Source organism: Onychostruthus taczanowskii, unplaced genomic scaffold (genome assembly GCF_017590055.1).
Source record: "Onychostruthus taczanowskii isolate IOZ18803 unplaced genomic scaffold, ASM1759005v1 scaffold20, whole genome shotgun sequence".
Taxonomy (NCBI): domain Eukaryota; kingdom Metazoa; phylum Chordata; class Aves; order Passeriformes; family Passeridae; genus Onychostruthus; species Onychostruthus taczanowskii.
Window position 1 is genome coordinate 6,907,879 of NW_024499240.1, and position 72,089 is coordinate 6,979,967.

General features: G+C 37.0%; 2 protein-coding genes across 4 annotated transcripts in view; both read left to right on the plus strand.

Annotated features, from left to right (window-relative positions):
- Nucleotides 1-7,324: 7,324 nt before the first annotated feature.
- OSBPL6 (oxysterol binding protein like 6) lies at nucleotides 7,325-53,230 on the plus strand. Of its 3 annotated transcripts, XM_041403316.1 has the most exons (25): nucleotides 7,325-7,542; nucleotides 19,399-19,494; nucleotides 22,455-22,577; nucleotides 24,753-24,806; nucleotides 25,489-25,602; nucleotides 25,720-25,884; nucleotides 26,403-26,535; nucleotides 26,957-27,060; nucleotides 27,907-27,999; nucleotides 32,469-32,527; nucleotides 32,699-32,777; nucleotides 36,981-37,146; nucleotides 38,098-38,228; nucleotides 40,282-40,389; nucleotides 42,714-42,851; nucleotides 43,697-43,784; nucleotides 43,984-44,237; nucleotides 46,515-46,652; nucleotides 46,977-47,040; nucleotides 47,631-47,709; nucleotides 48,845-48,989; nucleotides 50,099-50,243; nucleotides 51,223-51,349; nucleotides 51,857-51,979; nucleotides 52,916-53,230. In XM_041403316.1, exons 1-25 carry the CDS (start codon nucleotides 7,441-7,443, stop codon nucleotides 53,022-53,024), a joined length of 2,937 nt encoding a protein of 978 aa, XP_041259250.1. In that variant the 5' UTR covers nucleotides 7,325-7,440; the 3' UTR covers nucleotides 53,025-53,230. The 3 variants fall into 3 exon arrangements, with proteins under 3 accessions (XP_041259250.1, XP_041259248.1, XP_041259249.1); XM_041403314.1 differs by lacking the exons at nucleotides 27,907-27,999; nucleotides 32,469-32,527 and having other exon boundaries at nucleotides 32,703-32,777; XM_041403315.1 differs by lacking the exons at nucleotides 27,907-27,999; nucleotides 32,469-32,527; nucleotides 32,699-32,777.
- Nucleotides 53,231-70,129: 16,899 nt separating this feature from the next.
- PJVK (pejvakin) overlaps nucleotides 70,130-72,089 on the plus strand; it is a 7,316-nt gene continuing 5,356 nt past the window's right edge. Inside the window, exon 1 of the mRNA XM_041403651.1 lies at nucleotides 70,130-70,340. Coding sequence (XP_041259585.1) covers nucleotides 70,130-70,340 — 211 coding nt within the window. The remainder of the gene's footprint in view (nucleotides 70,341-72,089) is intronic.

Here is a 72,089-nt window from a genome sequence, read left to right on the forward strand (position 1 = left end):
CAAGAAGTGGTATCCTGGTTAAGAATAGTGGTACTTTAGACTTTGCTCTTATTGACACAAACATTGTGTCTCAGCCAATTAACTATTTAGTCTTGAAAGAGTTTGCAGGGAACTGCATGTGTAAAATAGGGAAGTGCTGTTCTTGTCTGTCATCATATGAAATAAGGCATAAAAACCCCTGGGTTTTTTACCAGTTGAGTTTTGTGGTTGCATTGCTACTGTGTATGTCTAGTTGTATGCTTAGCTAAATTAGCAAACAGTGATCAATGAGGTGAAGGAGATGAGTGGCCACATCCAAACACATAGCAAGCCTTGTAAGCTGAGCTCTGCTGAAGCCCAGCAGCGAAGTGACTGCCGGAGAAAGGCTGAGCATGTGCCTTGATCCCCTGCAGCAGAGGCACTGCTGATCCACACCGTGAGCTCGGGCAGATCATCAGCCCTGCTGCTGACTGTTTGGTCACCATCATTTGCCATTTCCATCGTTACATTTGGAAAAGACCTTTAAGATCATGGAATGAAAAAACACCTTAATACTGCCAAGCTCACCACTAAACCATGTCACCAAGTACTGCAACTACCTGTCTTTTAAATACCTTCAGCGATGGTGACTGGCTGCTTCTCTGGGCAGCGTCAATGTCCTTCTTTTAGTGAGGGACCCAGAACTGGACACAGGATTCAAGGTATGGCCTCACCAGTGCTGAGTACGGAGGGACAATCCCTGCCCTGGTCCTGCTGGCCACTCTGCTCCTGATCCAGGCCAGGATGCCTTTGGCCGCCTTGGCCACCTGGGCACACGCTGCCTTATGTTCAGCTGGCTGTTGACCAGCACCCCCAGGTCCTTTTCCACTGGCCTTTCCAGATGCTAATTTCCAAGCCTGTAGCATTGCATGGGGTTAAAGGTCTTTAGGCATGATCTTAAAGATATAAATGATTCTGTGATCATGGAAATTGCAAACTTTGCTAAGTGCAGCAGATTGGTCTGTATCAGAGCTCCTTTCCAGGGTAATGCTGGATGTGACTCATTTCCTAGCTAACAGGCAGGACCTAGAGCCCCTTGAATAAGGAATAGAGAATGATTTATGGCAGTATTTAGGCACTGTATGCATTGCTGTATATAATATCAGATTGAGACTTTGCATATGCCAATGTTGTTATGAATGCCTGAGAATAGACATGTACATTTGTTATCCAAACCTTCATTAGGCAGTTCTTAAGAATACCTGAAAAGAGTAATGGTAATACCAGTCTTATGAATTCTAATATCTTCTACCTTAAAAATCATTTAGTACTATCTAGATTTCCCATTTTTCTTGTAGCACCTCATTTATTCCAACTTATAAACATTGGACCTCAAAATAAATCATGAATGTCTTCCTTAGATTGAATATTGTTTTGCTATCTTTTAATCAGTGATTTGAAAGTCCCTGCTCAGAGGTCTGCAAACAAAACTTAAAATGAATTGATGAAAACCTTTTCTTAAGAAGTTAATACTTTGCTAAAGGAATGTGGCTGATTCTCAAATAGTGTCTTTAAAGGGATTGTTTCTTTTGTTTGTTAAAAAAGAAAAACAGCAAACTGCTTATTTCCCACAAGTGGTCTGTTAAATCATCACATCATTGCTGCTGCATTGAGAAGTTTTATTTCCATTATGTTTGCAACATTCATGTACTGTAACAAAAGCTGGTTATGATTTTCCTGCATGGAAGGTCAGCAGTGAAGAGGGAAAGAGGCAGTTGCATATTGCTCATTATATGAGAACAAAGGCTGGCCTTCATTGGGTGCTCAAATATTGAATAACTGTGTTACACAGCACCACAGAAAACCTCTTCCTTCCCAAGTGAAAAGCAACCCCTGATCAGTTTGAATGTTTTTCTTGAATGAATGCCAATGACAGTTGCATACTTTTGTTTCATTTATGTCTAAAGATTCATCTCTGCACTCTAAATTGTCTTCTCAAATTACTCCAATACCACAAGAGATATTAAACACTGAAGTATTCTGGGCACTGTTGCAGAAAAGGCTCCATCAGGGTGAGAAGCAACATAACATTAATCACAGAAGTCTGTTATTTGAGTCCAGACTTCATTTTGAGTTACTGATTGAAAACTTTAATTTATCTTTTATATGACATGCATTTATTCAGCATTACGGATTTATACAATTTATGTATCTGTACTTTTTCGTCGTTTCTGCTAATAGCTTTTTCACAGACCACGCTGCAGTTGATGCAGTTGCCCAGGCTTGGTGGAACATTTTTAGATTATGGGACAGGACAGAGACTTCCTGTTTGGTGTCAATGGACTCGCCATAAGTGATGCCTTGTAAAGCATGATAGCCAAATATTCCTACCTTTAATTTGTTTATATTCAATTCCACATCCTGCTTTTCTGCTCTGTGTCACCCAGTTATTTTGTGCAGTTTATACAGCTTGTGTTTCCAAGTCTTTGCCCAGTTTACTCCTTGGTGTACTATCTCATGTCATTCAAAAAAATTTTTTTCTCCCCAGTAAAAATAACCTTTCTCCATTTCATTACTCCCCTTCTTCCTTTTGGTTTTTAAATTTTAGCAAGTAGCAAAAAAATACTCAATTTTAAAATGAAATTTCAAATAATGACAATCTGTGCAATCTCAGATACAATGTAGTTTGTTCATTGAAGAAAATGAAGAGTAATGAGTTTTTATATTCTGTGTCTCCTTCAGTATTTTGACACTACAGAGCAGTTCAATATACAAAATTCCAGGAAATACTTTTAAAATATGTAAATCAAGCATTGTAACCCAAGACAAACATCACTAAGTAGGTCTCAGTGCTTCCTTGTCTTTCAAGCTATTTAGTAATATTAATATAAAAATAATCACACTACACAGCTCAGTAGGGGATTGGTCATTTAATTTGATGCATTTGAAATAATTTTGTTTCATATGATACACAGCAGGACTTCTGGGTGAGCAAAATATCTCTAGTGTGAAAATTATTGGTTTCCAATATGAAAAATAAAGTGTCATTTTCCTTTGTTGATTTAAACAGAAAAAGACAGTAACCCTTTGAGGACAGAAAAGAAATGAAGAGTTAAGGTTTTTTAGATCTGTTTAGTGCTTGATTTAGGACACCAGAGGGTAGGGGGGAAGTCTCAAACCACACCACTAATGAACTGAGAATAAATGAGATTAAAAAAAACTGTATAGGAAAAAATATTAAAATCTTATTTGAAGTAGAGAAAGGATGAAGAATGAGTAATCTGTAGCTTTTTGTCCCCCAGGCCCAAACAAGTTGTAACAATTGAGATCTAGTACAAAAATGTTGAAAAAACTATACCTTGATTTCAATTCTAGCTTAAAAAATAAATATAGTAGGGATGAAGTGCAAGAAAGTGGTGGAATAGCTCTTATAGAAGAGATACTAAATTCCAGATATTTAAGAAAGTATAAATGATTTCTAAACTGTACAATAAAGAATCTTTAGCATATTAAATAATTTCTTTTTGTCATTCCTGTATGGTAATTTTGCATTCCTTCATGAATAGAATTAGGTATAGGTGTTTGTCTCATCTGGAGTATGTTAAAATCATGGCACAGGGTATTTTTCTTTATGCATCAGAGTTAAGAGGTCTCACTGCATGCTTTGCTCATGAGACTTGCTCTCTCCATGACTTTGGGCATATTACTTTTCCTCTATGCATCACCTTACATAAAAGATAAATAAAGACCTTTAAAAAACAATGTACTGCAGAACCAGTAGATAATTATCATGTTTTAAATTCAAAATAGTTGAGATGCCAACAAAAAGAAGTTGAGGACAAAACTCCCAGCTGAGCCACTGAAACTTCTGAATGGCCCAAATCTCTGTGCAGTGTCTGCTTTTTGCTTTCTAGGCTGTCTGTCTCTTCTTGTGTGCTGGAAGCAATGGATGATCCCTGCCTTGGGAACTCATGGCAAAGCGGCTTTCAAGCAGGCCAATGCCCTGTCACATTTTCTGAATGGCTCAATCCACTCATGGTCCTGAGCTGACAGGTGGTTCTGAGCAGCTCACGGGTGATTTAATTGGTGTGTGCAAAATGCAGCCTACAAGTTACTTGGATATGCAGCAATTAATAACCACAGCCAATGCTGTTACCCTTGCCTATGTCATTATTTTTTTTCCGATTTACTTCTGATGAAATTAATTAAAGTACCTCCATGTAGAGGATATATTTGTGAAGTTGAGGGATAATCAGATTTGCCTTATACTTGTCAGGAAACAGTACCAGAACAAATGCATGATTACCAGAGGTCATCCCCCTCACCCAAAACCCATCATCGTAGTTTTTGGATGTGTTTTTAGATTTTCTGTTAGTCCCTAGAAACATGCTACCATGGCACATGACTTATTTCTGTTCCCATTGAAATCAACAGCAGAATTGCCAGTGACTGATGGAAAAAGCCTGTTAAAAATGTTTCAAAGCATCGTTTTCATTTTGGTAGATTCAATTTGTTGGCCAAAAATTAGATTTCTAATTGTTTGCTTCAATCATAGTTAAAGAGAGATTGGCATCTCTTTATGTCAGTTCCACTAGGATTATTCCTTCTAACATGCTCTGAAAAAGATCTATTGCTCAAATTTTAAGCAAAAATTGGAAGATAGACCCTTAGCAATATAGAAAGAATCCAAATTCAGTGTTCAAGTACAATAAGAAAGAGCTCTGTTCTAATTCTTGCTAATTTACATACTATTTTTTTTGCTGCACTTACAAGTCATGTTTTCTCAAATATTCCAGTTGTCTTTTTTTGACTTTTAACCCTGAACTGCACTGTTTCTTAATCAGAAATTTCTATGTATAAGTAATAGTGGTTTAGTATTGAACCTATTTTTGCTGTGAAATAGGGCAAAAAGAAATGTTTGCTTCTTTTCTTTGTGAAGGGAGGTGGTTTAATATTTTTGGCATTTTCTGTTTTGTTGTGGTCACAAGTCAGTGTGGTTTGAACAGGTTGGTTAGGTTCAGCTCTTAGTGCTTGGAGAGCACAACAGAACCATTGTGGAGCTTGGCTCAGGTGTAAGCCACTACTTTGCTTTCATACCTTTCAAAACAAAAAGTCCATACTTGACAGAATCCTAAACTTGGCAGCTGTTTACAGAACAGTTTTTATTGTGTTCTGCTTGTTAGCATTGTGGTTGCTTCTTACAACAGCATTTACTGCTTCAAGAGCCTTCAGAACACACTAGAAGTGCCAGGCCACTGTCCTTCTGTGCTATTACTAAATATAAATTTTTCCACTTGAGTCAACTGAGTGAAGATCAGATGTTTTAAAAAGGGTTTGATTTTTATTTGCCCGAAGGCTACTTTGCTAAAAAAATTCAGTGACCTCATAGCTGAAAGTGACTGCAGATTTCCTATTAAATAACTCAAGGGTTCTGCACAGCTCTGTGAACTAGGATTATATTTTTGTTCTGATTTTTGTAATTTCATTTTAGATTTAAATGAAAATTTCATAGACCTTGAGATCTCCCTGTTGGTACACCTCTTTGACTAAAATTTCCCTGATGCATTTGTAGGATATGAAAATTCTGTTAAACTAGACCAGCAGTCCCCTGGTATGCTCGGATAAAAGGAAAAGCCTTTCTTTGGGCTCATCTTCATTAGGTTTTCTCTCTGAAGTTCTGAAACAAATGTGCTGTGCAGCTTGTTTCTTTCTTCCGGCAACCTTGAGTCTTGTTGTAGCTGGCTTTGGCAGCTCCAGCATAACCAATCTTCTTAGGCTTCTTCTAGCAGGAACTTGAAACCTGAAAATAATACAGAATTCACTAAGATGTTCAGGGAATGTGGTCAGATTTTTGCTGTTGTAACAGCCAACTCCCACTCATGTGTCCGCCCACTCATGTCACGGGGCTGCTGTGTGGCCTCTGTGGGTAATATGTGGGTTTGTAATTCTATGGAAGTGTCCTTGATGGATACAGAAGCTCATTCATAAGAGATGGATGATATTCATACTGCAAAAGTACTGTTAACTAATAAATTGAAGTCATTCCACTCTCCCTTGCTACAGCAAGCAGAAAAGGTTTTGAGTAATCACAGATCTTGTCTCCAGCAGGAGAATTTTTCTTAGGGTGCAGTATTCAGAAGCTGGTGGCACTAGGTAAATAATTATTTAGCTGCCTCTGGGTGAGTATCTGGGCTCAGGATGATATTCTTCCATGGTTATCTCTTGTGTCTGGAAAAGCTATAGCTTTGTCTTCAATATGACATAATTTCTTGAGTATGCAGTCATGTCTGAGTGTTAATGTATGTTTGTCCTGATCTGATTTAACATGGTGCAGGGCAGCACCTTTCTCCACACCCATCTGCTGCTAGCTGTGCTGTGCTGACCCTTGGTGTGCTGTCAGCACAGTGAATGTGGAAGAGCACTATTTCAAAATTAGGAGGGTAGTGGAGAAGATATGTCATCTGCCTGAAGCTAACATCTCATTCAGGGAACAATTTTATCCAAGGTTAATGGAAGATCAGACTCTGTATCAGCCAGCTGAAGCAAGATCACGGTGATCTGTTAAACGTGGAGAAGTGCAGCTCCATTCCTAAGCTGTCATGGTGCACTTGCAGCATTTTGATAGGGTTTGACAGGTAGTGTTTGAGTATTTATTGACACAAATATCCTCTGTGCTGCCCTAAATGTGTCTTTTTCTGTTCGGGGGTGGAAATGAAAGGTTTGGGTGGGGAGAAGCGAGAGAAATTTCCTGCTATTTGTAAAGCCATGTGGGTACCCAGCAGTGGCTGAGTAAACACAAAAGGGAACACCCCCTGCACTGGGGTGGGTGAGCCCTGGCCAGCAGCCAAATGACCCCAGCCACACACTCCCCTGCCTCAGTGAAGCCTTTGATACTGCAGGTGAGGGCACCACCTTTGAGAGAGGCACCTGCTTTTTAAAATACTTGCAGAGTTCTTGATCTAGCTGCAGGATTTTTATGAGTACTGTTGATAATGGGGTGTTCAGTGGTATCTGTGCTATAGGGAAGGCAATTCTTGAGGAATTACTTGATAATGTCATGATATTATGCAGAATAATACCCCCTTATCAAGGGTTTGTAAACTTTGCCTGAGAATTTCTGTAAATTACTTAAGCCTTTCCTTAGGGCTTTTTAAAATAATACCACTTTAATCTTCTGTGAGAATGCAAAACAATGCATTTGTATTTGTGCTGGGTAGTTGTTGGGAAGGGGAGTAAAAGACTGGGAGATGTGTTGGATAAATAGTCAACAGATTTCTTTGCTGCAGAGCTACTTTGGAGCGAGGGTATGTTCATCCACTCTTTCTCTCTCATTTTTCTTTATTAAGGTGGAGTTCAGCTGAGACTGACTTCATCAGTGGCTGTCCATAAACTGTGAAACAGGAGGATGCAGAAGACTATCCCCTGCATTTTTGTCCATGAGTGATAAGAGCACAAGATCATTAATACAAGTTTGCTGCAAAGATGAGTTCAGAGGAGAAGAGTATATCTCCAGCTCACAAAACATCCACTCCATCACACAGAAGTGCCTCCTCCTCATCATCGTCTCAGAGAGACAGGAGGCAGGTAAGGAAATGCTCTAGTTGTTGGTACCATCTGGTGGGATGACAGATTTATTCCTGTAATGTGGCTGTTCTTGTTAGCTCTAGATTTGCTTGCTCATAGCATTGGATGATAGCACTGTAGCCAAAAATTGTTGATTTTTTTGAATTTACTTTTTCCATTTCTTAAAGTGGCTTGATAAAGATTTAGAAGCAGCATGGGCACTATGTACAGCACTGGAACAGGAAATATATAATCTCATGGACAAGTAGGAAACATGCTCTGGAGTCTTTTGGGAAGTGGCTTCTTTGGCAGCATGAGCCTACAGCTGCTTAAAGTCATTCTGTGTTGTCTGTGAATATCTCTTTTTGTAAACCCAACAACAGAGATACATTATTGTTTTAGAAAGTGGTAATTCAGTTTAAATACCATATTGTTCATCCTTTCTGTAAGCACCTAACATTTTAACAGTTTCACTACAAATTAACACTGATTGTACTACCTCATAGAGTACTAATCCAGTTACGTCAGACTTCCATTTTTAAGGGATTCTTGTTTGTGTGGATGCAGTTCTCCAGGATCTCTTTGAGGTGAAGGCTGTATGAATTCCCCTCGTGACAATTTGAACTTTCTTGTGGGGTTTTTTGAGGGCTGGGTGTATAGTGTGGCCACATGATTATGGAAGCAGTTCAGAAAACATCAGAGCTATTTACTAGATTTCAGATAACTTCTACACATATATTTTACAAATGCACAGGTTGATACAGAAAAATTGGTTTAGAACAGAAACATATTTTAAAACTGAAAGAGGCAAATAATTTTTAAAAATTCAAATAAAAATCATTAGCTTAGGAATATTTTCCCAGCTACTTGTATGACAGCTCTGAAGCTATTTTCTCAGCTGCTGTTGAGGAAGTTTCTTCCCTTACCTCTTAAAAAAATTTTGAAATCCAAGAGTTTTTAATGAAAAATGTAACATTTACAGGTTTCAATGTAAATAGTCTCATCACAAGGTATTTTTTAAATGTTAAATCAGAAGAGTTCTGATGTATGCTCAATAACAGACAGGAAATGTGTGAGGAATTTTTTAATAATTTCCGTTGCTTAAGTAGGTCCAAAAAGTATTTTCTCAGAGGTGATAAATATTTTCCCTTTTGCAGTGTACAGGACTTTGGATAGCTATAGCTAGTTAATTAAGTCTTGGTTAGGATATAACCTTTTAATTTTTCATTAGTTCCATCTGGAGCAAGAATTTTGATATCATTTGTTTAAAGCCTCTGTGTATTTTATCTCCCACATTTTAAGCCCAAAGAAGGTAAATGCAAGACTCGCAGGAACTGCTGGTCTCAGCTAAGAGCATATTCTCTGAGTTTTCTTTGTAATTAGTTTGACACAACCACGCAACTAGGAATGAAAAAAAAACAAACCCAAAACCTTTTGGGAATACATTTTACCTCGAAATTTAATGGCTACCACATCTGTTACCATAGGAACGGTACCGAGCAAGGTATACCTTCATCACAATGAAATGGATGCTTAACTTTAAGTCCATATTTGATCACAGAAACGTGAAGCATGATTTTAAAATAATGCTGTAAAGGTTGATGGTGTGATGCATCCAGAGGATCCCATAAAGTGTGATGATGCTTAATGAGTACTTAGGCATGTAAATGTGGACTGGAAGGGCTACTCTGAGGCATTTGTTTTTTTTGCCTTAGTTTTTTCAGTGTTAAAGCAGGAGAATGAATGGCTGAGCAATTTCTTCTGCAGAAAGAAATGGAGCTGCAGCATGCAACGCAGCGTGGACTGCAGTGGTGCTGTACTGAGGGAAAGGAGCATGCACACTTCCTCTCTGCCTGTAGACACAGTGAAACATTGATTTCATCCCACCATCCACTGTAACAACTGTATTTTTCTTTCCTGGCTTGTGGTATTATTTTTATATGTTTTGGTTTTCACTGGCTTTTGCTCAAACACAGTGATAGCTAGGTGGTAAGGGATTTTGGTTCAGGGACTGTTGGATTTTACTTTGAAAAGGCTTTAAAACTCTGTCTTGCTGCCTCCTTGGACTCTTCAGAGCAGCTAGTGGAAAAGCACCCTTTCTAAATTGGTAATATAAATGAATATGGAAAGTGATGTGACTGGATGAAGTGCCAATGTAGCTTTTATTGTCATATGTGAGGATAACACTGGATATTTCTAGATGGTTAATGATTGAAACCTTCTCATCATATAATTATTGTCAAAGTCATACCAGCAATTACGGAACAGTTTCCCAATAAATTATGGTACAGGAAGCTGAATGAGTGTGAACATGACTATGATAAATCATTTTGGGGAGAGTGGAAAATGTGCTGTATATAATGCTGGCATTTTAATGTGTCTTTTTTTTTATTTGTACAATATACATCACCTATGAGAATTAGCAGTCAGCAAAAGCTTTGACATTGCCAATTTGCAGGTTCCATGACTAGTAGATAAATGAATAGACTAATGAAGCCAACAATAACTAAAAAAACTGATTTCAGATTTTTCTTACTAATTTTCATTAAAGTGTGTTTAATTTGGATGATTAGATGGTAGAAGACCCAGAAAGAACCCATTTTGTTTAACCCCTGAGTTGGACAGGGTGGCAAGGCAGTTGTGATACTCTTGATAAGGAATACTTCAGAAGGGAGAAGCAACAGTTTTTCCTACTGTGGAACTGTTGCAGAGCATGAAACCTGTCACTTCCACTGTCAATAAGAGTCATTGTACAAAAGGTGGCATAAAAAGTTAAATTCTGATAGCCTTTTTCGTGTGCCCATACTGACAAGGTAGATTCTTGTGTTTCATCCCTGAGGAAACACTGAAAACTCTGGCTTTATATTGCTACACAGCAAAATGGAGGAAAACTAACAAGTCTTAGAAGTACAGCTGAATAGGATGAAATCATATGTTGTATATTCAGTTTTATGGGCGTAAGTTCTTTATGAATATTCTGTATTTTATTTATTGACTAAGGATGCAGCTTATAAGGCAGACTGTAGTACATTATGCATTCTCTGCAATGTGTGGGTTGTAGTATTGTGAGGAGAAGAAAGAAGTAAATACATCATAGGGTTAATAATGTGCAGTTTGGTAAATTGGAGGCTGACCTTAGGCTACTAAACTGAGTAGATAACTGATACAGAAGGAGAGCAATAATATTGAAACTGTGAACAAAGGGGAGATTGTGACTCTTCTGACCATCACCTAAAGGCTAGCTAATACACGGTGTAAAAATGGATATAGCAATGGTTTCTATTTTAAGCGTGAGCTCTCTTCTAATGTCTCAATTTTCCTTTTGGTCTTTTGTGGGGGAGATCAGCATTCTCTCGCTCTTTTTGTGTTTTGCTTTACCAGTTTCCTTTTTCAAGAAATCTTTGGTTCTTTTCCTACACAGCAATCTCAAAAGAAGAAAAGCTTTTAGTCCTATTGCATTTAGCCTTGTGTTGTCACCTCTGTACCTGGAGAGCGTTCATGTTTCAAACGACTGTTGTCTTTTAGCCGTATGTAAAGAGTGAAAGGTGGGGGCTTTGAAGGAAGAGGAAAAAAGATTTTCCAGAGCAGAGATCTGCTTTTCAGGTTTTAATATGACTTGTTTGTTTTGGTTGAGGTTTTCTTTTCTCTTCTGCACAAGCAGTATTGACTAATAGAAGGGGTGTACACAGGGGATTCACAAAGGACTGAGTTTGGGCTGAAAATGTTTACCTGGCCATGAAATTTAAAAGCAGAGCGTGATTCCAAGGCTCTGGCCTTGCCTAAAGGTCTGCACTGGAAAATACCTACTTAGCTTTTTGCAACCACTGTATTTTAATTATCAAAGTGGTCTCTTGAAAGTGGTATTTCCTAAGGTGGGTATCACCATTTTGGAGATGCTTAGACAGTGCTGCTCATAGAAGATTGCAATGTGACATAACCTAATGTATTCCAGGTGGAAGAGACGTCTGAGCACACTTATGTACCTTTTTATTCTGAAAGTGGGTAGCAGCCTACATGCTTGCTCATGGCTGTCAGCCTGATGTGGCATCTGGGAAAAATAATCCTGTTGGTTACCTGTGAATTCCACTTGTTCCTGTTTCTCTGTGACTTCAAAAACAGAAAGGCAAGGATGGGCAGTGTGGTAGACATAGTACAGACCTGAGAACATGCAGCTGTACTCCTAGCTTTGCTCTGTAACAAAGCATAGGCTTTGAGAAGCCTTTTTATTTTGCAGTAGTTTGTGAGGATTATTTTAATAATAATTATTAATCTTTCTGAGAATTTCAAACTGAAGAGGCTACTAAATGCCAAGTACTGTTGTTACAGTGACGTAATTCTCTTTTGCTCGTTTCCTAATTAACTCTCTTTGCATAAAACTATTAAAGCAGGATTAGAGCAGGAAGTGTTGAGTACTTTAAAGGCAACAACTCACTGGAGCAAGCAAATGTTCTGAGGGAGCCAAAGAAAGAAATGGCAAAATTGTTAACAAAAACAATTATTCTTTAAATTGATTAGTTACTGCTACTCTACAACATTTTTTTCCCTGTTCCCTTGATAGAGTGTGAAAATTTCCCTTAGGTTTGGAAGGCAGTGGGTCTTACTTCAGTGTCTGACAAAATATCTGAAGCAGTGTAACTTTTCAAGCTGTAGAATACTCATGTGAATGTTACATTAGGTTCAGTGCCGTAGCACTTCTAAAAAATGAAATAATAAATTTCAGACTAGTAAGATTTTTATCATTTAAATGATAAGATTGGTGAGTGAACATCTACACTAGACACAGTCAGAAGCTGGCTAAACTTACAAAGTGAAGCTCTCTGGACTGCAGGTTTGTCTGGGGATGGGATAGGAGCCCCTGCAAGTGAGACTGGGAGGGAATAGGTACAGGTTGATCCCAGGGGTGAGGCAGACCCCAAAGTACTAATGCTGATGGTGGATTTAAAGTATGAGACATTCTGCAGAGTGGGAATCCTTGTGGGAAGGCTGCTGGCATACACAGGCAGCAGCACGTGCCCAGGATCCCAGTACACCTGAGTGCATCAGGCTGGCTCTGTGTGTGTGTGTGTGAAGCTAGCCTGCAGGCACACATAGCAGATGTCCTTCATGTTGTGCCTGTCTTTCTGCCTAGAATTTACCTGAGAGATAGACAGCAAACAGAAGTACATCTGTCCATGTGCATGGGATGGGCCTCTGCAGTCCTGTTTGGAGGTACTTGGATCGTGACTGCTCCTGCCCTTGGTGATACCGTAGTGGTGTAGAGACAAGATGCAGAGCACAGACCTGGACATTAATAGATGGAGATGCTGCCTCTTCATAAGAAAGACTTGGCCTTAAAGCTTTGAAGAAATAAAATGGTCTGGAGCAGTCAAGGAGAAGCAGTGATAGCGTTCATACCAGGATGTCCCAGGGGCCTGTGTGTGCACGTTTTCTGAGCTTCATAAACATTGCTACCTCAGTTATCCTACCTCTAGGAGTGCTTTACAGGTTGCATGGAGAATGCTGAAGTTCAGATGTGGGCTATGAAGAAAGATTTATTTTTTAAAAATATGTCATTTTGATTAGAAATGGTGCCTGTAGCTATCTTCTATTATAAAAGCAGGGAAATTGCTCTCATAAAAGCTTAATTACCCATGCAAATTATGACAGATAATTTAAGGTGGTGTTTGCAGAACATGGTCACTTTTGCATTCCTCTTGTCTCATTTTTTTCCCTCATGCATACATGTCCTACATAAGGATGTCTCACTTTCCTTCACAATACAAAAACTCAAAGCGCAGCACACACACACATATGAATCTGGAAGGACAAAGCGCTAAAAAAACTCTTCTGAAGTGTCATTTGGGAATCTAGGAAACAAATGGGGGAGAAGAAAGAGAAGCATGATTGTATTTTCACTTCTTCAGTGGAGAGGAAAAGCACAAGGGTGAAGAGGGAGGGTGATGGCAGGTATGATATGGAGGCTTCTGTTTTCCAGACAGTCATGTGTGATTGGGATTATCCACATGCAAAATATTCAAATGTATTAGACAGATAACTGTGTGCCTTTGTAATGCTATTTGCTGTTTTGGCATTCTCTGTTCCTGTTTTTATTAAATACTTTACCCTGAAATTGAAAATGGAGTGATTACATAAAAAGTTTTTCCCCAGTAGAATAATATTTCATGTAAAAAAAAAAAAAACAGATTAAAAAATTGTCAGCGTTTTTCCTATCTCCTATATTTTTACACTGTGTAAATTGAAGTTTAAGGGCTATTGAGAAAGGATAAGTAGGTAGCTTACAGAAAGAAGTGAGAGAGTTACAGGAAGGAAGGTCTTTCTTCCTCGGAACCTATGCACTTTTTCAAGTGAGGTCCACCTTCTTCATTTATCATTTGTGTTAGCATTGACTCCCTTTCATGTCTATAATGTTTTCATTAATAAAAAAAAAAACTTAGCTCATCAAGGAATTATTTCCTTTTGGTTATGTAATTTTATTTCCTCCTTTTTTTCTTTTAAACCCTATCAGCATCATTAAAATGAACTAATAGCCTAAGGCTATTTAACAAAATATCAAGCCTTTTAATTGTGATCATTCAATAATCATAATAAAAGCTTTGTATCATTAGCTAAAATTTGAATTCTCTCTGTCAGACACTGTAAATTTATCTGTTTGTGCTATCTTAAGGTAAGTGCAAAGGGAGAAGATTGTCATTAAAGGCTGTGACTTGGCAGTTGTTCCAAACAATCATTCTGGCAAAAGAAAGGTTGCTGGTACAATGGTAGATAGCTATTTCCTGCTTTATCCAGTTGTGCTAATGATTCCCTCCAAGAAGCTCTTCATGAGAGCAAGGCTTATTTGTCTTCAGGATTTGTCAAAAAGTACCTTGAAAAGCAAAGGCTTCCTTGCTGCTAGAGCCTAAAAGCATTGACATGAAGTACAATCCAAAGCTGGAAAGGGATGACAGAGAGCTCCTGACTAACAAATCCTTGACATTTCTGTTGCACAAGAAGGGTTTACTTTGCATATCCCAGGAAAGAAGTATGCATACATACCTGGATATTATTCATATGCTACAGAGCTGCATCTTATATATAATTGTCTTTCAGGAAAAGGTTATAAAGAGAAAATGTTGCTCTTGAGTACATTTCTGTACAAGATGAACATGTCTTACAAGAAGAAAAAAACAATGTTAACTGTGTGTGCTATTCACAAAGTATTGCTAAGTTCCTTTGTCAGTTAGTTGATGCTGAGATTGCTGAAAACAGCTATGGAGCGGTGCCAATAGAAGAGACTGAGGATAAGAATAGGACCATGACTGCTTTAAAGAAATTTAAAAACTGTGCTAGAAGATAGAAAGGAGATATATATTGATGAGATTGTTTTGCTTTGCACTCACTCTTTTCTCACAATTATATTGAAGAATCTGTCTTTCTTCCAACATTTACAGGAGGAAAGCCAGAGCTGGCTAAGAAGCAACCTAAGAGAAAAGCAAGTTTCAAAGCTATTCCCTTTGCAAATAATATTGCAAATTAACTCAGCATGTATCACAGCTTGTTTAGAAGGTAGTTAAAATTGGCATGTACGCAGTCAAATCTGTGTCTACCTTACTACTTCTGCTGTGTTTCAGATGACCAGAAAATAGTGTGGTTTTAATTGAAAGTGATTAAACATTGCACTTGATACTAAATGGAATTCAAGTAAGAGTACAGTTTGTTAGGTTGCAAAAACAATTCCAGTGATTAGCAAATAATAAAAGATGCACCAGTTAGTACTTTGGTTTGAAAAAAAACAGGACAAAAACCCAGACAGAAAAGCTCTATTTTGAATGGCTGTTGTGGGACAGTGTATACCTACTGGTTATGGGTGTTGGAGACTGCTAGAATGCTGTGAACAAGCAAAATGATCAACCAGATCTTTTTCATTAATTAACTGTTAACCACATGTTGTGCAGATTTCTGAACTACAGAGAGTCTGTGTCCAACGTGAGTGATGAAATCCTCACCAGTTTGTATTTTTCTTGGAAATTAATAAATTATAGAGACGTCTTTGCATTAAATATAATTAATTTCGTTAAGTAAATAAGCAGTGAAGCAGAAGGGAGAGGCATGAGTGTCAGACTTGTCATTCACTGGATTTTCTGTCTCTACTTACCCAAAATCGGTTTTGTTTCCTTGCCTTTCCTGTGAAAACGGTTCATTGTCTTTTGTTTTGGGAAGTCAGATTCAGTAAAGTTAGGGCCTTCACCCTGTGGTCTGATGGCGACCAACCCTACTGGTGGAATGGGGAGGAGAACCAGAAGAAAGAAAAGGGGAAACCTGAGAGCTGAAATAAGAGTTTAATAATTGAAATAAAATATAATAATGATTGTAATGGAAAGAAAGAACACGAAAGAGAGAAAGAAATAAAACCCAAGAAAGGCGTGTGATGCCCAGTACAATGGCTCACCACCTGCAGGCTCAAGCCCAGCCCTTTCCCCAGCAGTGATTGCCCTCTCACATCCAACTCCCCCAGTTTTACATTGTCCTTGACATTCTGTGCTATGGAATGTCCCTTGGACCACTCCAGGTCACCTGTCCTGGCCATGCCCCTGCCAGCTCCTTGTGCACCTCCTCATTGGCAGAGTGTGGGACACTGGGAAGTCCTTGATTTAGGGTAAGACCTACTCAGCAACAGGCAAACATCACTGTGCCTTCAATGGTGTTCTCATACCGAATCCAAAATGCAGCACTATACCAGCTACTTGGAAGAAAATGAACTCTGTCCCAGCCAAAACCAGGATGATGAGCTGTATGAGTCATTAAAGCCCAAAGTGAGAAAAGAAGTTGGCAAGATACGTGGAAGGGTATTGTAAAATACGTTTTCCATACTTGTCTTCCAGAGAAGATGAGAATATGATGCAACATTGTAGTGCTGTTTTATTTTCTCCATCAATTTCCTTCCCCCTCCTTTGGGGACATAAGAAAAAAAAATGCAGGGTGGAACAAGCATTTGTGTTCCCCATGTGTTGGCTTGCTAGGGGTATTTTGAGGCAACTGTGTGCCACCTATGTAATGTATGTGTGGATAGTCATAAAGATGAAGGATTGTAGTTAGGATGAAGATTTCGCAATGGAATTACATAGTAATTTGAGTTAAACTTGTAATTATGTTGAATTGGTTTTCAAGAGCACACAGAATATGCTAGTGCTGGTGTTTTCCTCCCAGAGAAACCAGCTACAGTGTGGTGATCCTGAAATCTGAGGGGAATCTGGAATGCAGAAATGCTGACATTGATTTTGCCTGTCTGTATTTTTAGGAGAGGAATAAGAGTACCATGTTGTTTGATGTGCCTAGTTTAATGGATTATTATTCATTTTTTGGTTTGATTATAAATAAACCCCAGAAACAGTGTTGACCTGCCTCTTTTTATTCCTTCTTATCAGCTTTTTTTGTACTGTTTTTTTTTCCCAACTCTGTTTTTCATGTTAAAATACGAAAAAACCCCTTGACAATAATGTCAAGATTTAAATAATTTTTGTTTCTTTGATTCTAAATAACTAAACTCTTGCATTGTAAAATTAGCTGGTTTTCAAAATGTCAAGCAATTGTGTGATTTCTAGCTATAATTTTGCAGAAAAATAGCATGTGTTAATGGAAAACACTTTGCACCAAGCAAGGTGTCTTAGTATTATGCTAGAGACATGTCACAAATCTAAAGAAATTATCTTGCATCAGTGTAATTGTGGTCATGAGTAAAGAGAATTGAAAAGCAAACATCTATAGACAACAAACCAACACTCCTGGAAGTAAGGAATGTAAAGAAGGCAGTTTTACTTAAAAGGTGTTCATTTTCTAATTTTCAAACAAATAGTTGAATAAGTCAGCATTCATTAAAGTGCTGCTGGCTAATAATGTATTTCTCAACTGAAGTGGAACTGTAATGACTGAAGGCTAATTAAAAAAAAAAAAAAAAGAAAGGCACATAACCTTCCTGGCTTAAAATCATGTAATTTAAAATGTCACTGGAAATCTGGCAAGCTAAGGGCTGCTGGGCTACTCCTCTCTAAATGTTGTACAAAACGAAATTGCAGTTATGTAACAACAAACTGCACCAGCTGAGAACATGAGACCTTCAGAACATCTGTGTTGGGCATTGCTCCATCCCAGGATGGAGGGATTCCTGCCTGCCAGACAAAACTGGCAAGAATGTTGGGAATCATCCTGATTATGCTAATCAAGAGACATTTTAATCTTCTTTGGAGGAACAGATTTAGGTTCTTTTGTATATTGTCGAAATGTCATACTGTGTACATAAGTAGCATTTCCTTTATTTGGTGAGAAAGTTTATCATTATCATTAGGAATTTTGTGATTCTCAGCCCAAATTAGTTTATTAAATTATTTGATATGTAACATAGACACTTGTGCTACATATATACACCTTTTTTTTGGTCATCCGACTGGTAAAATAGTCTGGACTAAATAAGTAGGTAGGACTTCCTTTGATAAAACAGAAGTTTTTAAAGCATAAAGGATAAAGCTTTTTGCTGGTTAGCCCTGGAGTAACATAATACTGCTGCTTTTCCACATTCTTCACTGTAAAATTTAATTTAAATAACAGAAAATAAATGCTGATTATTGTAGCATGGTGGTAGGGATGCTTATTAATCTCCAGTGAAAACAGAGACACTCCCCATGTTTTCCTATTTTCATTCACAGTTGCAACTTGAAAGAGAACAATGAAGGTCTGTGTGTTGCTCTGCAGCAAGATTGGGTCTGTGTTATATACATACATTTAAATGAATAGCTGTTTGGTTATGGTCCTTTATGTACTTAATAATTTATATAAACAATAATATTTACACTGCCATTTGTATGTACTTTTATATTTCCTGATTGTTTCTGCTGCTGCTGCTGGTACCTGGGTAATCTATTCAGTCAATGTAAAGAAGCTTAATTGTGAACAAAACTTAATTGGCATTTTCAGCTGAGAAAAACATATGCTTCTCAGAGGGTAATAGCGATTACGAGTTTGTCATTGTGCTGTATGTCCTGGAAATGAAGTAGTTTTATTTTATGCCAAAGAGATACTAATGACATGTTGCGGTAGAATTCTTACTGTGTGGTAGGGTGACATGTAGCAAAATTTCACCAGAGAATGAAATGAAGATCCATGCCTGTGGATTGTGGTAATTTTCTCTTTTACCACAAATTCTTTTTCTTTTATAAAGTAGGAGTTTTTGGAAAATGGAAAGCTAAGCTTCCATTTTCTGGAAAATGTAGAGATGTGTTTAGATGTGTTTTAAGAATAGCAATCTTTTCAGGACTAGTTGTGACATTGTGTATTTAAATTTTATTACAATGCTTTGAAGATATAAAATTTTATAGGATTGTCATGTGTAAAAACAGCTGCAATGGTTTAAGATCCGCGTGTTCCATGAATGTTCACCAGCAAGGCCATCAGCTGAGACACAGTAACTGATCTTGTTAATACCTGTAATCTATTTAAAAGCATTTGTGTAGTGTGCTACTTTCTCTCAGCTGGGAAGCCAATAACAAAATGCAAAGGTGTGATAATGAATATTTTAGAGGCAGTAATATCTTATGTGAAGTGAATGTAGGGCAGTGCTGACTGCAGAGTATGTGCACTCAGTGTCTTGTATATTAACAGAAAACATGATAGGTCTGGTTAGGAGCACTTTGAATCTCTATAGAGGTAAGAACTGCATTACTCATCTTTCCTGGCTTTTTTTAGTTCACCATCATTTCTAGGTTAAACAGAGTAATTAATTAAAAACCCAGTAATAAAGAAAGAAAAGTGTATTGCCTCTGCAGGCAAACTGTATGTGCATGTAAGTCATGGATGGGTGGTGTTTTGGATGTTTTGAGCCATGTTGTTGTCTTTAATTATTTTTTTTAGAGTGTTCATATTTTGGAGCGAAAGGCTTCTTCAGGAAGCACAGACCCTTCTTTAAGCAAGCAGTTCCTTGAAAGTGATCATCTCTCTCTATCCAAGGTAAGGAAACACCTGGGATGGAGTCTGGGCAGTGAGTTTCCCTGTGGAGTTACAAAGTAGTTTGACTAATACTTCTGGTGTTTTGTGTTCACTGTTTTGTATGATTCTACCATTGAGTATATTGTGAGTCTGCCCTGGAGTTTATTGTTCTATAACTGAGGTGTAAGAAGAGGCAGTAACCTTCAGTAGATGTTACATTAAAAAATTAAAGGATTGGTTTTGGTGGTTTTTTTGTTTTGTTTTTGTTTTTTTTTTTTTTTTTTTTTTTTTTTTTTGTTTTTTTTTTTTTTTGGTTTTTTTTTTTTTTTGTTTGTTTTTTTTCACATGGATGGCCTCAGGAACAAATTTTACTTTCTCAGAAAATGGGGCTAGAAGGGACTTTGGTGATCCTTGTGGGACCCCTCCAACTCAGGATATTATATGATTTTATGACTCTGAGAAGTTTTCCAGTTCAATCCTCTTATTAAGGTAGAGGAAATCATATCCAAATCTAAAATTACTGCAATAAATATTAGTTTTAAATTATGTCCTAATAACATCCCTTGTGTGTAGTTTGAAATTTAAAAGCTCTTGCTGAGATTTTCTTTCCTGAGGCAGAGTAAAGGATGCAACTGCAGGGGTGACATCACCCTCATAAAAAGTGACGCCTTGTTTGCGTTGTTTTGAAGTCAACTTTTTGGGTAAATTGCTCAGTTTTGGAATAAGTGATTCCAAACAAGTCTATTTCCACATAAAGAAAGCCTCATTTTACGGTACTTCAGATGCAAAAGCAAGATTGTTTCTGAAAAGGTGAGGGTGCTGTGATGGAATATTTGGTGAAAAATAAAAATCTGAAACTAAATATCTGTTAGTTTTGAAACAGACCTGGTAAAACAATTTCAAAAGGAAGTATTCTGTTCATCCAGGGAAAATGAATTGGTTTATTTGTTTTTATTTGGAAAATGAATATTTTGCCGTCAAAACTTGAGAAAGCAGCTGGTAGTGGCTCCCTTAATCCCCAAACAAGGGGCATGTGCAGAGCCAGGCACTGAAAGCTGTGATTGTGTTCTCCCAGTTGTGCTGCTTTGCACGGGGCTGTTTCTCATGGAATACTTATGGAATCACCAAAGTCCTAAAATACTGCTGCTCTGCTTGGGGACTGGCCTTGGACAAGGACTCTTCAAGGCTATCACTTTCACTCTGTTTTTTCCCCATTTTCATCTCTCCTTCATAATGGCCTTGGTATTGGGCATATCTCAACACACCAAAACTGTGGGATGAGGCACAGTTAGGATTGTTAGGAGGGTTTTAAGAACAGCCTGTAGCACTGATGCAGCAGGAGACAAGTATCTTCACTGCACTGAATAATTGCTCATTTTATCCCTCTGTATCTGGTCTTTTGTTTAAATGAATAGCTATATGAGATTGTGTGGTTTCTAGTTGAGAATTAATCAATAGTGATGTTATCTAGTAGATAAAAGACTTATGCCTACAGCTGATCATCTAAAGGAGAAATCAATATGGTGAAGAATCAGTTGGCAGAGATGCAGAGACTCTCTGCTAGTGTATAACTTAGAGTTTAATTTGTCCCCCTCGAGTGCCAAATACTTCCATGTAGGGAAAAAAGAATACATATGTGCTTTCCTCTATAAAATGGAAATAGTACGTTGAAGCAAAACATGAGGAAGTAAAACAAAGCTGCATTTTGAATTGGGAATTTACAGACAATGAGATAATTTGTTCATGCAGGGGAAACTAAGCTGAACAGAGATTTCTATTAAAATTTACAGCAGTATTTATTATTTGGGATAGAGCTTTTCACCCTTCTCAAAATACCAAGACCTTATTCAAAATTGTAGTTTTGAAATTTGCTGTTACTTTTGCAACTATATTTTCATAATAATGAAAACAGTAATGTTGATGTTATCAGGGTGGTGTAATTTATTTGGAGGTGTTGTGAAAGACTGACAGCACTTGGCTCTGAACAGTTTGTTGGAAATGTGGAGACAATTTTTTTCCCTTTAAATGTTTGATGCTATATGACCTCCTTCCTCTCTTGTTAACTTTTCATAACATTGCTAGGAGTTATGACAGATCAACTGAGAAAATGCAAGTTTACAGCTTTCTAAGGTATAATTAGTGAAACACAGTCTGAGGAAACTGGCAGTAAGAGATTTTTAAATTGGTGCAGAATTTTTTTAAGCACAGTAGTAGCGAGAGGGTAGAAATACACTCTAAGAGAAAAAATGACTCTATCTTTTTCTTTTCAAAATATTGTTCTTTTCCTGTTCACTGTGTTACATTGTAAATCTGGCTTGAGCTGCGCCAGTCACCATGCAAAACAAGTGGTATGTACCAGAAATATACTTTAATTGGCTCCATGAAAGGCATACAACTAGTTGTATCTCAAATGATGCTGTTCCTCTGTTTTTCTCTAGAGAGAAAATTAGTTAGCTTTCCTATAAATCTCTCATAATACGGTGAAAGAGAATGCAGGAAAAAAATCTTTTTGCAGATTTCTGAAGGCTCAATTACCAAGTGAAACTCTGTCATAAAATGCCTTTGAAGATTATCACTAGCTGCACTCAAAATCAACAATAAAGCAACATCATCTGCTAGTTTTTCTGATTTGGAGGAAAAACTGGGGCATCCAGAACCAATGTAGCTTGTACTTTAAAGATCAGAAAATTTAAATTTCTTTATAATTAAGAAATATCACAAAGGGCAGTCTTACTATGCATCTGGTAAGATGCAACCTGGTAAGGGTTAGACATCTGAAAATGGTTTGTATTTAGTAGTTTTAAATGAGATACAGATAGACATAATATAGTGACCATGCAGTTTGGTACCTAAACAGTTTGATTTAAAAGACTGCCTCCTTCTCTTTGTCTTGCATTGAAGAATTTTTGCCACTCTTAAGTGCAATTTTTTTGCCACTTGTGTGCAAAATGAATCAATGTGTCTTCATGCTTTTTCATCAGGAACCTGACAGCTGGGAAATCATAGAGGGTCTGAAAATAGGGCAGACCAATGTCCAGAAGCCAGACAAACATGAAGGTTTCATGCTGAAGAAGAGAAAATGGCCATTAAAAGGTTGGCACAAGGTAAATGTCTCATAAACCAGTCAGAACATTATTGCCTTATTTTATGAGCTGGGATTTTTTTTGTCTAGACAAAATTAGGATGTCAAATAAATACCCACAATTTTGGTGTATGACTTTTTCTTCCACCTGTGTATGGAATTAATTTGCAGACACATTTCATGGATCTCAAATCACAGTCCCTGCTGCCCAAGGTTGTATTCAAAATCGAGAGGGAATTTGTGAATAAAATTGATCTGACCCTCCAAAAAATCAATTAATGTGGTATATAAGAATTTATGGAATAAACCACTGCTCCCACACTTTTAGAATACATTATATTAATGTGTTGTTATTTGGCAAAGTGTCTGTTTTGGTAAGGAACTAATTTATAGGAGAGTAAGAGAAGTCCAGCTTCACAGTTCTTTAAAGGTAATCACTAGATGAATTTTGAGAGTTACCTGTGTAGATAATTTTTAATGTCATTAAGAAATTGGCATTTTAGCATCCCCCTCTACGCTGCCTTACATTTCACGTTTGGAACTGTGCTGAACTTAGGTTCTGAAACTTTGGGAGTGTTAATAAGTTTTTTCTTTTGCAATGCTGGCCTGGGTATCTTGGAGTTTCCATAACAATACTTTGTGCTGAGAGTCAGTGAGGAACTTAAGAGACAATAATTGCAGCATGTCCTGTGTTAGTGTTCTGCTAGCAAAGCCATATACAGCATCTATTGAACATTGCATGCCATATTCTGACAGTCCTGAATGTGCTTTGGTAGCATACCAGGTATAATGTGCACAGCTTGGTGAACTTAACATCCTCTGAAGTGCAGTGTGTGTTGGAATTAAATGATGATGAAAGGTAATTTTCTTTTGCGTATGCAGCTTAGAGAAACAGAGCAATATGACATGAACATCATGTTCTTGTGAAGGTTGTTAGTGACCGTACCTACGGAAAAGAACCCCAAGATGTTCCTGTTGTTTTGACATCTTATTCAAGAAGTTATATCTCCAAATGTACTGGTTTCAGCTGGGGTAGAGAAAAGCACTGTTTTCCTGCCCTGTGTGAGATATTGGTACATCTGTTGTGTGACTGGCAGAATTTCTAGAACCATCTTTGAGGGGGATTTTCTGCTGTCTAACTACTGACCCTGCTCGTAGTGTTAATTTAGCAGGTTTACCTAAGGAAACCATTGCCCTTCCTTGCCATGTCATGACAGCTTTGAGAATCAAGCTGTGTTCTGGGATTTTAACATAGATTAATGCTTCAGGTTACACTCTAAAAATATGAGCTATTTGCTATTACTTTGCATGTTTTTTAAGTTAGTGACGATCAACACGAGTTAGCAAATGTCATTTCAAGTCCAGTTTCCTGTTAGGCTCTATGCTGTGTGCCAAAGTCTGCATTAACTTGACTGCTAAGCAGCTTGAGTGATCTGGTACAGACAAGCTAGGGCAGCTTTATTTGAGGGAGAAGGACAGCTTGAATAGGGGATTCTGCTCAGAACAATAAAGGTGCAATAGCACAGGCATCATCAGGTTAGGCCGGTCCCGGTAACCATGTCGGCAAAGGTGCAGTGGCTCACCCTGTGTCACCAACGCCTGAAACATCAGCCCTCCCATGACCTGGCCATGTTGCTGGGAACACTGCAATATTTGTTCTGGTACTAATACCTGGATTAACACTAGGCAAGGTGTCTTCAGCACAAGTTACCATCTCATCTGTACTTCAGTGAGTACAGGTCTGCCACCAAGTTTTGCATGGTAGACCAGGGTCTCTCATATGGGTTTCCTTTCGAGATGTAGATCTTGCACTAAGAAAAACTCTCAGTTTCTGGATAGGGAATGTAGGTTGCTAATTTGAAATGTGACCAGCTTTTGTGGGAAGAAAACAGGAAGAAAATGAAGAAACAGGTATAATTCTCTTGTCCTACAGTCTCTTTCTTAGAAAGTTTATTACATTGCCTGGAAAACTGAAAAAAATTACCCTTCATTATCAAAGTTCCTTAAGATAAACCTAGAACATAATGTTGAAAAAAGAGAAAATTATTTAATATTGTATTTATCCTCTCCTTCCAAACCCCAAACATTCCTTAATTGTTACAGGGTGATCCTTCTCCAGATGAATTGTTGTATAAAGTTTAAATTGCATCTACTCATTAAGAAAGAATGTTGTTGGATTTTTTTCTTATTATTTCAGAGGTTTTTTGTCCTGGATAATGGAATGTTGAAATATTCAAAGTCACCAATTGATGTAAGTAGAGCTGAAGACTTTAAAATTTCTAATGAAGTTTTGCCTGCTCATGCTCACTCTAGGCATATTTATGAAAGTACACGCATGAAAGTTGTTGATGGATTTAAAGATAAATAATGTAAGATTTTGCTTATGTCTTCCAAAAATTTTACCTTTTTTACTTCTATGGAAATATAAGTTAAATTACTAAAGGTAGTTTCTTGAACAAAGCTGCTTGCGAGATGAACCTGACCATGTATTTTTTGTTTCTAATTTTTATGTCAGCCAGAGCTGATTATTCTGAGACATGTGGATACGACAAAGAATTAATACCAATTATTTATATTTGACACCAATAACTACCAAGTCGTAGCAGTAAGGTATCAAGTACTGTCTAATTTAGTACTGTGTAATTTTCTCTGCTTCTCACTTACCTGTACCTGTGCACTGGTGTGAACAACTTAACACACCCAAACTTTGGAGTTGGCTTTGTACCAGCATTTCTTGTGAGATACTGTTCTCTGACTACAAAAATAATAAGTGGTTAAATGGTTTAGTCTGAGTGCAGCTTTATTTTTTAATATGGCTTTATGCTAAAATATTATACAATGGGAAACCATTTCAGTACTAGATATTTTTCTGTTAAGTATATAGAAGAAGTGCACCATACTTCTAAATTTTTGCTCTGATGTTTTTATTTTAGATACAGAAAGGAAAGGTCCATGGGAGCATTGATGTTGGTTTATCAGTCATGTCTATAAAAAAAAAGGCTCGTAGGATAGATCTTGACACAGAAGAACATATCTATCACCTGAAGGTAAAAAGTAAAACTACACAGTGTTTCTTCATCCTCAGTAGAAACAAATAAAACTGTAAAAGATTGTGCAGAAAAGTAGTATCTTGGATGCTTTCTTGATAGTAAGTTTTTCTGCAGGTGAAATCACAGGATTCATTTGATGCGTGGGTTTCCAAGTTGCGGCACCACCGGTTGTACCGTCAGAATGAGATCGTGAGATCTCCCAGGGATGCCAGCTTCCACATATTCCCTGCAGCATCTACTACAGAGTCTTCACCAGCTGCCAATGTGTCAGATGGAAAGGTGTGCAGTGTTCTTTGGTTGAAAACTCATGGATTGCTTGTGGGCAGTTTCAGTGGGCTTTTCTTCTCATGCCAACAGGACAGGAGCTTCCACTGTGGGAACGGATGGCCAGAGAAAAGCTGTGAGGGTGTGCAGCTGAAATCAGCTGAAATACTGTCTAATGTAGCCTTGCTTCATTAGAATGGGCTGCTGTAGAGATCTTGCAAAGTATTCACCATCCATACAATTTGCACTAGCCTTTGTCAACAGGTATAAATCTGTCTCCCTGCTGATTATGTTCTTCCTCATAAACAACAGCTTTCCTAACTGGTACCTAGCAGAGTCCACTTGTGAGGTTCCTGGTTTGATTCTCCAACATGCTGTTCTGAAAAATCTGTGTCTTTGGGAGCTATGGAGACAAATCACAGATTTCACTGAAAATGCAATGCAAAGTTTGGTTTCTATTCTGAAGTAATATAGTAATTACACTGACAAGGCAACACAGCCACAGTAAATGTAAGCATTTTATTATGCTTTAGGTGCAACAAAATAACTTCCCCTGGCAGCCTCCTATACCTTGCAGTAACAGCCTTCCTGTCACCTGCACTACTGGTCAGAGTAAAGTAGCAGCCTGGTTGCAGGACTCTGAAGAGATGGACAGATGTGCAGAAGGTTAGACTTTATCTTTTCAAGCCGTGTTCTTCCAGCAAAACATCTTGTTGATATAAGAAAGAGTCCTGTGAGTAAAGTGGTTAAGTTACAGCTTTTCAGGTAATCGGAAACTTTCACCTCGTGGTGGGAACTTTGCTCTCTATATATTTTGGGATGTTGCTTTTAAAATGTACCATAACAATCTGTGCTATTTTGGTGGATGTCATTGTTCAAATATGATCACTTCTTGAGGTCCAGAGTTGTTGCTGACTCCTATAGAAATAACAAGTGTCCAACAAAATAAAACCTTTACTTGGATGCCTTACTACAAGGGGTTTGGGCACTTAACTTTTATAATGCAATTGAGTGCAAACAATGGACACCATGGCAATAAAAAGTCTAAACTGAAGCACCTAAAGTACTTTTATTTTATATCTCTTAGATCTTGCTCATTGTCAGTCTAACCTTGTGGAACTCAGTAAACTTCTTCAAAATTTAGAAATACTACAGAGGACTCAGTCAGCACCAAATTTCACAGACATGCAGGTAAATAAGATTGAACATAAATCATTACACTGAAATATTTGTTTCTTCTGTTAAGGGAAATATAGAGGTGTTGTCTGTTAACTCCAAATGTTTTTCTGAAGTAATAGTGAATCTTGGATTAAATGCTTATCTTATATGTCTGTTTTAATCTTGTGTAATAGTGTTTCTGTTTCTTGTGTAAACAAGTAATTAAGATGTATTCAGTATTTGAGTTAAATAGGACACATCAAATTATTAAGTAATTTGCCAAACAAAACTGAGGGCTTTTGCAATAGAACACCTGTATAAATTGAAGTTATATTTAAGGAGTTTTTGTTGTGTTAAGATAACATTTTAAGTTTTTTAAGGATTGGAGACCCAAAGACCCTCAAAGATGAAGTTGCATGCTCTAGAAAAGGGGGCATAATACAAAGGTCCCAAGTTTTGGACTGTTTCCCAGTTCAGGGTGAGTTTTCCTTTTTCCAGACAGCAACAGCATATCCTAAATCTTAAATACTTTCTTCCATTTTCACTGAATCTTCTTGTCTGTACAAATGTCTGAGTAGTACCACAACAGAAATCCATGAGGATTTCAAGATCGTAATCCTAAATATTATGTTCCCATGAAGAGAAAGGGCACCAGTAGTTTTGCTAAAGGAGCTAACTGTACCACATGTTTGTGGAAGTGTATGGATAGCTACAGCTGATCACTGCTCCAATTTTGGGCCCCAGCAGCAGCCTTCTTCTCCTTACTTTCTAATTTGTTCCTGTCTAATGCTATAGTTCTTTACTAACTTGCTGTATTGTCTGTGTTGCTTGTGTCAACTTAATAGCACTTTGTTGCTTTTAACTATTTGTGTAATGTAGGCTAACTGTGTAGATATTTCAAAGAAAGACAAGCGGGTCACGAGACGATGGAGAACAAAAAGTGTCAGCAAAGATGCAAAAATTCAACTTCAGGTACTGAATGCACTATATTTTACTTTTCACTGTACTTAAGATTTAATTCTAAGCATGAAATGATATATTAGCTGAAAGTAGGAAGACAGTGTGCTGTCTTTCATGTTTCTGATGAAGTAAATTAAATCTCAGTTTGTTGTTCAAAACCTAGAGAAGATAGTGAGAAAAGTACTGATTTTATTTTCGCTCATATGAAAACATTGCCATCTAGGGAAAGGAGGGGGACCTGAATATTAGTCAATTAAGGTATTCCAAACTCAATACACACCATATGGGGATACTGCTATTTCATATCAAAGTTGCAAAGAAGGGCAACCGCCTTCAATTGAACAAGTGACATCAAGTTAAAAGCAGAATGAAATACTAAACACACCAGTAGTCTTTGTCAAGACCTATACTTGGAATATTACTAGTGATAAGTATTTTCACAAGCCTTCTGTTATGGAAAAGGCTAATATGGGAATAAATAAAATATCCAAGAAATAAATTATGTGAAGGAAGAATTTACTCCATCCTTCCCTAGAACTGAAAGCACAAAAATAAGCATAATGTGCATGTATTGCTGCCTTGTGTTTTGTCGGAAGCACTTGTGTATTCTGAGGTTTGATCCAAAAGCTGATCATTTTTATAATTAAGCAACTGGTAATGAAGACTATTCAACTGGCTTTGAGAGCCCACAATCACCTGCTGATGTTGATGTCTGCTAAATAAATAATAAATGAGTAAATAAATGTCAGCAACTTCTAATCCATTCAAATATCTTGAAATTAGTACAAACTTCAAAAGCTTTTAATATGTCCCCAATAGGCACATGAAGGAGTTTTCATTTAAGATCAATAATCTTAAGGAAGAGGTGATAGTCGCATCAGCTTTCTCATTGCAGCTCTTGTAGTTTATTTTTCTTTTTACCTATTATACTTTGATAATCACAATAGGTAGAACAATGAAGCATCTGTTGGGATTAAAAAGGTTTATTAACAAAGGAATTTTTGTCATTGCTGTCGTGTCATGCAGTTGAAGGACCGCAGTTTTTCTCTGGTGCTGAATAACACAGGGAAATTAAAATATCTGTAAAATGCATGCAAGTACTTCGTGCCTGTGAAGAATCAGTCACTGTTGCATGTTCTTCTTTCATGCCACAGTAACCTCAGAGAAGTCCTATCCACAAAAGTAATGAAAGCAGTCAATGTGTTATGATTTATGGTTGGTCGTAGTGAATAATGAGCTGTTCCTGTGTTACCTACACTTTGCTGAAGTAGTGCTGGCCTGGGCTTACACCGAACTGCTGTTTGTAGTTTGGCTGGGGTGTGCCTCAGCTCCTGAAAGTTTCAAATAGGGTTGCAGATTCCCCTGAGAGAGTTTGTGTCCATGGCACTGCTCTACATGGGTCTGTTACTTCTGGATTGATAATGGATTCTGCCTAACTTGGGTCAGCATTAATTCCCACCAAGCTTCATGCTGCAAATACAAAGCTTATTTTGTTATAGCAAAGTATTAAGTTATTGTTGTCTGATGTGTAAATTAATTTGCAGTGACACAGAAACAATGAAATTGTTCTAAATTGTATGGAAGACAAATAATACTTGATGGCTACTCCATTATCTTGCATAGTTTGCTAGACTCAGTTTATTCTTCCAAGGGCTGTGCTATTTCCTGACTGCTGGAGCTGTGGTCTGTAGGAAGGTGGCCTCACTGACTCATTGTGTTATTCCTAATTTGCTTAGGTTGCCACTAAAATGTGAATTTCCTCTGATGCCTACAAGCCCTTTAAACTAATTCCCATTTTGTTCCTTCTGCATCATTGATCTTCCTTATTGCTCATTTTTTCAAGACTGCTTCAAGTCTTTCTGAACCGTTTATCAGTACAACCCATACTGAGAATCATTTTGTCTGATTAATGAACATTGTTTTCATAGTGCTTACACATAATTTGCTATTAAATGGCTGACATTTGGTACCAGTAAGATTTCTGTTATACTATCACTTTCCTCGTACCTCCATACATCTTGCTAGTTTTAGGGAATAATGCTAATTTTAACAAACTAACTTTAAGCTAGTTTCACTGTTAATTTCATTTGGAGTACTTGCAGCCATTTTTTTCAGAATGAGCAGTTTTTAACTACATCAAAGACGTTCTGATAGTACAATGTTGTAGGCATCCTTCTGGGGAGCATAAAATTAGGGAGCTTTATATAAAGGTGTGTGCTTCGTGAATGATGGGGAACAAGGGTGTGATTTCTGCTGCCTCAGTATCCTCTGCACATGAGGCAAGGAAGGAATTCTCCCATTTGGGTTTTGTATTGTCCTTGTAAACATTCTTTTGTTAATGAGATATCTTTTGTTGGATTCCTGCTAACACGTTATTGCAGTATGAATGCTAGGTGCATAATGTATGTAAAACATACTTTTTCTTGTAAGTAAAGCTGCTTGATTTGTTTCCTAGACATAAATATTTACCACTTAAATATGACAGTTTTGTGTGCAGTTGACTTTGCCCACACAGCTGATCCCTGTAACTTGGGTGAGGTTACTCCCTGAAGTAAAACTGAGCACAGCACGTGTCTGTGCAGGTTTGGGTGTTTACTATTGTTAAGTTGCTTAGAATTAACAGCTGAATTAACCAGCCTTTACTCAAGAGTAATACATAAATTGCTTCTCTTAAGAAAGATTATTTTTATGAAGGAGGTTAATTTTTTTTTAAACAAGCCTATATAAAATCTTGTGAAAATGGCAAAAACAGGTTAGTTGACCTGTATTAACTCATTTTACAAATTATACATTTGTACAAGAACTGAGTTGTGGGTTTTGTCTTGGGGGTTTTTCGTGCTTTTTTGTGGGGTTTTTAAAATTATATTTTATTTCCCTTTGGGTGAAAGGCTAAGTTATCATTCTCACGACAGCTTCAAAGGAAGAAAAAAGAAAATGTTACTGCAAAACAGTAAAGAACCAGTGATATTTTGGTTTCCCGCAAAAGCTCAAGACTTCACAGGGGGAATAGTTTAATAGAGAGCTGTGTATTATGGAGTAATCTGAAAAATCATCTTGCTTTACTGAGGCTTTCAGCTCAGAACTGAAACCAGACCCAGACTAGTTATTGCTTTTTCCCTTAAGTATTTCTTTTTATGGTAACTCAGATTTATGACCTCACTTTCTATTGTGTTGAGGAGAGTGTGTGATTCTGCAAAGCTCACTATTCCCATTTTAATAATGCATACCTGCATTCATAATCTTCTATACATATAAATTTGTGCAAATCTCTCTCTGTACATAGATTTGTCCCTACTATTTAAATAAGAATATTCTTCCATACTGCTATTCACAAGATGGACATATTTTTGTGGAGCACAAAGAGCTTTACATTATGCATATGACCTGTTCTCTGCTTTAACAGAGTTTGTTCTCAGAGGTTATGTACACGTCTTTTTAATGTGAGAATTGTATAAAATATTGCACCACAAGTCTTCTACTGTGATCATTAGACAACCCTTCCAAATGTCAGTGGCATTGCCACTAATATCAGCCAGAGGGTGAAGTGTTTGGCCATTCTCCACTGTAGCAACACTACTGGGAATTTTATAGAAGCAAGACAGTTCAGCTAATACTTGAAATAAAATATCCTGTTCTTCAGCATGGTGTTCATGTATCCAGTCTACACTTTGTTATTTGTATGATGATCAGGCTTCTTGCAAAAAAAAAGTAAAAATGTATATAGATCTAAAAATGCTGTAGTGGCTATAGGATGCAGCGAAAGAAAAATGTAAAGGAATTGAGAATCATTTTCTAAAGGCAGAGAGGTGTATTTCCTAGTCTTCCAAAATCTTAAAATGGCTTGAAAATAATGCAATTTTCATTAAAGATTAAATAGAATGACTTTATGACAGATATGGAGCTCCTCTGCATTAGACAGTTACTTGCTTGACTTTAATGTACTGTGAAAAATTTTCTTGCTAGTAAAATAAATGTAAAATTAAGCAGGATGATGCCACAAGTTAGACATGTAGAAAAGGAAGCAGTTGTTGAAATACCTAGTTTTTATTTTTGCTCCTTTATCTTAGTTTTTGCCTTGGTTTGGAAGTCAAGCCTTCAGTAATGTATGGGAAAAACAGGTGTAACTCAAAAAAGTGATGTATGGTGAAAATGATTCAATAGGCTGAAGGATGGATGTGGAAATGCCAGAGCTATGTACAGGAATGTTTACTTCAGAAAACTCACTAGATAACATACACATTGAAAAATTTTACCATTGAGCCACATGCATCTTCAGTGACCACAGTTTATGCACTTCCACTGTTGCAAAGTGATCTCTTTCAGAATTCATCTTCTAAATGGTCAAGTGGCTCCAGATTTTTATTTTATTTTCTGGCATGCTATAGCATCTTTTTTGTTCTCTTATTCCATTATTGCCTTATAACTGAATGGCAATGCTAGTTGATTTTTTTATTTTTGTAGCCTTAGTGAGTGCACTGCAGTCCAACTCATCTGGAGATAATTTTAGTGAAGTATCCAGCTTTTTATGTCTCTGGCATGCACAGCTGAAAACACATGATATGACCTCAACATGTGTAGGCCATAAGAGTTAACAAAATGGAAACCCACTTAAAGACTCTCCCTCTCCCTTTTCTGATCACCTTTCATCTTCCTGTGTCCCATCACCCCTTCCCTTCTCTTTTTCTACTTCCTTCTTTTCTTGCATTCACTGTCAGGAAGGGCCGGCACCGAAGGGCCAGTTCAGCACAACACGACGCCGGCAGAGACTGGCAGCTGCAGTGGCTACAACAGTGAGTGGATTTAAAAATCAAGGGATAGCTCTAAGGATGGGAAGCTGTGTAACTTGGTTGTGTAATAACCTTATGAAAATGTTTCTTGCACTTTTTGGAGGTGTCCGTGCTACCCACTTTCAACTGAGTTTCTTAGAAGTGGTCAGGCCCAACACAAATGTGTTCCATAAATGTGGGTCTGAGCTCGTTTACATGGTACATATCCCTCCTCCTTCTTTATGTAAGTGCAAATGACAGACTCAGGCCCTGCACGCAATAAGTCTTTGACAGACTATACAAAATAGAAAAAAAAGATCAAATTATGTTAAAAGATGTTGTGACAGTTATAGCAAGACAATAGAACTAAGGAGATTTGTTACAAATAGCCACGGAATTATAAAATCTCCTGATACTTTTATAAGTAGTATAAGGTTAGCCTTTTCATTTGAGGCACTTTGTTTACGTTCCATAATCCCAAAAAGTCATATTACTACCTCAGTGTCCGTATGCAGTTTTGCTAATTCTCTAAGTCTTTGTCAGAAAGTAGGGAGCTGTGAAATCAGCACCAGGGCTGGGAATTAGTTGTGGCAAGTCCTGTTTGTGAAATTGAGTGGCCATCAAGAGGATATCTTCAGCTGCTGCTTTATCAAGAAAGTACTCATTAAGCCCAATATAGACATTGTACTAGTCCATCAGCAGATAAGTGCAACAGCTAGATAGGGAGGACTGTTCAGCCAAAGACTGAAGTGAGCTTTAGATGCAAACTCCTTATCTAGCCCAAGCAGTGAATGTCTTCAGCAGGTTGAAGTATTGCAGCTGTTCTAGACAGAAGCTAAATTCCCCTATATCTGACATATTTTCTGCTTAAGCCTAACTATCTTGAGCTTCTGCTAGCTGAACCACAAACACAGTTATTGCTGTGCTCTTTTAAAACATATGAGACATATCAGTGTTTCTCCAGCTTCGAAATTAACTCATCTAAATGTATTCCTCTCTAATCAGTTGATGCTGAATGTGTGCTCTGTAATTGATTGCTGTTTTGACTGTGTTGGTCTGCCTGCCTAGCACAGAAATCTGCCTGATTCCCAGTTTGCAGGGCTGAGCAGTGGTGTTGGGAGGCTGTAAGCAGCAGCTAAACAGCTTTGGCAAGGGCTGTACTCCTCACCTAGGGAGTGCTTCAGTAGGCAAAGGCAGCTGGACTTGGGTTGGAAGGCACTAAGGGAACAGGGAGCGGCTGAGTTTTTACCTGCAGCTCAAGTGAGGACCTGTTGAGGGATGTTTTGGAGGAGCTGGAAAAAATGCAAGAGGAAGGAAATCTAGAGGCACCAGAATGACTCTGTGGCTGCTGCAGTACTCCTGTTCTTCCTGGCTGATGTACAAAATGGTTGTTTCTCCCAGACAGTGAAGCTGAGTGCATAGGCTGAGGGTTACAGAATTATATCAGCTAAATGCACAGCAGAAAGAGGTTTTCCTTACAACCCACTTGGCCAGGAGCAGTCTGTTCCTATGTGAGCATGTAATTCTGAAGAAGGTGATGGATGAGTGGGTGCAACGCCTCTGGTGTAAAGCAGGAAGTTGGGACAAGGTTCATCTGAGGTTATGTGTAGAAGTGACTGTATGGAGAAAACTAGAGTGATGGATCAAGAAGCTAAATATTTTTTCAAAAACCTTCAAAGCAACAACAATTAAAAACAACCAGAAAGAGAATGGGTGGTAAAGTCAGGATCAAGTCACCATTAATACAGAGAGAAACCACAGCCATGAAAGGAAGAAAGGGGAAGAGAAGTATATTGGCAGTGTTTCCTGGACTGTTGCCTATTCAAGAGAATGAAAATGGCTGTTTAATGTGGTGGTTTTTAATCTGTTATGGAAAGTAGATTGGAAGCTTTTCTAAAAAATGCTTATGAGGAGAGTTCATGTCAATCAACAGTTCAGTATTTTTGGTTCTTGAATTTAAAGCAGTCAGCAAGGCTACTTGTCTCTGTCATATGAATGTGTATTTCTTGCAAGTAGTGTGACATATTTGTAGAACATGGAAATTTTGTTTATAGGGCTTAATTGAAAATAGTATTTTTTCAATAAACATCATTGCAGAAATCTTTCTTTTCAGCCTGGCCAGCTGAGGTTTGAGGCAGAAATGGTGGCTCTAAAGCAGATCTCTTCAGCTTGATTCATCAGAGAGTGACTAAAGAGCCCCCTGCATGTGTGGGCAGCCTGCCTGCAGCTCTGCCAGTCCCTGTGGGTCTGGGCAGCCTCCCCCATCACCACAGGCATGTGGAGCTGGGGGCACTCTCCCTCTCTCCCTCAAGCTCTGGCATTGTTGCTGGTGTCAGCTTCTTTCCTGCCTTCTGGAGGGTTGGGTATGTTCTCCATACACACAGGTACAGCATGGATACCCACTCTGCCCTCCTGGAGCCACCCAGAGCAGTGGAAGCTTTGTGTTGCTCCCAGTCAGAAAGTTCTGGAAACATGCTCTCCCATTTAAGGAGGGGAAAATTTTTGGACAACGAATTTGTCATAAACCTACGTTTAGCCACAGTAGTCCATTCACCTAATGTTAGGCTGGGCTCTTGAGACAGGCAATCTGGTAATTGTGAAGAAAATAAAGGGTTAAATATCAAGTATGAATAGAAGGACTTTATTTTACATCTTCTGTTAACAAATTCTTCTTGATATGAGGATAAAATGAAGTCCAGTAAAAAAATAAGTACTTTGTTGATATAGGTGGACATCAAAGCACATGACAGGAGGAATAAACTTATATTAGATAGGTGCCATAGAGTTATTCTTTAATGTACTGTATGTACCTGGAAACTGAGAAAGATCAGCACTGAAAATGTATTTCACAGAGTATACTCATGAGTGGAATGATTAATAGATTGGACAGGATTTTGAGGGTTTCATTGGAGAATCAGAACCTAAACCTAAAATGTGTATTGATGTCAGCTTTTACAGAAAGGAATTGATAAAACTGTTCCCTGATCGAATCAAATAACAAAGTACCAAGTTCAGCCACTGATGACAGTGGTTCTAGAACTCATCTGTTGATAATAATTGTTAGTAATATGACTTTTTATGTTAACTTCTGCTCTTTATCATGCCTTGGAAGAGACATTTTATATTTTGGCCCCATTTTTCATATTTAAATAATTACATGGGCTGCAGTGTGAAAATGCTTGCTTTATGCATTTGATCAATCTAATGAAATTAATTAGATTTAATGTACTAAACAGTGTTTGATACATTAAACAGTGGCTAATATTTAAGTGACAAGATGTAGTTCTGCATGTCTTTCTGTTGCATTTACAGTTGAAAATTGTGTTCTTGGCCTGATTTTCATATAAATGCATGTAAATGGTAATATTAAAGTAAAATACAAAGTACTCTTGCACACACATCACTTATATAGCAGTGGTAGCCATACAGTGCATATGCAGCATACAGGTAGCTGCTCAGTACATGATACATGTATATATAACTTAGAAAGTTTTGCATTACTTTTTTTTTTTTTTTATTACTGTACCTGAAAAGTAGAGGAAAAAGTGAAGTGGAAAGATAATGAACTAAATTCTTTGCTCTGTCTTACTAAACTGTATCTCTCTGCATTTATTTATGGTCCATGTATTTTAAATGCAAATCAGGCAGTTTTGATTTTATTTTGATGTTATTGTTTGTTTGTTTAGTTAAAAAGAAAATAGAAAGACTGTATGCTTCTTCCCTCTTCATAATTGCCAGTACAGTGAGTTTCAACTGAAGATTTACTAGTTTTGAAAAACTTCAATGATATATCTGATAATATTATATCCTGTTTCTAGATCTGTGGGGGAACTTTCATACTTCAAATGTTGGTATTGCAACAACAGACTAATCTACAATTACTCTCAAATGTCCAAATATAAAGGAACATGTCTCATGGTTCAATTTTCCAGTAATCTTCTAATTAGGAAATAATCCTTGTTCTATAAATGTTAGAATTAAAATACTCCATCATTAGGTGTTAGCTGTGTATTTAGGCCTTCTTTTTTCTATTTCAGTGAAAAAATTCAAGAGAAGTCTGCATCATCTGTGCTGAGATTTAGGAGAGTAAGAAGTTACATGTTCACTCTTGCCATATTGTTCACATTGTGAACTAAGTTTTTTCAGAAGAAATTTTTGGCTTGCTTCAACAGAGTCAAAAGTTTTGGTGCACCTTATAGAACATTTCTTCTCTGTTTCCCACTGTAGGTCCCTTTCAGTGCTACGATGTCACCTGTCCGACTGCATTCATCCAACCCCAACCTCTGTGCAGACATTGAGTTTCAGGCTCCCCCAAGCCATGTGGCAGACCCTCTGGAGTGCTCTACTGAGTACATGAAGCTTCAAGAAGAATTCTGCTTGATGGCACAAAAAGGTAGCTGGAGATGCCAAGCCTTCCCTATAATGTGCTTCTCTGTGTTTCTTTATTGCCTTCACTTAGCCAGGGCTTTCATCTGCATTGGGTGATACTGTAGAAGAGTTTTTAGCTGTTCAGGTTCCTTACACAAAGGCTGTATATATTGTCCTTCTTATATTTTCCATGCATGTCATAAATGTAGAGATAGGTAAACTCTGAAATTGCTTTCCAAGACTTCTGATCTGCTTTCTCCATTCTGTAAATAAGTGACAGAATTTGCAAACATTTTTTTCCTCAACAAAATGTGTTATTTCTCCCCAAAGATGATTCAGAATGTAACTGCTGCACATCATCATGTGAAATAATTTTTGTGCAATGTTTTCTATGTCAATGGAATCAATGGAAAAATAGCTTATTACAGGAATGTACTTTTGAATTGCAATTTTATTGCCAGTAAGTGAATGGTCCTACAAATTGAAAAATACCATTTTAAGAAGGTTTTCTTATCAATTTCCTGTTATATAACAAGCATAGAAAAAAAAAAGTGAGACTGACATCTTAAAAAATTCAAAACCTGTTTAAAGACCAAGTAATCCTCTTTATTAGTACCATATTAAGTCTAGAAGAACTGATGTTTCTATTACTCTGAAACGTACAAATAAAAACCAGAAAGAAAATAACACACATTGGGCACAGTTTTTCCAAATATGCACCTTTCCATATGTTGAGCACCAAGAATATGCTCAGATGAGATATGTGTGAGCATACGGTATGCACATTGCAATCTCAAGCTGTAAGTGTGTGTTCTTAATTTGGCATGGATTACTTGAGTTCAGGCCCTTGTTTCAAATGTCCATTACTGTGGGATGGAAGTCTTACTGTCTGCCTTTATTGCTGAAATATTGTGAGATGTCAATGTGATTTCTGTAGCCAAGGAAACACCTGTTTTATTTTTTTCTTTTTGCTCAGTGCATTCTCTTTTGAAGTCTGCCTTTAACAGCATAGCTATAGAGAAGGAGAAGCTTAAACAGATTGTTTCAGAGCAGGATCTTACAGGCCACAATGCTCAAATAGCTCACCTCAGACAGTCCCTCTCTCAGGTATGTTATTCATTTGATTTCAAGCACATCTGTCTTGCCCGGTGCATTATTCCTTTTGTATTTTGGCCATTTCCTTTCACCTCAAAGGAGACAAGAAAAAGCCAAGTTCTCAGCCAGAGCTATGGCATATTCTGTTATGATGTAGATCTAACCTCACTGCATGTGGATGTGAAGGATATAATTTGTGTAAGCATGTATCTGTTATGGTTTTCCAAAGTAAAGAAAAAGGATCAAAAGGTTTTATACAAATGCTAGGTGTCTTTCTTGGAGCTGTTCCAGCACAGCCAATGAAATATTCTTGTTTTTGTAATTAAGTTTTAAATTTTCACCATATATTGTTGGATTTATTTTATATGTCTGTGTCTCTAAATCCAAAAGGAATCCTGGGTTGCAATATAGTCGTGGGTAAATTGGATTTCCAGATGCAGACCTGTTAACTCTCCAGTGTCTCTCCCACTTCAGCTAAAGGAAAATTGTAATTTGCTTTAACGGGGGAGAAGAAATTAGTAACAATAAATCCTCAGGCTGCAAAATAATTCAATTTTTCCAAATTCATTGTCAAGGAAGCATAAAAGCATTTGCTGGATTGGTGTAGAGGACTGCATCTGCAAGAAGTATGAGCAGATGTTTAAAGACAAACCTTTCTATAGATGCAGATGTATATCTTCTTGTGCAGATTGACTTCTCTTAGGGCCAAGAGATAAGGGTAACCATTTCTGGTTATTGACACAAATTTATCTAAGACCTGTGCATATTTATTAGCAACTTGCATGAAAGAGGGGATCATGTTTTCTTCTTGATCCGGGCTTCCAGGATTAGTTTGAAAGTCACTGTCACACATTAGTTCACAGCCTCGGTGGAGAGGAAGTGGAAAATGCACTGTGACTGGATTTGTCCAGTCTTGTGACCAGGGTTGAGCTGTTGAAGAAGCTACTATCAGGCTGCTGTTAGTCATTACCTTCCCTCTCTGAGGGATGTCAACCAGGAACATGCCCAGACCATTTCAGAACAAAGCAAAATTGGGTAATTTAAACTGTTCAGTGACAGTTTAAGCTTACCTATTTTCCTTTGGTCTTTGTTTTAGTACATTCATGCAATCTATTTCTCAATTTGCACTACGGGGAGACAGAAGAAGGTTCTTACTCCATTGCAACAATCCTTTTCTACTGAAACAAGATGTCTCTCTGTTCTTTTCTATAATCCTCAGTGCTGGGGATATATTAAGGTTAAGTCAGCCGTATTCTAGATCTGTAGCATATTATACTTCTGAATTTCAGAATCTCACACACTGGTCTTTTCAACCAACAGAAAATACATGTTTATGCACCCAAATTTATAATCTTGCTTGGACTTTAGAATAGGAGAAAAATCAGCAGATACCAAACATCAGTTGAATTCTGTTGGAATTTGTGATACTGTAGTGGATCAGTAGTTTGAAATAAGTACAATTTACAAACCTGTAAAATTGATCTGGGTGGGTAGCCAATGATAGACAATAATTGATCTGGGTGGGTAGACAATGATACTAGCCAATATGTTGGTTTTACTGGAAAGGAAGCAATTTCTGTTTGCAGCCTCTGAGTGCTAAGAACCTTGACTCAGAGGAGGCTGTATAGTTGTAAACCAACAATTGCCTCTTTGGGCATTTTGTGGGTAGTTCCCATGTATTGTTCTGCAGTTTCACTCTTTGTTGCTGCGTTCACTCCCCATTTCCATAATGTGCATAACCCACCAGTACACCTGCCAAAGAGCTCTCTGAAGAACTAAGGGAGAATGCCAGTGTTACATTGTGGGAGAACATCTGTCCCTCCTCTCTCCTGAAAAACAGTGAAGGCAAAGCAACCAAAGATGAAATAATGTTGGAGAGGATCTCAAAACAGGTATCTCCCTATAAATGAAAGAAAGGAGGTTCTGTGATTTTTTTTAGGAAATTGCTGGAAAGAAGCTTTTTTCCTTCTTCTTTTCTGTTTTTAATTTTTAAATTTTTTTATTTTTCTTTTTTTTTAATGTTTGCATTTTAATTTTAAATGAAATGTGCAATTTTTATTTTAAGGCTCTCAACCAGAATGCTGAACTAAGGAGTCGCTTGAACAGAATACATTCAGAATCTGTTATTTGTGATCAGGTTGTCAGTGTAAATATTATCCCTAGTCCTGATGAGGTAAGACTTTGGCCTTTAATGGATTTAGAGTACGAACAAACCTTGCTAATTCTCACTAAATAGCTGAAACACATCTGAAAAATTATTGAATTTTTCAGATTGGCAAATGTTCAATCATAGAAAAAGTCAGTTATATTTCCTTACCTACAATAAAACTTCAGTCTTGTTTTCCGTAAGTCAGACATGAAAGAACTCAGCTTGGTCTCTTTAGAGGAACAGAGAAGGACTCCAGTTTTGGATAATTAATTGTTGGCTGTGGGAATTAGTGAGGTTTTACTGTATTTGAATGTATCACACAGTAGCTAACCAATTCTGCACCTTAGTTTCTTGCCAAATCAACAGAACAATTAATTATTTAATGACCTGATTTTGCAAGTGTCTAAAGGGTATCACGTTTAGAATCTTGAGCGGTACTGTTAAAATCAAAAGGTTCAGTCCATGAACCAAGCACTGCACTAATATTTTTTGCAACATCTAGTTTTTCTTGTTTTGCTTTCCTTAGTCAACAGATTAACAAACATTTGTGTTAATAACAGTGAGCTTCCCTCGTGACAATCTGAATTTGTGGACTATAATATATTACAATTAGTATGGTCACTTTGGCAACCATTCTGCTTGCATTTTACAAAAATGTTTTTGATTTGTCATTTCCACTATTTTTTTTCTGTGCATATGCCATTTCAATTAACATAGTCTTGTCTCCTAGTTATTTCTTCCAACAAGCAAGAAAGGTAAAATTGTTTCTGTTTATTTGCTTTCTGAAACTGTCTAAACAATTTTTCCAAGAATCCAGCATGTTGGAGGCTAGCAACAGAACATAGAAGTGAAGTGGTGCCACAGCACAGCAGTCTGCAGTGAAGTTCTGGGCAATGAACTTCTGTTCTGTATTTTTTGTTGGTTAGCTATTCCTTTTTCAGTTGTTCATCATTGTCTCTGTAGAAGTAAGCCTGACTGAAGAAGTTTTTCAAAGAAGTTTCCAGAACTCTCATTCACTTATCTTGCTGGTTTTATATATATCTCTCTAATCTTGCAGCATGTAGATAATGCCTGTGTGAGGGTCTTTTTCAGGTAGGAGCATGTGTATTTTTCCAAGTCCCTCTAGTTTATGTGAAACCTCAAAATTTTGGTCACTTCCTGTAATGATTACGGTAAAATGAGCCTCTGTTTTCATTATGAGTCATCAAGCATCACAATCCATCTACAATCTTATAAGTCCTAATGAAAAAGAAATGGGTTTTGACTTCCTGGCTTGTTTATGTTTTTTTGGGATGTTTTGTTAGTGCTTTTTGAGGTAACTGTATAGAATAATTTTACAGCATTAAGATGTCAACAAAACCATATGCAGGAGTTCTGGAATAAGATTAACGGGGATTGTGTTGCAATCTGAAGAGTTAACCGTGTTTAAAAGGGCTTCAGTAGTTTCATCTGTATTATCTCCCAGCAGCAACATGCTGTATGAATTAAGGGATTAAGTCCAAGATCTGTTTCCCTCCACAGCAGCAGATCCTGTGGTAAAATGGTACAGGAAGAGCAACTTAATTTTTTCTTAATGTGATGGCCTGCATGGTAACATTGAAATCTGGTATCCCACTAGCAAGAAGAGGAGGGTATATTTCACTGTTTCAGCTTGCTGCACTGCTGACATCAACATAGCACCGTTTTGAATCCTTGACTTTGCTGTTACAGTTCTTTATAATAAAACATAGAGAGTTCATTTCTTTTAGTAGTATTGGGTCAGTGTTAATGGCATAATGCAAATGAGATCTGGAGTGTAAACATAGAATAAAAGCCCATAAAAATACATATTATAGCTATCCTCCTAAATATTCAAATATTTCAAACATTGTTACTAAACTGATTCACAAGGTCATTTATTTGGAAAGTAATTTATAACTCCCAGACCTTATAAATCTTTATAATTAAATTTTAGTTGTATCAAAACTAGCTCCCAGTGATGTAATTTGTTATTACCAGAGGACATTTAATCTGAAATTCATGGCTGAACTTGTCTGACACAATCTAGCTATTGTCCACAAAATCAATTCTCTGCATAGCGAGCTAGATCTGCAATTTCATGCTGCTAAAACTTGGCAGTAGATGCTGGGCAGGCCTCAAATGAAAACATGTATCCCACGGTTCAAAATGCACTTTATTTTGTCATCCTCAGTCTCATCTCTTAGGTGCACACACAGTCCTACTAAGATGCTGTCTTTACACTGTGCTTGTATGTGTCATAGAAATCTTACTCAGGTGATTTAACCCTTCTATGTGTATTTCTTTAATATTAGAAATAATACTTTTACTTTTCTGTGCTTTATTTACAGGCGGGTGAACAAATTCATGTCAGTTTGCCACTGTCTCAGCAAGTTTCTAATGAAAGCAGGCTCTCTATGTCTGAATCTGTTTCAGAGTTCTTTGATGCACAGGAAGTGCTTCTGTCTGCCAGCTCGTCAGAAAATGAGGTAGGCTGTGTGTGACAGCATGTGGCAGCTACAGTTAGGTAGTGCTACCACTAGTGATTTTTTTTTTTTATTTTTAGTAATGCTACTTAGAATAAAAAGGTATCAGAATGTGTAAAGTGTAGATAAACAAACCTGAGATCACATAAAGAGATGCGGGAGTTCCCTGAGTTGAAAGTTAGTTGTGTCAGTAACTTCTGTTCAGTACATGTCCTTTCCAGGCTATGGCAGTTCCACCAAAGGATGACACAGACAGTTAGAGCTGGCTGTGCAGTCAATTAAATTTAGATTTTCAAATATTCTTTAAAAAAATCTTCTACTACGTATGTATATAAAATTATTCTCTGTAATGAGAGAAATAGACAAAAAAGTAATATTTCTTGAAAAAAACAGTTGTGTAAAAATTTTTTAAAAATATTCTTAATGCTGATGAGATTCTTGTTTTGCAAAATGATAGACTGATGTTTACATAATTTGTTTGCTGAAACATAAGTCACGTTTTATTGTTTGGTTCTTTATAAACAGCAGAAATCTGACTATCTCTTCTCACCTCCCATCCCTAGTGCATTATGTTATCAATTTTTTTCATCCTTGATCTTACTTGAAGATCTCATGTCTGTATTTGGATAATAAGGAATTCAGAAACGTGAGCACAATGTAGCATTTGTTTTGACATTTTTAGTGCATTTGCACTATGGACAGATTGAAATATTCAGTTCAATTTGCTAATAGTTTTAATTGGATAGAGATTTTTTTTAATATTTGCATTTCAGTTAACTATTTTCGTCTGTTTTGTCAGTATATTTTATATGTATTTGAGTTAATGGATGTTTTAATTTATGTTTTAGGCTTCTGATGATGAATCTTATATCAGTGATGTGAGTGACAATATATCTGAGGACAACACCAGTGTTGCAGACAACATTTCTCGGCAAAGTATACTGTGTTTCAAACTTTGAGAAATTACCTTGGTTATGTTCATGTACCAGAATTACTGCATGTCAATACAAGTCCAAACTCAGCTGAAAACAATGAAGTTGGGCTTGCTTGTTCTGGCAGTGATTTGGTTGAATGGAGAGCTCTGTTTTTCTTAGTCTGGTGCTTTCTTATGACAATGTTTTTCTTCCCTTCCCAGTTCTTAATGGTGAGCTGACAGGAGGCGCATTCAGAAATGGACGGAGGACTTGTCTCCCAGCTCCCAGCCCTGACACCAGTAACATCAATCTGTGGAATATTTTGAGAAATAACATTGGCAAAGATCTTTCCAAAGTATCCATGCCAGTTGAGCTAAATGAACCTCTGAATACCTTGCAACATCTTTGTGAAGAGCTGGAATACAGTGAACTCTTGGACAAGGCTGCTGAAACAGATGATCCTTATGAGCGCATGGTAATGCATTTGGGGGAGCTCTTCTTCTGTCTGTGTTAAAAAGGGAGCTGTTGAGTGGGGTCTGTGCAGGGTCATCTCTTTCTCCTCCTGGTCACAGACAACAGACCTCCCTGCTGGGTCACAAAAGTGTTGTGAGCAGTTACATGTGTTAGGTTTGATCTAAGCAAGGCTGAGGGATTTTTCTTGACCTCAAACCAACTCCTGCAGTTTGAAACTCATTTATTTGAAATTGATCTCATGCTCTATGATTGTAGATGTAGGCATTGGCAGTTTCTAACCCTGCAGCATCCTTTCCTGGCTTTCAGTGATCAAATCCAGCAGCCTTCAAGAGTTAATCAAGTCTGTGGCTGCATTATGATCAATATAGGTGTGAATAAGGTGTCCTCCCAGGTAATTTCTAAGAGAGAAGTTTCAAAACACCAGAACAGAGTTTGCCTGGGCAGCCTGACTTCAACTCTGCTCTAAGCCTGTTTTGGTTTTTTTACTGACAGCCAGCAGCCTGTGCTCAGCTCTCAGGGTGCCTTGATCTGTCATGTCTCCTTTTCCTCAGAAGATGCAGGGAAAGGCTGTCAGGGAAAGTTGGCAGCATTGTTGCTGAAGATACCTGCTGTTCCCTGGTATGGGTTTGCAGCACTGTGGATAGCTGGGAGAAGAGAGGTTGCCTTTGGCTGTCACACAGTCACACACTCAAGTCCCTGAACTGCCGTGTTCACAGGGCCTGCAGAAGAGTGAGGAGTCCTAAACACTGAAGAAGTTGAACCTATCTTGAGAAAGGGATTTGAATTATTAATCATCACATTCTGTTTTCTTACAAGACTCAGGAGGTGATCATGGTGGGTGCCTTGCAACTTAGAGTATTCTGTAATTCTATCCCTCACAAAAGGAGGGAGATTCTGTAAGGAGTGAGCAGAATTGTAATGAGTAAAGCAGACTGATTGCTGCCTTTATTGAAAGTTTGGAAGGTCAGTATTGAAGTAGTAGGAAGAATTCAGGAAGGAAAAGCCATGGTGCAACTGAAAGTTTCCTTGGAAATGTGGATTCAATCCCATTCTCTGCTGCAGATGTCTACTGCAGTACTTGGGAATACAACCAAACTTTTATACAGCATGCCTAAAAATGCAAACTGCACACCTGAGCTGAGGCATATGGGACTACTTGGAAAAGAGCTGAATACCCAAAGCTTATGGCAGCAATGCTGTGAATGTGTTACTGCTTGTTCCCTGTTTGCTATCTTCAGTAAGCATCCAAAAGTCGTGGAAAACCTTTTTTTTTTCCATTGCTCTCTGTATCACAAGGATAGTAAACTCCTTCATTTCCCTGCAGTGTCCTAGAGTTAAATTGAAAAGGAAGTTGAAATTAATCTGAAAACAGTTTTAGAGGAATGGAGGTTTTTACTGTTGAAGAAAAACTTGTGAAAACAATGTTAATTTTGTTGATGCTGCATTTCTGAACAATACAAAATGAATAGAGAATGGAGCACCCATTACAGAGTGGGAAGAAAACAAAGCACGTAAAACCTCACATGGGGGATGTGTCCTCACTAGCAGGAGGAGTGGGGAACCTGGTTAAAGATTTGTCCTACTAGGCAAATATATGTTGCCAATAGCTGACTCATTTTTATCCCTGTATTGTTTTTCTGAAGTCTTGTTTGGACTTCTGACTGGCTGATGTGATTTTTTTTTAACTCTGCAAATGTGACCCGTAAACTAAATAACCATGGCATGTCCCTTCAGTTATTAGTCCCAGTCAGGCCTGGCTTAGAGATGATTAAATTGTGGTTGTACATATAGACAAGGGGGCTGGCTGTTAAGGCTGCATATGTGTGGAAGATTTGGAGATAACTCTGGACTAAGAACATCCTAAGTGGGAGGTGTTTATGTTTGGCAGTAAATAAAATAGTTCCCATAGGAAAATGGTATGTGGTCTTATAATTACATGTTATTAAATAATGTTTATTCAGGAAGAAGGACTAGAGCTGGGTCTGTTTCAGGTCACTAATAATAAGCCTGGTCAAAGGCAGAAAAACTGTGTCATGTGCAGATTGTCATTTTAAGGGGCTGTTAAAAGACTGAATGAAGCCATGAAGAAAAAGAAATTATATCAACAGAAGAAATAAAGTTTATACTGGTTCTGGCTGGGATGCATGGTTTCACTGTCAGGCATGCTTCATTATTCCAGTTGTCACTCTGAGCAGAAAGAGTTGTGTGCTACCACACAGTGATGGCACATACACAAGAGTGTCTGCCTCCTCTCATGTTCTGGTCTGTATTTTTACAGGTTCTCATAGCTGCCTTTGCAGCATCAGGCTATGCCTCTACGTATTTTAGAGCAGGAAGCAAGCCATTTAACCCAGTGCTTGGTGAAACTTATGAATGTATTAGAGAAGACAAAGGATTTCGATTTTTCTCAGAGCAGGTAAACCTTGTGTCTAGATAGACATTCCTATTTAGATTTATACATTTTTGTTCTTCATTTTATAGAATAATCCCATTTCTCTTTCTACTTAGAATGGTTTGCTTTCTTAGAAGTAAATAAATATTGTTGATATGAGTGGACTTCATTAAAGGCTAGAAGGAATACATCTTTATAGTAATCGCTAATTGTTTTAAGTACAATCACTTAAGTTGTATCTGTTTTCATAGCAACATGAGCTATTTAGTATTTTCATATTGCAATAACAATTGTACTGTCTTAGGAATGAAAATTAAATGTTTTTGACTCAACCAAACTGTGTTTCAGGTTAGCCACCATCCTCCCATTTCGGCCTGTCACTGTGAATCGAAAAACTTTGTGTTTTGGCAAGGTATACTTTTTAATTCAAATGCGTAACTCCTTTTTTATTGTGAAGTAAAAAATTTGTGAAAGCTGAGCTTTTCATTTGGAACTTACCCAGAATTTCTATACTTATTATTTTGAAGTGACGTATTATAAACTGATGATCTATTTTACTCCAAATTCTCATTAACAGTGAGCAAACATGTTACAGCTTCCCCTGCACTTGCAGCATGTTTATACTCTCCCATTTAAAAGTTTTTACCAATAAAATTACTATTTCTTACAAACACAGGCAGTTCTTTTTACAGTTGAAAAAATTACTCTTTCTTTCCTTGTGCCTACTGGTGTATGCCTTTAATTTGTATTGAATGTTTGCACAAGACATTTGACAATCATGCAGCACAGACATGATTCTTAATTAAACTTATATTTAGTTTTTCTGACCTAGTGTTGTTGCGGTGCATTTAATTTTCTAGTATTTTTTCTTTAGTATTTTCATGGCAAATTTATACTATCTACTGCTTTGTTTTGAACTGGGTAGTCTGGTGCCACACAGATCAGTGCAAGGGGGAGACCTTGGTCATTTCAGTTTTTTAAGTATTTCACTGTTATATTCAGATATCAGGTGGAAAAACAAATTCTGGGGAAAATCAATGGAAATTCTGCCTGTTGGAACCTTGAATGTGACTCTTCCAAAGTAAGCTACTCTCCTCTTGTTTTCAACCTTTGGTGCACTCCAGTCTGTGCTGCCTTGTGAATGGGTTGGGGTAAGCAGACATGATGTGGCTTGTACTGGTGAGGGTTGGTGCCCAGCTCTAATCTCTTCTTAGTTTTCAGGTGGGACTAGTGGAACATTTTTGAGCCTGAAGATCTATTTTTGGTTTTGGAGGAAAAATATACGCTCTAGAAAGTAATGGGGAGAGAGGGATAGAAATGTTTTGGGAGAGAGAACCCATGTTTTATGTGTCCAGCAGTGATGAGCTGTTCAGATCAAGGCTGCAGTGCAGGACTGTCAGCAGCTGGTGCTGTCCTAAGGCTCTGAATGCCACTGAGTGATCCCTCAGAACAACCAGATCATGAAAGGCCTTTTTTCAAAATGTGGATAAACCAAAGAATATTCTCCATAATTTGTATGGACCTGTTGGCAGAGTAGTGAGAAGCAGTAGTTTCACCACCAGTGAGACTAGTTGCAGCTTGTAAATGCTAAGAATATGCAAGGAATGGGTACTTTAAATGTCTTCTGGTTTTGTAGTGGTGTTATTGCTCCTGTACATTGCAGCCAGCCTTTCTTTCTGCCTCTACCAGTATAGCATCACTTCACCTTTTTATCCGTCTCATAAATTTGAGGTAGATGGTAGAGATGCTCTGACTGTGCCAGTGTGCTCCTGGCTACCTACTTCCTTTCCTTGATTCCTGTCCAAATTTCCCACACTTGTGCTATGGTTTTCATATGTATTTTGTTCTATTTGTGATTTAATTGCATTTTCTGCTTATAGTCTCAATTCAGCCTTATGTTAATCTTGGGGTCACTGTCCTGCCCCTATAGGAATTGTGGCCAAAGCACGTCTTGCTCTGAGGACAGTGAATAGGCCATGCAGGGCTTCAGTGGCTTATAATGTGTTTATTTGTGGTTTATAGCAGCTTTCTGTGCCCTGGAGTTTAGGTGAGCTTCTCTAAGGAGGATTAGAAACCAGATACAGGACTTTGTCATCTCTGTGGGTGTTTTTGGGCAATGTGGTTTGTTTTTACAATAAAGGAGCAATGTTTTACTTTTTTGTCAGTAATGATCATGATGAAGAGATGTTACCAACTACTTCTTAATCTCTTCTTAGGTATGGAGATTACTATGTCTGGAACAAAGTCACTACTTGCATACATAATATTCTTAGTGGCAGGAGATGGATAGAGCACTACGGAGAGATAACCATCAGAAACACAAAAAGCAGTGTTTGTATTTGTAAACTCACTTTTGTCAAGGTAACATACAGATGTTAATATATATCTTATATTCATATAACCGTGTAATTTAAGGGTACATCAAGCTGTTTCTTCACTATTCCTGAAGTCCATATTCCACATTTTATCTTTTATTCCTTTTATCAGTATTCATAAAATGTAAATTGTCAAATGAGAATACTATGTCAGTTAGTATGATTCTGTTCCACTGAACGTTTTATATCAGTATATTCCATTGCTGTATAGATGTGTGCTGTACTGTTGCTGGGTTTTGATTAAAAATGAAATGTCACTTTTAAGAAAATATTAACACAATGAAAACACAAAGTTACCATACACTACCATGCCATTTTGCTTCTCCTTCTACTAGAATTTGCTGGTCAATATTTTATCTCTTTACATTATGTATTGCTGCTTTGGTTTATAGTATTTTAATATCCAGGCAAGGACCATATGTAAAAATAGAAGTTTATATAGCTATCTTACTATCAAGTATTTTCCCTAAAAATAAATTTGTCTTCACATTGCAACAAAAGACATTGATACCATTTTAGTGTTAGCAATGGGGTGTTAACATAAATCTGAAATTTGTGTTTTGTTGGATAATCTGAGAATGGGCAACTGGCTCTTGGATGAAGGTGTAAGAGCTAAATGTGTCTAAGAAAAGCAAAACAGAGAAGAGAAACAGAAATGTAATACTGGCTGAATGTCTTCCTGCTGCATACAGTAGTGTTCAGCACCATTAAAGGATTCCTGTGCAAGTATGGGTATATTCAGTGCCTCCTCATGCAGGAAGAGGAGCGTTAGCTGGCTCTAATAGGCAAAGGGTCATTTTTTGAATTGTATGGGATTTGTCTTAATGAATGAGAATGTAGTTCCCAGATGTGCAGTTAATTTAAATGCTTTTATAAAACCACATAGCTAATTATAGAGTGTTTCTCCTATAATAAATCAGTCAGTGTTAGGACCATATGATTTTTGAATTTTGGTATTCTTAGTTCCAGGTGAGCTGTTCCAACGCAGAATTTGGACAGCTGGCACCACATGCCAAGAGGCATTCATTATGTGTTTTGGTACAATGGGTTGTTGGAAAAGCAGCATGAGCTAGTCATTCTTGGTTAAACTTGCAGGTGAACTACTGGAATTCAAATGTAAATGAGGTCCAGGGCGTTGTGATAGATCAAGAAGGGAAGGTGGTTCACCGCCTTTTTGGAAAGTGGCATGAAGGCCTCTATTGTGGGGTTGCACCTTCAGCCAAATGCATATGGAGACCAGGTAAGAGGCTTGTAAAAAATTCTGGAAGGTGTGAAGCTGTTTTAGACTTGATTTTAAATGCACAGAATAATACTAGAGAAATTTAAATCCCTGTTTAGGCAAACAACAATTTACGTGGGTTTATAATAATGGTAAGTGGAAATGTTCTTACAGGGCGTAATCTTTTACATCTCAGTCTGACTCCTGGTCAGATATGCTGGGACCTTGGGGTCAACAGAAGAATAAAATTAAGAAAAAAATTGGGCATCTGGACAGGTCTGTCTGCCTTCTGACAGAGAGCAGGGTAACTTTTTTGGATTCACCAAATAGGCATTTATTGAGTTTGTTGTCCTAAAGCTTTATTAGCCTAAAGGATTGGTCTTTAGAGGTGGTGAACACCTGGGACTTTCAGGATTTGATTTCAACCTCAGGCTTGCTTAGAGGCCTGAGGTTGAATTAGTCATCCTTTGCACCTGTATCTTTCATAAATGCATTATCCAGGAATTACTGTTCTTAGAATTTTGAATCCTACTTTGTGTTTTTGGTATTTTGAACTGTACTTTGCACCCTGCTCTCTGCAATGTCTGCTCTGAATCCTTGTAATGGCAAATCAGTCTGTGAGTGTGTGCTAAGTTCCAAAATGAACTCTGAAGACCAGTTAAGGTTAGGTTTTAGACAGACATTTGATAGACCCACTATCTGGGGAACGGGAAACTGTTTTTAATTTGAAAAGCTTGAAAACATTAGTTTTTATTTAAAATGAGAGGAAGATCATAAAAACTTTGAGTCTATTAAAATGTAATTACAATCTCTGCAGGAAAAGCAGTTGATATTAATATTTAGTGAATTTTGTTTCACTTAGAGAGTAGCTTTTGATGATTTTTAATTGTAAGAGTAAAATTTATTAATTATTTTTCTGTTAAAAGTTCATAAATAAAGGAATCTCTTGCATATTTAGAGTAATAGCTTAAAAGCTTTTTTCTTTGTCTTGTGTGTTCAGGCTCCATGCCAACCAATTATGAGCGTTATTATGGCTTCACGAGGTTTGCTATTGAGCTCAATGAATTAGATCCTTTACTGAAAGATCTTCTTCCTGCAACAGATGCACGATTCAGGCCAGATCAAAGGCAAGAATGCTTATTTATACATTTAATATTTGGTGGGCTCAAGGCTGAGCCTTGAATTCTGTCTGTGTCCTTACTGCAGTCTGAATTAAACTGTGGAGGATTCTGCTAGTAGAGAAGATAGTATTCCCAGCTGAGGGAAATTAGAAAGCTTCTTGTTGATGCCACAGAGCTATAGTGGAACTTTGGGGCAGATTCCTCATGACAAACTGGAAAACAGGCTCTGAAATGCTGTGCACTTCTTCTATGGATGGAAGCAACACTAATTCCCTCCAAATCCTCAGTTCATAGTCCTTCAGTGTTTGTGATATGCTGAAAGTGCTGAACAAAGCGTGTGCCATAGGCTGTACGTCAGGTACACGTAGCTGGGGAGTTGCGTCTCAGGCTGGACCTGAAAGTACAACACTGACAACACACTTGGCTTCTGCTTGCCTTTTGTGATGATGGGTGCTGGAAAATCCCTTGGACTAGACACTGTGATTTCTATACCGCCTGCTGTTATTCCTACAGGCTTCTGGAGGAAGGAAATATAGAAGCAGCAGCATCTGAGAAACAAAGAATAGAGGAACTCCAGAGAGCTCGGAGGCGGTACATGGAAGAAAATGGCATTGAATATGTACCCAAGTTTTTTAAGTGAGTCTTTTAATTTGAGTAGTAAGTCTCTGTTTTCCAGCGTGTAACTGGATGAAGTACCACAAGAATTGCCAGCACTGACTGATAATCATGAAAGCTTGGAAAGTTGGAGTTTCAAGAAAGATAATAAGATATCTGACACCTGCTTCTCTGAAGCGCTTTTTACATAGTTAAGCTTCATAACTGAATGATAATTTTCTCATAATGGGCCTCAGCTATATAAGCCTTCCTACTGAAGTGGAATTGGAAGTATAATATTAGGATCTAAGATTTAACTAGGGACATTTTAAAGTCATTGCACAGACAAGGAATACTGTGTAACCTGAACAGCAACATCATATATATATATCTACAACATGTATATATAAATATATATGTATACACTTAAAATACATTCATTTTTGAATGAAGGTATTTTTTTGTTGGCTGTTTTTTAATTAAGCATTCTTCTGAAACAAGGAATAGCCATGCCAAGTAGCCTCATGTCTATTATGGGAAATCAAAAGTAAAAAGACTGAATGTTCTTGATCCAGCTGTAGCATAATATAAGCAAAATGCAGAGACAAAAAAAAAAAGATTAAAAGCTTACATTCTGCAAGCTATATCTGTTGGATAATCCCCTTCACATAATCAGAATATGTAGTGAACAAAGGGGTTTTAGGTGGCTCTAAGACCTCCTCTCACAGATCAAACAACAGATTTTCAGTCTTGACTGTCTTCTCTGTCTTCTGCTGTTTATATTGGTAGAGGTTGATTTTTGTTTTTGTATTTCTGACTTTTCTTGTGTCCTTTAGAAATACAAAATTTGATTTAATATTGGGTTAGATCAGAGAAGTGTGGAATTTGATTTTCTATTGTATAAAAGCAATATCTGTAATATAACGTAAAAACTTTTTTTGTCTCTTTATCTCTCTTTTATTTTTTCTCTTTCTACAGAAAAGTTATTGATACTAATCAAAGGGAAGCCTGGGTTACCAATGAAACCTACTGGGAACTGCGAAAGGATCCCGGCTTTAGTAAAGTAGACATTCCTGTACTCTGGTAAACTGAGAATGTAGACCTAGTAAACATATCACTCTGAAGAAAAAAAATAACTATGCACAATATGTTTCTTATAGCTAAGTGTGGTTTGTGGGTCTACAGAAAAACCATATCATATGCATTTATACTCATCTTTATAATGGACTTTTGGAAGTGCATTAGACCAGGCCCCTGACCACTTCTGGATCTTTCTAATTTTGCAGCAGCCATCAAAACTAAAAAAAAAAAAAAAGGAAAAAAGAAAAAAAGGAAACAGAAACCTTTTGAAGTTTCATATACTGAAAATTCAGAAATAAAGAAGCTGATGAGATATCCAAAGTCACTCGGAAGAGGTGGTAAGCGCAAAACTGCAACCGGTGCTTTAAACAGACATTAAGAGTAATACAATTTAAATTAAAAAAAAAAAAAAAAAAAAAAAAAGAAAAAAAATTCCCTTTTGTTTTCACTTTTTAGAGAAAAAAATTCCATTTTGTTTCAACTATTTTTGTTAAAAACTCTTGGGTCACAACACTGTCATTTCTGGCTTCAGGTTAGTCCTTTGGTGTGATGTGCTTGGACTGGCCTTTGTCAAAAAGATGCTTTTCTGGAAGCTGTTCCCATTCATATGCCATTGTTCATGCCTTAACAAAATACGAAGATGTACATTAAGTAATTTTAAAATATCTCTGCTTAGGCTTGTGTGAAGGGCAGATTTTTAAAGCTCTAGAATTTTATCACAATATAAATACTGGAAGACCTGCATTATTTGAAGTCAAAAGATAACCAAACATCTAACTGTATTTCAAAGGATGAGACCTACTGTACATGCTTTAGCTTTGGGATGCTGACTGTATAATCAGACTGAAAAGAAACTGCTAGCTCGTTGAATTTTGATTTTAGTAAATGCATATGAGTTGCTAGTCAGAAAGTGCATATTCTAAATGACTGATGCTGAGATGCAGTCGTCTCATTTAGTACTTGCTGGACATAGATCTCTCAGTGAATCTCATTTTCCCCTAACTTTATACAATTAGAAATCCCTGAAGCTTTGCAACAGTGTTAAAAGCACAGAAAGATTTCATGTAAAGGTCTCTGGTTTCTCTCCAAAAGCTGGATAGTACTGTAAATGCAACTGTTTTCTGCCACACACACTGTTTATTTTCCTGGCTCCCTTTTTTCCCCATTCACTTTTCTTGTCTAAAATTATGTTTGAGACTATGGCAGAGGCTCCCATGTTATATCTAACAACTTCGACTTGTGTTGCCAAAACAGCTTTTGTGCAAAATATACTTTCCATTTTCTCATAAAGTGGTTCTATATTTTTTGATTAAAAACAAAGTCTCTTATGTGTTGCTAAGCCTCAATTAATATAAGTGGGAGAAGACTTGGCACTTTCTATTTGAAATTATCTGAAACATTAACAGTAGGAGGGCAGATCTTAATAAAAGAAAAAAACCCCAGTAATTTATTAGATAAGAGCTTCATATGGTATGATCTAGTATTCCATTTGTGCATGTGTTACACATCCCACCACTGGTGATAGGTTAGATTTCCTGCACAGACTCTGTATTGCTTTCTGCCTATACATGACATATGATTTTTCTATTTAAGATTGATTCCAGTCCTGATACCAAAAATAAAATTACTAGATAGGTATGTGATCTGCCAGCAGAGCTGCTTGAACAGTTGTCATTGTGCACCACACATCCCCAGCTCTCAGCCTGCTTCCTCCTTTTTCCAAGTCAGGTCCCCATACAACTGAGATTACCTTGGTCATTTAATATTAATTTAGACCTCCCTGTTGGTCATATAGCAAAGTAACTAGCTGCTAATCAGTTCCAATTTCTTCACACACTTCTGTTATCAGAAAGAATTATGAAAGCCTACAGAAAATACTAAGTAGACTCTTATGGATTGAGAATGCGCATGAATTTTTAATAAAAATTTGGTATAAAAATCCCTGTGTAAATAGTTGGGATTCCTTCCAAAGAAAATTTTAAGTTATTCAAAGAATGTTATCTTTCTCTTTCCTAGTTGAACCTAGTCTGATTTATTCTTATTTTAGTTCTGCAATTGTTATTATAAGAAAATGAAAATATATCAAAGTTGGTTTTCTAAATAATATTTGATTAAGGTCATCCTGCTTGCTTTAACAATATTACACAAAGAATCAAACTGGCACATTGTGTGTAAAATAGCAATTAATTATTCTATGTAATTTTCTTTAAAGCCACTCTATTAAACATTTGCCCATCTTTTACTCCAGTCCTTGTGTGCAGTTCACCGTGATATGAGGAAGTATTATTTGTGTATGATTGAAGCACATTTGAGGGACAGAACTGCATGTTCTCACATCTTTAATTTAAATACAGGTCTTTAGTTTTACAGCATTCTGGCAGTGCTCTGTGAATGTCATTATTTGCAATGCAAACTGAAACTTGGTGGACATAAAAAATGCTATTGCTGAATTGTTTTTTACAATTGTTCATTTGACACTCATTGAAAGAAAAATAACACTAACACTTCTAAAATCTAAAAAATCTGTGATATGCTAAATCTTTCTAGTGAAGGCACTTTCTAAGTGAGGAGGATGTTAAATTAGTTACTTAGTAAGTAGAAAAGACACAAAAGGATGTAACACAAGATTTTTGCAGTCTGTATCAGAAATGAAAAAGTTTCAAGCAGATGTACCATGAAGCAGTTTCTCATAATGCAGAGTTCTCTGTATTCTTTGCAAAATCTGTTATTGCATTTTTCCTCTAACATTGGCAGACATTGTGGAATATTTTGTGCTGTTTCTGTTGTGTATAGGTATGAGGGCTCCTATCCAAATTATAATTTTTAATCAACCTGTGACGTTTCCCAGCATTGAGTGAGAGGGCATGGTGAGTTTTCCCCATCCCCTGCCCGTGTAGTGCAGAATTGAGTATCCCACGCTGCAAAGAGAGTGCACCACTGGCTGTTCTGCAGCCTGGCACTTCTTATAAATGCTGTCTGGTTTTTGGCAGGGCTGCTGCTCAGACATCTCTCTTCCCAGCACGTGGGATTTTTCCGCTCCAGGAGCAGACCTTTCACTTCTGTTGAACCTTGTGAAGTGTTTCCTGGCCCAGTCCTCAAGCTGAGCAGTGTCCTTCTAGTTGAAGGTTTGCCATCTGGCATGCCATCTCATCCTCCTGATTTGATGTCATCTGTGAGCTAGTTATCTTGTAGTCTTATGTCCTTGTCCAGGTCACTGGTGAGATGTTTGACATGGCCACAGAACTGATCCCTGCAGGGCTATCCTCATTGCTGGCTGCCAGCAGGGCAGAAGCCATTGATCACTGAGTGCCCTTCCAGCCTGGGATTCAAGCAGTTTTCAGCCCACTCACTCCATTCATCCAGGCAATATTTCCTTTTGGAAGGCATGAAAAACCCTATTCAACTCAGTAGACTTAATTGCTATATGTTCAATAAATGTTGAAAATTTGTGTAAATCATTTGACACATAAAAATTTTAATGCAATTTAAGAAGTTCTGTTGCTTCAAAGACATATGGTTTTCTCCTGTGTTTTCTGAAAACACTTATTTCTGTATAAAAATACACAATACTTATTTTAGTTTTAGTTTTACAATAATGAGCTGTACTTTCTATTAATATTTTGAAAGTGTACCTTAATTTCTTCCTTGTTCTGGTACTTTGGATATGATAAGGTAATAGTAGCTATTTTCATCAAATGCAATGTCTTGCAAACATTTAAATAGCTTCATTCTTATTTTAGATTAGTATTATCAAGATGGCAGAGTTTTGGCATATTAGAATTTTTTATCTCACAGGAAAAGATGATTTGAGGGTTTTTTTTGAGGTGAGAAAGAAAACCTTTCACCAGTGGAGCCCAGCACAATTGCAGTCTTAGGCTGAGCTTCTCCTCAAAAAATCAGAATTTTTAGAAATGCCCTGGAGGGGAGGAGAAGTTCACTTGCCATTGTAAAATAACCAAGAGGGCTGAATATATCCATTCTCTGTATTGCAAAGCTTGCTCTAACTAGTAAAGGGAATGTTTGTGTGCTCTCCTTGTTTTACTGGATTATAGACATTGTCTGGTGCAACAATAAACAATAGCTATTTTACACATGTTGGCAGCAGTTATAATCTGAGGAATGAACATTTTTAGATGCCATTAGTAATAATGAAGCTGCATAATTAAAGAAAAGATTAAATGCATCTGAAAGTGTATTTGTATTCATATGCTAAAATGTTAGGAGGGGTTAAGCTAGAGAGTTTTGCCCACCTGGGGGAATAAGATTAATATTGACAGAAGTGTATCAGAAACACTGGAATGGCCTCACTGGTAACCATGAGAAAGCTCAGGAAATTTGCTATGTCATAACCACTTACCTTGGCAGATACTGGGGGTGAAAAATACTTCCTTGTTTTTTCTTTCTGTCTGTCATTAAGTAACAGTCATCAAAACTGTGTAAAACTTAAATTTACATGTCAGTGCATATATTGATATTTTCAAGGTATGTTTAGTATAAAAAGTAGTATAATTTTCTACTTCAGCATTCCTGGTTACTTTTATGGTAATTAGGATACCAGTCAGTATTTTCACAAAGAAAGTGTGGGTTTTGGGGTTTTTTTTTTTTTTTTTTTTTTTTTTTTTTTTTTTTTTTTTTTTTTTTTTTGTTTTTTTTTTCTATGGAAGAATCTAGACTGTGTTAATAAAGATGTAATTATTCCTGGTGAGAGTATCTCCATAATCTCCATTACAACAGTGATAGACACCCAGGGGAATGCTGCAAATCTGAGTAAGGTCAGAGAAATTGCACATTTACAGCAATTTATCTAATTTTTGTATTATATATTGTAAGGAGTCTACTTACAAAAGCAACTACATTATTTACACTTAAACTAGGGTATGTAAAACCTTTATTCATTTGCTTTAGTAGAAATTATATATTTATTTCATTAAAATGTATCTGAAATGTATCTTTATAAAAGGATTTTTATACAGTTCTTGCAAGCTTAAAAAGTAATATTGATGTGCTTGTGTTTTATATACCAGCCTCCTACTTTGTCAAATTTTGTGGTATTATAAACTCACCATCTCTAATTTTTTTAAAATTTTTTTAACTTTCCTTGCAATCTTTGTCAAACCTCAGAAAAGAAAGGCAAGGGATAGACAACAATGCAGAGTGGTGAAACTTGTCACAGAAGCTCTGTCAGTGTGAGAAGTAAAAAAAGAGAAAGTTCTCTGACTTGTAGGAATTAAAGCAGAGCTGCTGAATTAGTTTTAGGCTGGTTATCTTAATACCATTTTTCTTTCCACTGATCCATGGCAGCATGAAAAATGGGAAGATTGGAGACATTTGCTCAGAAGTAATGCTGAAGGTAAAGGGAAGTTTTTACTCCTCTCATAAATAAAAAATTACTGTAGCCAGCATTTAGCTGAAGCTGTCTTGGTAACTTGGACAAGAAAGAGAGTTGCATAGTCTGAATATATAATCAGCAGTGTGCAATATGTTCTCTCTGACCTGTGAATAATTCATTGAAGTATGGTAAAGCTACTTATTGGTACTCCTGGAGCAATGACTCAGATGTCTCCTGTGAAACACTAAAATGTATTTTCATATTGACTGCTACTTTTAGTGGTCTGCATTAGTGAAAGAGGATATCTTATGCTAGTCTATAATGTTGCTGGCCCAGAACATTAGGCATGCAAAATGGGAAGAGGTGAGGAAATTCCTTCAGAAACTCAGAAATGGGTAAATTCTCTGAGAATCAAAATTATGTGCTCTACAAGAGCAGAACACAAGGGCAAATATTCAACCAGAACTGTTCTTCACTGAGCTACTTGCTTCTGGTGCCAGTCAGTGTAGCAACACGTGTAATGCAACCTCCTGTTTTGAAATTGCATCTCTTTTTGGGATTATGCTTGTGTCCCAATGGTTGCTTTGTCATGTCCACCAAGAATAATCAGTGGCTGAGTCAGGACTGCAAATTCAGATTTCTTGTCTAGTAGTCATCTGCTGAACACTCTTTCTTTGGTAAAGTCATCTCAACAAGGAATGTTATAGTAACATTGTCATAGTGAATGCAAGGTTAATCCTCAGTATTTTCCAGGGAAAGGAAAGTTCAGGATAGCTACTTTAACTATGTGGAAGAAATACAGATTATATCTTCTGTTATTCTTATGTTTGCTTAATATTTTATAAAATATTTTGAGATTGGATCACAATAAATATATTAAAATTACTTTATTCCCTATTTTGAAGTTGACATTGAAAATTGTCATTTCTATTTGAGGTTAGGAAGTAAGTCTATTTAATTTTTGAAATAACTGCTACTTGTATTCTTTAGTAGTTGAGATACAGTATAACAAATTCAGATCACAGTAAATTTTCTTTTCTGCTGAGTCTCACAGAAGACCTGACTGAGCAGAAAAAATAAATGCTGATGAGTGTATTTTGGTATGCAGGCAAAAATGCAAACTTCAACTCCAGTAAGCTTTATCTCTAATTAGCAAAGACACTGTTCTTGTTCCTTTTTAATAATTTCTAGACTACTTACTTTCAAACATTTTTTTCACACTAAGATTTAATCCAATGGAGTTTGATTTTTACGAAGTAAACTGTGTTTGAAATTCTGCAGACATGAGGGTTAGTGTTCATATCATGCTAAATGTCCACTTCTTACGGTGCACCACTAAAATTTCACCCTCAGGCCAAAAATATTTATCAGTGGGCTTTTCCAGTGGGATTCTTCTTTGTATATGGATTTGTGTCTATGTTATTTACTGTAAAATAAGTAAAAAGTCAAGCTGCCAGCATTTGATGTCAGAAATATTTTTCTTCCCCAGAACTGCATAGCAAACTACCTGTTCTTATCTGTTACTGCTAGATTGTCTGAAGGGATACTTTTATTTAGCACATGAAATGCCATCATAAAAATGAAACTCCTGTGGTATCAAGAAAGATTATTATAATAGTTCTGTACTACTGTGATAGTTCTGTATATTTTATTTATTGCATCCAGTAGCAATACTCTTCTCTGGGTCTCTGTCTTCTTTTCTTCGTATAATTAACTGGTGATGTATAATTTCTCAGTATTTCAACAGCAAAGAATTCTGTATTTTCTCTCACTTTTGCACAAAGCTCATATAAATTGGGAATAATGTCACACTTTTCTTGGTGTGATTAGATCCCAGGTGCACATGTATGAAATGTTGTAATGTTAGTATTTTTACCTTGCTCATATTCTGAGAATGCCATTAGAAGGGTAAGGTTTAGATTAGTTGTTATTTTTATACAGCCTTACTGAGCTTCTTTGCTTGTAACAACCTTTCAGGTGGTAGATTGCCCTGTGCCAATTCTTTAATGGGCCACAATATCAGAACCTAAAGAGCTGAAAGAGCATTCTTTGCTGATTGCTCATATCTATGTGCTCATTCTGAAAAAAAAAAAAACCAAACAAGCAAAACAAACCATATCTGTTGTATCCTTGTACACCTCTTTGGGTAGCTTACCTGTGAAAGGAGATCCTCAGAGTCTTTCTACTGTGATTATGCTATTGCATCAGGTACAAAGGCAAGCAGAAACTTGCTTTGTGGTTTTTAAGATGAATTTAAAGGCAAAAATTGCTTTTAAGAAGTATAACATACAGAGCCAGTGCTACTTTGGAGTAGTGGGTAGATAGTGTCTGTTTTGAAGGGAAATAACAGACTGTAGTGAGAAAGGGTCTGAGTTCTCAGGTGCACCAGATACATTTTTTTCTGTTATTTGAAAGCAATAGAAGAAATTTACTTAAGGGAAAGAAAGACAGTGAGAAGCATTTATGTACCTATCTACCCAAGTGTTGCAGAATGCATTGTTTTTTGAGTACTTCAGTATTAACCTTCACATGCAACACTCACAATTTTATATTCAAAAGTTTGCTGTGGACTTCCATAATGACATGACAAAGAATAAGATACAGGGAAAAAAATCAGTACCATAATTTCTAAATAACTCCAAGTAACAGAAAATTAATTTTCAGATATTTGTAGTGAAAATTATATAAGCTACTTATAGTATAGCAATTTTTAAAAAACATAAGTTTGGTCCTTTGTAGTACATTCAGTAATTTAACATTTAAAAAATATTGTTAATTGTTCTTGATTGATTTCCTGCAAATGTATTCATCTGCTCTAGACTATTCACAAGTTTGAGATGTCTTCTTGGTGATTCTTTACATCTTATTAATTCTGATTCCAACTATGAGCTGATTATACGTGTAAAAGCAATTTTATTGCTTATGATTAGTAAACATCAGGAGCTGAGGAGCAATACAGAAAGGGTGTCATTTGTGTATTCACATCTACAGGTTTTTATTTCACTGCAGGAGTTAATCAGCAATGCACATCAGATTTTTTTCCTGCTCCATCTGCTTGGACTCTGACTTTGCACAGGCATCAATGTGTACTTAGCACGAACATTGCAAACAGTTCTCATTTAAATCAGTTTAAAAGATGTAGATGCTTAAGTTCAAATAAAAACACTTTACAGTGACATTCCTAAGAAAACAATGTACTGGCTTACCTGGTTAGCCCAGGTTTTGTAGCACTTGATTTCTAATTCCTACATGCTTAACCAAATGAGCACCCAGCCAGAGCCTGAGCTGCTGTTGGTATTCTGTTCGCCTTGAATCCCGTGATCTTCCAGGTGAGTGGATGATCCAGCTGCCCAAATCTATTTCAGCTGTAGGCCTAATGTGCAGTCAAGCCTAGGTATTCAGCTAGTTGCCCTTAAGCTTAATTTTGAATATATGCGCCGTGTTGTGGAAGATAAAATGTGTGAAATACAGTTGGTTTGACTGCTTGCCACTCTGAGCAATATATTTGACTTTTCTTTGACTCTCTTGCATTTTGGTACCTTATTCTGGAGATTGTAATTTTAAAAACAAGTTAACTTCATGTCTCTGCAAAGCTCAATTAGATATGACATTTGGAATAAAGAACAGTACATTAAAACAATAACAATTCTTCATATTAGGTCTCATTCTGGCAAGCTTAATTGTAAGAATATTTGCAATCCCTGTTCCCGTTTCCCTATACTTTCCCCAGGATGGTGCCAGCCCAGAGCTGAGAGTTGCTAGTACTGTATGCCAGTTAAAAAAAGGAGTCTAATCTTTCTGATTTGTGGAGCAGGGGGTGGCAGACAAAGAACACGCTCTTAATCTTAGCTCGGAAAAGGATGAATGTGAGAAAGTGCCTCTCTCCGTCTAGGCTTTAGCACATACATAGAATAGCTTTCTTTTGGTATTTTGTGTTCTCTGGCTACTTCTTCTGGCTACTTTAAACCTAGCCAGAAAAGAGCAGTAATAAAACAGTTTTAAGTTTCCATGTAATGCAGCTGCAACACTTACTCTGTGTCTTTGCAATTGTAAGCTGGTTTTGAACGTACTGTTGTAGTAATGCAGAGAGCAGATGAGGCCTCACACTGACTACCTCTCATGCAATAAAACCCAGGCTCATTCAGTAGTTAATATTGATTACAGCTGAGCATCCTTCAGCCACATCATTCAGGGAGGTGGTAGTGGGGGGAAGAGTAAACAAGAAATAATAACAAAGACTTTATTCCAGTGATGTATGTGGTATACATGATACCCATAATACCAACTCCAACTGAAGGAGGTCCTACACCTTCTGGTAGGAAATAAAAAGTGAATTTGGCTATGCTATAGTTTTTGTTGTGCTCTAAAATGTAACAAAAGATGTCATCTGTTTCCTCCAGGCTAAGTCAGATTTTCCAGGATATTGTGTCCAAAACATACACGCAATTCTAATTTTTGAGGAAACATGATGCTCTTTTACCTGTTGCAATGTAATTGGATAATGCATGTACAAATGACTTGTGTAGCCTGCCAATGAATGTTGCTAATGCCTTACCAAAAAAAAAAAAAAAAAGATAAAGCATATTTTTTGTATTTTTTTTTTCCTCAGAGGCAAATCCAAACAATGCTAGATTTGGGAAACTGTTTACTGAAAAGCATTTTCTAATAGATCTCTGAAGAAGTGCAATTGTATAATTACTATTGTTCAGTGCATACAGTACATTGTCTCCATCACTCTGTACACTGCTGCTATTAGTGCTTGTTCTAATAAATCTCAATGTACACTGTTTAAACTGCTGTCTTCTGTGTTCTGATTTATTAATATAAGAAACACTTGAGGCAATGGTTCTTGAATAAACTATTTGTAACTAGTTAGATTATTAATCATAAAATTCTTAATAGATATTTTACAGATTGATTTTGAAGAGGTGGGTGAAAGTGGTTGCAAAAGCACTGAAATGGTGGCTTTTCCTTTCTAACATTTTTTCACTGCAGAAATATTTTTGTAAAGTTTTTCCCATGTGATTCTCTGTGCAGTTTCTTTACATCTGTCAGGAACTACCAACTGCAGTCTCAAAGAACATAATTTTCTTTTTGTTGGCAGTTCCTAGTTATATCTTCATACTGCAGCTGATAAGAGCCTTTTTCTTTTTTTTTTTTTTCTTTTTTCACTTCAGCTTGTTCTTTATGATTAAAGAGAGCTTGCAGCATGCTTCTCAAGTTTTGAGAGAGGGTGTAGAAAAAATGTTCTCTAATACATTTGGAAAAAATGGAAATGAAAGAAAAAAATAATTACTTGACACCCACCCTGTCTGGCCTCTTGGAAAAATAACAGTATGTGGGATTTTGAGGTTTTTCCATTATGTGTTCTTGTCAGCTGTTCAGCCCTTAAAATTAAAGCATAATAAAAAAATAAGTATTTGGTTGCGAGGAGAAATTAAGGTTTTTGTTATTTCTTGGCATTGTAAAAAGAACAAGTGTTCAAACAGTCTGGAATGCTGCCTGAGTGGAAGCAAAGGAAGGGAAAAGGCTTTTTTTCATGAATGGCATTGCTTTCTGTCTTGTGTCAGAGTACACTTCGTGTCCAAACCTGTGCTCTGTGGGAAGGGGCACACTAGGAGCTTTTTCCCTGTTAAACCATTCCACGAGGGGAACTCAGCTCTGCTTTCACCTTTGTCCAGTTGAGATCTGTCCTTTAGCTCTGAATGCTTTGGATGGCTGTGACTCAGCAGAATTGCTGTGCATGAGTGAATTGTGAAAGGTTTTATGTCATTACTTAATTGATAAAAAAAAATCAACATAGCAAACCTTTGGCAATAGAGTGCAAGAGATCTGAGAGGCAGCACAAGCAACCTGACACCTAATTTAGCATCAAGACTATTCCTTTAGGTATGAAAGTAAATTACATGTTTAGATTTAATCTAAGCAGGAGACAGCTGATGTTCTTCATAACCACAAACATGTGGGCGCTGTGGTGTGGGGAAGTGAGACAGCGTGGGACGCTATTGACAGGATTTCATCCTGACTCAGCTAAAGGAGTTGCCCACAGAAAGCTGTTCCAAGTTTCACTGCTGGTACAAAAATCTGTTCTGATATGATGATACATAGAGTTTTTGCACAGCAACATATCAAGCCACGTGGCTCTTCAAGTCCTCATGATCTTACTAAATATTTAATTTGGTCTAAATGTTAAAAAAACACTGTACTTCAATATGGAAAATTAGTTTTCAGGTAAGTAATTATTACTAGGTCAGGTTAAAAGAAACTAAGCTAACATATCATTCAAGCCCAGAGTACCAGGGGCTAACTGTGGAAGTACTCTATTTTGATTGAGTAGTGAGTCTAATTTTTCTCAAGGGCAGCAAATAAAATGTCTTCTATTTAGACTGTCATTTTTATTTCTGAAAGCTATGCCTAAGATTTAAATTAGAATAGATAAGACAGGTTAGGTTGTATATCCCATATCTATATCCTAAGTGCATATTAATAGTAGTACATTTTAAAAATAATTTTGAAAAAGTATGCATAAATGCATGTTACAGACATGAATCTCTTGTGAAGATGCTTTTTGCCTGTGCTGAGACTACATTAGATTATGTTTGTAATTACAAGGATATGTTCCAAAGCAAATCCAAATATGTAGTTGCTTTTCTCACTGATGAGAGTCTGGCTGCATTTCCCTTGGTAAAGAAAAGAAACTAATTACTAGCTCAAATTTCACAACCACCCTAGGCTTCTTGAGCAGGTTTTTTGACAAGTCAGTGGAGGAAAAAATTATAAACATTCTCAAAATGTTACTTATTGGACTGTATGTGGACTATAAATTCTGGTAAGGATATTATTTCTTTCAACTGATAAAATTTAAGGTGTGAATTGGCTTTTAAGTTCCTGTTTAAGTAAGTTATTTCTGAGGGCCTTGCATTACAATTAGCAGTCAAAGAAATTCAAGAGCACATCCATTCTTCAGTTCTAGTTCAAGAGCTGACTTCACTTAAATGCTGATCAGCCGACCTAGAATAACAGTATCTGGCTACTTTTCAGGTTTGGTGACAAGAATTTTTTATATCATCTGTCTGTCAAAATGTTTAGTATCTGGAAACTGCTCAAGTCTTTTACTTTATGCCTGCAGGTGTGAAAAAATGAATTAGGAAACTAGATGAAGATATATTCTTGCCTTGAAAGGATGAAAAGGAACAGGCTGAATAAACATAGAGGTGATTATGAAAGAGGATACTGAATTCTTGCATGCCCTACAAACACTGATTTAATCTTGTCTGTTTATAAATGCTCTGTATCCAAAGATCTGAGAGTGCTTTGTAACAGTAATAATCAGCTCTTGCAGTATCCTTCCCTGAGAAGTGACACATTAGCACAGCCACATGCAGTAGGTTTCATAATTTCATAGACAGAGGTTAATTGCCCAGTATCATAGAACAGCTAGTGTCAATGCCAAAAATAAAAGCAGTCCTGCTGCTCAGTTTAAAACATAAGGAGAAGCAGCAAGGAACAAGATGTCTATGACTGAAGGAAATTTTATATAGATGTAACTGTACCAGCACCCATCAGACAGTTTAGCATGACAATATAATATAGCAGACAAATCCTTTGTTTTGTAACTTTTCTTCAGATATAGTGGCACAGCAGCATCTACAGTTCCACATCCTCATACAGGTGGATGGACAAGCCCACAAAGCTGTCCTCTCACACAGCTACTGAAAGATGCTGGTTAATAAAAGAGTTTGCCATTTGGGCAGCATCCTTCAAAGGAAAGGAAGCATTAAACAGTTTACTTTAGATGACACTGGCTTGTTTCTTTCCAGATTTGTGTTCACAAGCTAATAATGCTACATGATGGAAGTAGCTTTGTTGTATACAGTAATGTTTATGTAACAATTGAAAGTTGGAAGATGAAGGGAGAAAAGAAATCTTAAGTGTTAACTGACTGGATAAACTGAGCTGGTATTGAAAAGATTAAACTCCAAATTTGCACCATATTATGCTGGTAATTTGTTTAATATCATCTTAATGTGCAAAATTATGCTGTTAGTTGCCAGACTGAGAGCTGAAAGATATGCCTGCTTCTCACAGGTGGTAAGTGTAAATCCAAACATGCTATCTCAGCATATCTGTCCCTGGAGGAGTACTTTGCATTCCTTTTTAGTAAAGGCTTCACAGTTAACACATCCATCTCTCCATTGAAAATATTGCCATTCATACTGGGGCAATTACAGAGAAGAAAAGAGCTGGGATATTTCATGCACTCTAGAGAGGGACACATGAAACATAGATTAAGTAATCTCTGTGTTGGTGAACAAAGGTCTGGAACCTGAAAGGTAAGTCTGTGGAAGAGCATATAAAACAGTCACCAGAATTTGTATTCCAGGAGCTCTGAAGTTGTATAAGTCATGGTATTAAACTGCTTGGTTTTGCTCAGACATGAGAATTTCTAGATAAATGCCACCTCAAAAAAACCCCAAAAAACCAAAAAATAAGCCAAGTGCTGTTAAAACCACTCAGGTTGTTGGTAAAACCCAAAAAGTGTGTATACAATTAGAACCATATTTTGCCCCATAAAATCTTATTTTTGTTACCTCCTGAAATATACCAGTGTCTGTATTGCTCAGATCCTGTGTTTCTAGGGAAATACTCATGCCATATGCTGGCAAGTTCCGGAATTTTGTGAGTAATTTTTTCAGTAGCATTTTCTTTTTCTGTTTTTTATATGTTAAATTCTTGTACTTGTTCTTCTGCAGAGGTCTGCAGGTAAACAATACAGTTCAAAGGCACTTGAAGTGTACATGATACACTCCTGTTCAATTGCCAGGAGATCTGGCAACTGATGGCATCCTTTTGTAAACTAAGACGATATTAAACAAATTACCAGCATAATTTGGTGTAGATTGTGGGTTTAATCCTTTCAAGTGAAACATCAACTAAGTATATCCAGTCAGTTAACATTTAAGATTTCTTTTCTCTCTTCAACTGACTGCTTAATCATGCTAATCTTATGATATGGTTGACTTGACAATAAATAAATTAAAGTCAGATCAGTTCAAGTGGATTACAGATGGTTTAAGATTTCTGGATTGAAAATAATGAAATAAATCCACATTTTCAGTTCCTTGGACAAATCTCTAGTTTGCACTACCTTAGATCACCTTATAGATGCCTTTTTAGACACTCTATAATCACAGGTGACTGACATTCCTGCATGGGATAACGTAGGATAACTATCTAATATTAAACCAAAAACCATTATGGAATTATCTTTTAACTACACAAAACCTTCTGCATCTTCCAACACCATGCAGAGAGCAGGATTGTCCGCTAGGTTTTACTCTTAAAAAATCTCCGTGTTTTTATCAATATGATGTGAGGAAAAAAATACAGTATTTAGGCATAAAATATCCTCGACTATATATAGCTAATACTTGCTATGTTACTACTCCACGGTTAAGACCCATTCTGAAAAAAACAAAACTCATCTTGCATAGGAAATAACCTCTCTTGCTTTTTTCTCCAGGGGAAGGTAATCAGGCTAGGAAAGTCCCCTTCTGCAGGGGGCTGTGCAGAGGGGAGCTTTGTCAGTGCCCTTATGTGGCTCTGTGCTGAGGGGAGAGGAACGTGAGCCAGCATTCTCATCTGCACAACTTGGCGAGACAAGGCAAGATTTTTTTATTCCAGTGGTGACTCAGGCCTAACTTATGCACTTGGAAATGTTTTGTATTTATTGGTTGCCCAAAATGAGAGCACGCCAGGGCTGCAGAAACGCTGGAAGTTCATAAGTACACTGGTGTGCCAAGTACAAAGAGCCTAGTGCTGGAGGAGCAGGGAAATACCTTATGTTTCTTCACTTGCATGTGCAAAATAAGTGAATGTTTTCAGATCATGGCAATGTTACTGTACTCGGACTCCTGTTCTCTGATCTGTGGCATGAGGACAGCACAAACATCTGCTGAAGCATTTATGATGGATTATAGGGTGTTAGAGTAACAGGAATAGCACGAAAACATATCAAATGAAACTATTCATTATCAAAATTAGAGCTAGATCAGACTGAATATGATCTATGACCACATACTGAGTAAGAAAAATACAAATGCATGTTGAATAAACAGTGCCAGCTGGTCTTAATAATTTGCAGAAAAATAGTATTCTGTCAAACATATATATACAGGATTAATCTAAACCAAGGATCAACAGGCAGTTCTCATTTTTGAGTTCCCTTAGACATGTCTTCCCTTTGAAAGCTTTTCAGTTCTGTTAATGTGTTTTGATTGAGTAAATATGTACAGGGTTTTTCAGATAGTGTAGTATGAATTACAGGCAGAATTAATTGCAGCCTTTCCCATGCTTTCAATTCAAAGTCTATATATAACCTGACTTGATTTTTCAGCACCCTCTAGAGTAAGCAGCAGGATGCAGCAGCCTGTCCTTTCATCCTAGCTAAAGTAGTGCCTTCCTCTTTTTGCCATATTGTTGGATTTTCTGATACTCTGAACCTTTAAAAATATTATGGAAGTATTGACACGTAATAAATTATTAAATAAGTGTTCATATTATAAAAACATTCCTTAAGGTACTTTCACATAAAAACCTTACTTCAGAAAAAAAGCCAATCGAACCAATTGTTACCTGGCAACCAGGGACAATATTCCTACTGAAGTGTAACTTTACAGGCCTGGGGCTGGTGCTTTACCTACTGTAATTGCAAAGGGAGACTCTGGAAGAAGAGCTGCAAGGTTTAGCCAGTTCTTGTTCAGGTATTTTGTAATTTAGTCATCTTGTTCAGTAATTGTTTACATGAGGGTGGGTCAGCTCCTCTGCCTCTCTCACAGATCCTCCACAGTGATCTCTATTGTCTGTCTTTCTTCTCTTTACAATTTTCTGTCTTTTTACACTGGTGCTTTATATCTTGCATTCTTGAGTTGCTCCTCATTCCTCTATCTGTCACTTCTTTCTGCAGTTTTATTTTTATTATTTTGCGTAGTTCTCACAATTTAATGAGGTTTTCAGTAGTCTGAGCTGAACGCATGCAGCTCAAGCCTAGCCCTTGGGTCACAGAGAGCTGAGTCCAGAGGAGATTAATAACAAATGATTATTAAACAAATGAGAGCCCCCTGGTGTTTCCCCCTGCCCCAGCCTGGTCTGGTCTTGCACTTCAGGACAGCACAGTGCTCAGTCCCCAGCTGAGCTCTCCCAGGCAGGCTGTGCCAGTGCTGTGAAAGGCAACACCATCTCACAGAGCTGCCAGTGCTCATCCAGGTGAAATTCCAGCGTCCTCCCAGAGCACGTCTGGGCTGCTTTGTTGCTGTTGCTGAAACACCAGAATTTGGCTGCAGCAAGGACCCAACAAGCAGCAATACACCAATAGCTCCTAGTGGGAAGCTGAGGGTTATGGAAGTTAGTTTTCTGTTTCTATGACAGTAAATTTTGTTTTTTAAAGAGTGGCAATAAACTGCTAAGAAAAGGGCGCCATTTCCCTCTCAGTTTACACTGTTAATTCATTATTCATCATGCAGAATTAGAGAGCTTAACTGAAGGTCTCTGAGAGAAGTTTCAAGCAGTACACCATAGAAGTTCAGTAGCTAAGATGCTTTTGCTTCTTTAAAATTGAGGTATAACTCAGCCTAAAAAAAAGCAGTTTGACAGATTTTTTTTTTTTTTTCCGAAGTATGGTAATTTGTTTGCAAGAACAATAGAAGAAGAATTGAACATGGGCTCGATGTCTGGAAGCTACACTTGATACAGGGTCTTATTATTATCATTATTAATGTCATAATATGTTTGCTGCTGCAACCAAAAACTTCGTTAAACAGGTTGGTGATGGAGGAAGATTAGTTCCAGTGCCCAGCCTCAGTGAAGCTGACAGATACCAACCTCTGAGCCTTGTGATTAAAAAAAGAAAATGTTCGCTTTCAAAAAAATCTAAATTTGCTTCAACACCTTTCACATTAAAAGACATTCTTCAAGGGGAGAAAGAAATTTCTGCAGGTAAGATTTTTATTTTTCTTCAAAGTGGAAAAATGCATGTTTTCTAGTAGACATTGTAAACATAGATTAAACTGTGCAGGTAGTATGGTGTTTCCTTAGTAAATGGGTAATAACATTTTTCTAGCTTACTAATGTAATAAATATTTTAAAAGAAGTACAAATCAAAATGGTAAGAAAAAAAGGAAAAAAAGAACTTTCTGGGAAAAGAGTAAGAAAAAGAAAGTAATTTATACTAAAAAGCCTTGATAATTTCTGAACTAGTATTAAACAAATTCAGTTAAGCTTTTTTTTCCCACAAACCTCAAATTCCTGACAGATGTAATGATGTACGTTAATTGCTATATAAAATTTGTTTAGAAATGTACCCTTTGTCTGTATACTCAATTTTAAGTGTGTAAGAATGGCCTCAGTTCCAAAGCTCTTCCATGCTGGCAGTGCCTGGTGCTGAACTGACCTCTGTAGGGGCAAAACCATTTGAAAACAGCTATTACATCTGACTGGTGTAATTGGATTTTCATAAGACTTTTTCCATGTTTCCAATCTTTGTGGTGTATTTAAAGAGCTTAACTGTCTTTAAATCCCCTTTTCTGTGCCACAGAGTAAATTTCGAGGAGATTGTAACAGAATTATGAGGTGCCAAATTAAACTATACTGCCTGTATCTTGCTGTACATTCCTTTCAAAAGTGTACAATTCATGTCTGTGTGTATTCTCACAACAGTTTCATTTTTTTTAAAATGTCAATTTTGGCAAAATTACTGATGATATTACTCACACAATAAATGCATCCGTTAAAAACTCTACTAAGACAAACTAATATAAGCATAGGAAATACCACTTGATCCCACAAGAGGGGATTTCAGGACACAAACATGATAAGAAAAACTTTAATCCTATGTCTTACATTCAGGAGAAGTCAGCTGGCTTGTCCTGAATGAAAAAAAAAAAAAAATTAAAAAAAAATCTCATTAAAAAGTCTGAGAAAAAGGTTGCAAAATCTCATTAAAATTCTCACAAAACCTTACTAGTCTTTTCTGTAAAGGTTAAATGTCATGTGCAGAAAGTATTAAGAAAGTCCTTTAACATAAGCAAGGAGGTTTGTAATTGAATTTTCTTCTGTGACCAAGATTAACATTTCCAATCCTTTTAGAATTATGAAACATATATTAACCTTCATTTTGGTTAAAAATAAACACAAACAGGATTCATAGTATGTGACTTCATAACGTCAGCTTATCCTCATATCTTCAAAGGATGAAAAACAAAAAAAAGGAGTAAACCACAGATTCTTAGATGTATTTGGAAATCTAATCCCTGTGTTCATTTTAATTTGGTAACCAATGTGTTCTAGTATTTTTTCTGTTAGTATAATGGAAATGTATTTGATATGATAAAGACATTTTTGTGGAGGTGCTTTGCTACCTCCCTTTTGGTTGTACAATAATTGAATGCAAAATTAAGTCAGAATTAATCTGTTGTTTTCCTTCAAAATAAACTGATGTAGTCCCTGGGCAGAGTTAATGTTACTGGCAGACCCATGTCTCATTCATGTATTGCAAAAATTAAGAAAAATTAGGGTCAAAATTCTGAATTCCCTAACACTTTTTATACAGTTGCTTTCATTTTATTCCTAGTTTTGATATTCTGTGTGGCCTCCACTGAGTCATTTTGGGTTTCAGAGCCTCTGCCATTAATGACAAAACACAATACATGTCTAGTTTATTCATATCAGCATCATAGTGACAGGTGG

Bases quoted from the DNA above. Each gene is read 5' to 3' on its own strand.
- OSBPL6 (XM_041403316.1), top strand. From the start codon at position 7,441: ATGAGTTCAGAGGAGAAGAGTATATCTCCAGCTCACAAAACATCCACT. The intron at 7,543-19,398 runs GTAAGGAAATGC...TATTTTTTTTAG, and splicing joins CTCAGAGAGACAGGAGGCAG to AGTGTTCATATTTTGGAGCG. The intron at 25,885-26,402 runs GTGTGCAGTGTT...ATTATGCTTTAG, and splicing joins CCAATGTGTCAGATGGAAAG to GTGCAACAAAATAACTTCCC.